Raw genomic sequence first — 71285 nt, 5'->3', positions numbered from 1 at the left:
TCAATCAATCGTATTTATTGAGCGCTTACTGTGTGCAGAGCACTGTACTAAGCGCTTGGGAAGTACAAGTTAGCAACATATAGAGACAGCCCCTACCCAACAGTGGGCTCACAGTCTAAAAGAGATGGTGGGAGGCAGCTGGCAGGAGGCCCGGGATGGATTCGTGGGCCCGCTCTCTCAATCAATCAATCAATCAATCAATCAATTGCATTTATTGAGCGCTTTGCGAATACCGTGGACTGCCCGAAAAATGAACAAATGGATTTTGGAGCAAATTAAACCAAAGTGGTCTTTGGAAGGCCAAATGATTCGACTTAGATTAGCATATTTGAGACACATCATTAGGGGGACTAATTCTCTGGAGAAGACACTAATGCTAAGAAAAGTCCAGGGAGAACGTGGAAGAGGCAGATCGGCAGCTAGATGGATAGAGACCATAGCAACGATAGTGGAAGAACTATTAGAAAGGTTACGGATTATGGTAGAGGACAGGACGTTCTGGAGAAAGTACCTCCATAGTGTCGCTATGAATCGGAAACAACCGGACAGCACTTAATAATTACCGTGTGCAGAGCACTGAACAAATGCTTGGGAGAGTACAATCTCCTCCAGCCCAGACGTGGGGCTGCCATTGTCCAGTACTGCACTGTGGGGACAATCCAGTGCCCAGCTAGTCTGGCCGGATCGGATAATAATAATATCCGATTATTATTAATTATTATATAATTATAATTATTATTATTATTATTATTCTCACTGAGGCACCAGACGCCTCAGTGTCTGCACTTCTCCCCATCAGATCCAGCTTCTCTATGCCAGGGCTCAGAAGTGGCACCCACGAAGCTTGGGCAGAGGGTTAAGAGGAGGGAGCATAGGGACTAAGCCCTCCCTTCCTCTTCTCCCACTCCCTTCTGCGTCGTCCTTACTTGCTCAGCCCCACAGCACTAATGTATATCTCTGTAATTTATTTGTTTCTATTCATGTCTGTCTCCCCCTCTAGACTCTAAGTTCCTTGTGGGCAGGGAATGTGTCTGTTTACTGTTGTATTGTACTCTCCCAAGCGCTTAGTACAGTGCTCTGTACACAGTAAGCGCTCAATAAATGATAATAATTATGGAATTTGTTCAGCGCTTACAATGTGCCAGGCACTGTTTTAAGCGCTGGGGTAGATAGAAGATAATCAGGTTGGACACAGTCCCTGTCCCACCTAGGGCTCACAGTCTTAATCCTCATTTTACGATGAGGGAACCGAGGCATGGAAAAGTTAAGTGACTTGCCCAAGGTCACACAGCAAGACAACTGAACGAACGAGTCAGGGCAGCGGAAGAAGTCAGCTTCTACAGGTTCTGCTCTAGGACAGCTGGGTCCCTCCCAGGTTGAGTCCCTTTTTTTTTAATTTGGTATTTATTAAGCGCTTACTATGTGCAAAGCACTGTTCTAAGCGCTGAGGGGGTTACAAGGTGATCAGGTTGTCCCACAGGGGGCTCACAGTCTTTATCCCCATTTTACAGATGAAGTAACTGAGGCACAGAGAAGTTAAGTGACTTGCCCAAAGTCACACAGCTGACAATTGGCGGAGCCGGGATTTGAACCCATGACCTCTGACTCCAAAGCCCGTGCTCTTTTCCACTGAGCCACGCTGCTTCTCTTCTGGGCTGCAGGAGAAGCACTAGACTGTGAGCCCGTTGTTGGGTAGGGACTGTCTCTATATGTTGCTGACTTGTACTTCCCAAGCGCTTAGTACAGTGCTCTGCACACAGTAAGCGCTCAATAAATACGATTGAACGAATGAATGAATGAAAAGCAGCGTGGCTCAGTGGAAAGAGCCCGGGCTTGGGAGTCAGAGGTCATAAATTCTAGTCCCGGCTCCACCACATGGCTGCTGTGTGACCTTAGGCAAGTCACTTCATTTAGAGTGGCTCAGTGGAAAGAGCACGGGCTTTGGAGTCAGAAGTCATCAGCTCAAATCCCGGCTCTGCCACTTGTCAGCTGTGTGACTTTGGGCAAGTCACTTAACTTCTCTGGGCCTCAGTTACCTCATCTGTAAAATGGGGAGTAAGACTGTGAGCCCCACGTGGGACAACCTGATCACCTTGTAAACTCCCCAGCGCTGAGAACAGTGCTTTGCACATAGTAAGCACTTAATAAATGCCACCATTATTATTATTATTCTCTGAGCCTCAGTTACCTCATCTGTAAAATGGGGATTAATAATAATAGTAATAATAGCATTTATTAAGCGTTTACGATTGAATGAATGAATGAATGAAAGAATCAGGTGGCGGGGCGGACTAGGATTCCCGGCAGGCCCGTGCGCGCTCCGAGGTCTCGCCCTTTCGACTCCCAGAGTTGTTGTCTGTTGTTGTCTTTTGTTGTCTGTCTCCCCCTTCTAGACCGTGAGCCCGCTGTCGGGTCGGGGCCGTCTCTATCTGTTACCAACTTGGACTTCCCAAGCGCTTAGTCCAGTGCTCTACACACAGTAAGCGCTCAATAAATAGAGAAGCAGTGTGGCTCGGTGGAAAGAGCACGGGCTTTGGAGTCAGAGGTCATGGGTTCGAATCCCGGCTCCACCACATGTCTGCTGTGTGACCTTGGGCAAGTCACTTCACTTCTCTGTGCCTCAGTTCCCTCATCTGTAAAATGGGGATTAAGACTGTGAACCCCACATGGGACAACCTGATCACTTTGTGTCCCCCCCCAGCGCTTAGAACAGTGCTTTGCACATAGTAAGCGCTTAACAAATGCCAACATTATTATAAATACATATCTATTCTATTTATTTTATTTTGTTAGCATGTTTGGATTTGTTCTCTGTCTTCCCCTTTTAGACTGTGAGCCCACTGTTGGGTAGGGACTGTCTTTATATGTTGCCAATTTGTACTTCCCAAGCGCTTAGTACAGTGCTCTGCACATAGTAAGCGCTCAATAAATACGATTGATGATGATGATGATGATGATAAATAGGATTGACTGACTCACCTCTGGGCTTCCCCGACCGGCCACGAGGGGGCGCCACAAAGCAGCGGGACGCCTCCTGCCCCCTCCCACAGGCCCGGCTCTGCGCTCTCCTTTTCATTCATTCATTCATTCAATCGTATTTATTGAGCGCTTACTACTACTACTACTACTAATAATGATGGCATTTATTAAGCGCTTACTATGTGCAAAGCACTGTTCTAAGCGCTGGGGGAGGTTACAAGGTGATCAAATTGTCCCACGGGGGGCTCACAGTTTTAATCCCCATTTCACAGATGAGGTAACTGAGGCACGGAGAAGTGAAGTGACTTGCCCAAAGTCACACAGCTGACAGTTGGAAGAGCCGGGATTTGAACCCATGTTCTCTGACTCCTAAGCCCGTGCTCTTTCCACTGAGCCACGCTGCTTCTCCAAGCGCTGTTCTAAGCGCTGGGGAGGTGACAAGGTGATCAGGTTACCTGTAAATATGTATATATGTTTGTACATATTTATTATTCTATTTATTTATTTTACTTGTACATATCTATTCTATTTATTTTATTTTGTTAGTATGTTTGGTTTTGTTCTCTGTCTCCCCCTTTTAGACTGTGAGCCCACTGTTGGGTAGGGACTGTCTCTATATGTTGCCAACTTGGACTTCCCAAGCGCTTAGTCCAGTGCTCTGCACACAGTAAGCGCTCAATAAATACAATTGATTGATTGATTGATTGATCAGGTTGTCCCACGGGGGGGCTCACAGTCTTAATCCCCATTTTACAGATGAGGTAAGTGAGGCACAGAGAAGTTAAGTGATTTGCCCAAAGTCACACAGCTGCCAAGTGGCGGGGTTGGGATTTGAACCCATGAACTCTGACTCCAATGCTCATTCTCTTTCCACTGAGCCACACTGCTTACTGTGTGCAGAGCACTGTACTAAGCGCTTGGGAAGTACAAGTTGGCAACAGATAGAGATGGTCCCTACCCAACAGCGGGCTCACGGTCTAGAAGGGGGAGACAGACAACAAAACAAAACATATTGACAAAATAAAATAAATAGAATAGTAAATATGTACAAGTAAAATAAATAGAGTAATCTGAGCAAAGGGGTGCGGAGAGAGAGGAGAGAGAGAGAGAGAGAGAGAGAGAGAGAGAGAGAGAGAGAGAGTGTAGGTGTGGCTGTTCTCTGGTCCAGATTTCACAGCCAAGCCCTAATAATAATAATAATAATAATAATAATAATAATAATAATAATAATAATAATAACAATAACAACAACAACATTTATTAAGCGCTTACTATGTGCAAAGCACTGTTCTAAGCGCTGGGGAGGTTATAAGGAAATCAGGTTGTCCCAATGGGGGCTCACAGTTGAGGTAACTGAGGCACAGAGAAGTTAAGTGACTTGCCCAAAGTCACACAGCTCGCAATTGGCAAAGCCAGGATTCGAACCCATGACCCCTGACTCCAAAGCCCCTGCTCTTTCCACTGAGCCACACTGCTTCTCAATCTTCCGTCTTTTCAGGGCCTAGTGGATAGAGCAGGGGCCTGCGAGTTAGAAGCACCTTAGTTCTAATTCCGGCTCTGCCACATAATAATAATGATGATAATTATGGTATTTCATTCATTCATTCATTCAATCGTATTTATTGAGTGCTTACTGTGTGCAGAGCACTGTACTAAGCGCTTGGGAAGTACAAGTTGGCAACATATAGAGATGGCCCCTACCCAACAACGGGCTCACAGTCTAGAAGTCTATTTGTTAAACACAGTCTATTTGTTAAACACTCACTATGTGCCAAGCACTGGGGTATAAACAGGGTAATCAGGTTGTTCCACCTGAGGTTCACAGTCTCAATCCCCATTTTACTGATGAGGAAACCGAGGCACAGAGAAGTTAAGTGACTTGCCTGAGGTCACACAGCAGATAAGTGGCGGAGCCGGGATTAGAACCCATCCAGCGTGGCTCAGTGGAAAGAGCACGGGCTTTGGAGTCAGAGGTCATGGGTTCAAGTCCCAGCTCTGCCAATTGTCAGCTGTGTGACTTTGGGCAAGTCACTTCACTTCTCTGGGCCTCAGTCACCTCATCTGTAAAATGGGGATTAAGACTGTGAGCCCCATGTGGGACAACCTGATCACCTTGTATCCCCCCAGTGCTCAGAACAGTGCTTTGCACATAGTAAGCGCTTAACCAATACCATAAAAAAAATGACCTCTGACTCCCAAGCCCGTACGCTTGCCATTAGAGAAACAGCGTGGCTAAGTGGAAAGAGCACAGGCTTTGGAGTCAGAGGTCATGGGTTTGAATTCCGGCTCTGCCAATTGTCAGTTGTGTGACTTTGGGCAAGTCACTTAACTTCTTTGTGCCTCAGTTACCTCATCTGTAAAATGGGGATTAAGACTGTGAGCTCCCCGTGGGACACCCTGATCACCTTGTAACCTCCCCAGCGCTTAGAACAGTGCTTTGCACATAGTAAGTGCTTAATAAATGTCATTATTTATTTTATTTTATTAGGCCACACTATGTCTACGGTGTGACTTTGGGCAAGTCACACTTCCCTGTGGTTCACTTACCTCATCTGTAAAATGGGCTATGAGCCCCATATAATAATTAATACTAATAATAATTAAGGTATTTGTTAAGCACTTGCTATGTGCCAGGCACTGTTCTAAGCATTGGGGTAGATACAAGATAATTGGGTTGGACACAGTCCCTGTCCCACATAAGTCTCATTCATTCAATCGTATTTGAATGAATACAATTGAAAGTTTCAGTCTTAATCCCCAGTTTACTGATAAGGGAACTGAGGCACAGAAAAGTGAAGCGACTTGCCCAAGGTCACACAACAGACAAGTGGCAGAGCCAGGATTAGAACCCATGACCTTCTGCCTCCCAAACTCATGCTCTATCTAGTAGGCCATACCGCTACTCTAACAGGGACTGTGTCCAACCTGATTAACTTGTATCTGCCCCAGTGCTTAGAACAGTGATGATAACGATGATGGTATTTGTTAAACTCTTACTATGTGCCAAGCACTGTTCTAAGCACTGGGGTAGATACAAGGTAATCAGGTTGTCCCACGTGGGGCTCACAGTCTTACTCCTCATTTTACAGATGAAGTAACTGAGGCACAGAGAAGTTAAGTGACTTACCCAAGTCTGCCACAGCAGACAAGTGGCAGAGCAGGGATTAGAACCCAGGGCCTCTGAGTCCCAAGCCCGTGCTCTTTCCCCAAAGCCACATAGCTTCAATGCCTGGCATATAGTAAGTGCTTAACAAATACCATTATTATCACTATGATTATTATTACTATCATTATTATTTTAAATAATAATAATGATGGTTTTTGTTAAGCGCTTACTATGTGCCAAGCACTGTTCTAAGCGCTGGGGTAGATACAAGGTAATCAGGTTGTCCCACGTGGGGCTCAGTCTTCATCTCCATTTGACAGATGAGAGAACTGAGGCCCAGAGAAGTGAATTAACTTGCCCAAAGTCACACAGCTGACAAGTGGCGGAGGCGGGATTAGGACCCATGACCTTTGAGTCCTAAACCCAGGCTCTTTCCTCTAAACCACGCTGCTTCTCAGATTTTATTGTTTTCTCCGGATGCCCACTGCCTCCCATTTCCCTCCACTTCGAGCAGCAATGCCTGACCTTCTGCTTCCCTGATTTATAATTGAAGTCCCCTATTCGTAATTTATTTCAATGTCTATCTCTCATTCATTCATTCATTCATTCATTCAATCGTATTTATTGAGTGCTTCCTGTGTACGCTTTCTGTAACGTAAGATCCTTGTCGGCAGGATCTGGTCTACTACAGCACCACCAGCCACCCTGTTTCACAAGCCCGTTACTTTGGCTTTATTTTCCACCAATCTTTCTCATTTAACCAACATATTCATTCATTCCTTCATTCAATCATATTTATTGAGTGCTTACTGTGTGCAGAGCACTGTACTAAGCGCTTGGGAAGTACAAGTTGGCAACATATAGAGACAGTCCCTACCCAACAGTGGGCTCACATATTCAGTCTGTTACCAAATCTGGTTGGTTCAACCTTCACAACATTGTTAAAATCCACCTTTTTCTCGCCATCCCATTGTGGGCAGGGAACAGGGGACATGTCTACCAATTCTGTTACGTTGTACTCTCCCGAGCGCTTAGTACTGTGCTCTGCACACAGTAAGTGCTCAATAAATATGATTGATCCAAACTGCTACCTTGTTGATCCAACTATTTATCCTATCCCACCTTGATTAAAGAAGCAGTGTGGCTTAGTGGAAAGAGCATGGTCTTGGGAGTCAGAGGACTTGGGTTCTAATCCTGCTCCCCCACTTTGCTGTGTAACCTTGGGCAAGCCACTTAACTTCTCTGGGCCTCAGTTACCTCATCTGTAAAATGGGGATGAAGACTGTGAGTCCTATGAGGGACAACCTGATTACCTGGTACTTACCCCAGAGCTTAGAACAGTGCTTGGCACGCAGTAAGTGCTTAACAAATACCATTATTATTATTATTATTACTGCATCAGCCTCTTTGCTGACCTCCGTCTCTTGCCAACTTGTACTTCCCAAGTGCTTAGTACAGTGCTCTGCACACAGTAAGTGCTCAATAAATACGATTGATTGATTGATTGATTGATTGATTGATCTCCAGTGCATACTACACTCTGCTGCCTGGATCATTTTTCTACAAAACCGTTCCGTCCATATTTCCTCCTCAAGAACCTCCAGTGGTTGCCCATCTACCTGTATGCCAAACAGAACCTCATCATCAGCTTTAAAGCACTCAATCACCTTGCCCGCTCTTACGTTAACTCAGTCAATCGTATTTATTGAGCACTTACTGTGTGCAGAGCACTATACCAAGTTCTTGGGAGAGTACAATGCAACAAAGTTGGTAGACACATTCCCTGCCCACAACAAGCTTACAGTCTAGATGGGGAGACAAATATTAACATAAATAAATTACAGACATGTACATACGTGCTAGATGGGGCTGGAGGGAGGGGTGAATAAAGGAAGCATTGCAGAAAGGAGTTGGAAAAGAGGAAATGAAATGAGGGCTTAGTCAGGGTAGGTCTTCAATAAGGCAATAAGACTTTGAAGGTGGGGAGAGTAGTTGTCCGTTGAATATGAAGAGGGAGGACATTCCAGGCCAGAGGCAGGATGTGGGCGAGAGGTCAGCAACAAGAAGCAGCGTGGCTCAGTGGAAAGAGCACGGGCTTGGGAGTCAGAAGTCATGGGTTCGAGTCCCAGCTCCGCCACATGTCTGCTGTGTGACCTTGGGCAAGCCACTTAACTTCTCTGAGCCTCAGTTCCCTCATCTATAAAATGGGGATTAAGACTTTGAGCCCCACGTGGGACAACCTGATCACCTTGTATCCCCCCCCTCAGCACTTAGAACAGTGCTTTGCACATAGTAAGTGCTTAACAAATGCCATCATTATTATTATTATTATTAGATAGACAAGTTCGAGGTACAGTGAGTAGATTGGCATTAGAGCCAAGTGTGCAGGCTGGGTTGTGGTAGGAGTTTTCTGCACACAGTAAGTGCTCAATAAATACGATTGAATGAAGGAGAGCAGCAAGGTGAGGTAGAAGGGGGCAAGGTGATGCTTTAGAGCCAATGGAAGGCATTTCTGTTTGAGGCAGAGGTGGATGGACAATTACTGGAGAATCTGGAGGAGCAGGGAAACATGGACTGAATGGTTTCATAGAAAAATAATTAGTCAGCAGAGTGAAGTATGGGTTGGAGTGGGGAGAGACAATTCCCAGCCCACACAATTTGCTCCTCTAATGCCAACCTCCATCTCCATCTCACCAGTCTCGCTGCCAACCCCTTGCCCACGTCCTCTCTCTAGCCTGAAACACCCTCCCTCTTTAAATATGACAATCACTCTCCCCACCCGCAAAGCCTTATTAAAAGCACATTTCGTCCAAAAGGCCTTCACTAAGTCATTTCCTCTTCTCCCACTTCCTTCTTCGTCACCCTTGCACTTGGATTTGCACCCTGTATTCACCCCTCCCTCAGTCCCAGAACATTTATGTCCATATCCGTAATTTATTTATATTAATGTCTCCCCCTATAGACTGTAAGCTCACTGTGGGCTACCAACTAGGTTGCACTGTATTCTCCCAAGTCTTCAGTACAGTGTTTTGCATACATACAATGGGATCAACTGATTGATCACCAAGGCTTTTCTGGAAGCCCACCTCCTCTAGGAGGCCTTCCCAGCTGAATTCTCCCGCCCCCGCCGCCTCCACTCAGCCGTCTCATCATTTAGGTGCACATTCAGTGCTTAGTATAGTGCCTGGCATATAGTAAGCCCTTAACAAATACCATTAACCCCACCGCCCCCGCCAATGACATGAGTACTCAACTGTGCCATCAAGCTATTTCACCCAGATATTCATTCAATCATATTTATTGAGCACTTACTGTGTGCAGAGCACTGTACTAAGCTCTTGGGAAGTACAAGTTGGAAACAGAGACGGTCCCTACCCACAGATATGTACTTCCCAAGTGCTTAGCATAGTGCTCTGCACACAGTAAGCACTCAATAAATACGATTGAATGAATGAATATGACTGTGGTATTTCCTGTTCTCCTCTTGCTTCAGCTTCCACTCCCTGGAAATAATCTGTGTCTGCCTGGAAGAAGTTAGAGTCTGCTAACTCTACAGTTCTCTCCTAAATGCTGATAATAGGGCTCTATCCCCACAAGGGCTCAGCAAATACCCCTGACTGACTGATTGATCTCCATGGGGAGCCTGAGGCCAATCTTCTCAAGGAGACAGGAGCCCTCACCCCCCACCCCTCATCACAACTCAAAACCAAAAGTGGTGGACCAAGGCTCCCGGCTGGATTGTAGAATGCTTCAGCAGGCTGTATCTCCCCTCCCTGCCCAAATCCACCATTCTCCGAGACCATTTTCCCAGACCCCAGAAAAGCTGACTGGTGCCAGCCCCAGGGAGAGGCAGGGAAAGTCCCCCATCCCACCCCCGAGCCCCCCAGAACCCTCGGGCTGGGGTGAAGCCCTGGTGTAAGAAACGCCCAGCTGCAGATAATGTAACAGGGTGAGGAACCCAAGTCACAGAGGGCAGCAAAAGGATGGGTGACTGGGGAGGGAGCAGTCAGGGAGAAGAAAGAGGGGAGGGGAGACCATCTTAAATGGCCAGTCTCCAGACAAGCAGAGGGAGGGGAGCTGCAGATGCTGGACTTTAGGAGAAAGTCCAGGGGAACCTGCTGGGGGCCCGTGAGCATTTAGCAGCTGCTGGGGGTACTTCACTATTGATAGCTGCAAGTCACCAGAGTTGCTGGCCTGGCACAGCGCTGGCTGCAGTGCTACAGTGCCTGCTTCAGTGCCCGCTGCGGTGCCGTGAGTCTCCATCTCCAATAAAGCCTGTTGACTGGAGCTCTCCCCTGGACAAGCTGTCGATCTCTGCAGGGCAGGGGAAGGTGGCAAACTATTGTGATGGGTGGGTGGGGAAAGCGAGGCACTCCTATTGCGCAGGGCAGGAGAGGGCATGTCACTATTACATAGAGAAGGAGAGGGGAGAGTAGGGCATTATGAGACAGGGCAGGGGAAGTAGGACCACTCTTGCTCAGGGCAGTGCTGGGAAGGTAAGAGCACTACTCCGCAGAAGTGGGCAAGGTGCCACTGGGCAGGGCTCCACTGGTCAGGGTGGGGCAGAGCTGGGCAGGGCTCCATCGGTCAGGGTGGGGCGGAGCTGGGCAGGGCAGGGAGGAGCAGAGCTGGATAGGGCACTCATGCAGGGCTTCACGGGCCGAGTTTTCTGTGGGACGGTTGTCGGTGATTGAGTGTGGGGTAGGACTTGGGTGCGAGTCTCCTTCCCAAACTAGTCTCTGCTCCAGCACACCCCCGGGAAGATCTCTGAGGAGCCTGCATTAAACCATCAGTGTCCCCCGAGGCCTCAGTCGCAGAGGTCTGAGGGTCCCTGCCTTCAAGGGCAGAGGCCTCCGTCGGCATCGTGTATGCACGTGTGTGCGGGTGGGGGTTGCCAACGCGGAGTTGACCACTGCAGCCTTGTCTGCAGAGGAGCCGGGCCACACCACGATGTGGATGACAGAGCTCACGAGAGCTGAACGAGAAGCAGTGTGGCCTAATGGAGGGGACCCAGGCCTGGGGGGTGAGGGCACCCGCATTCTCATCCCGGCTCCACCACTGGCTCGTTCTCTCATCCCGGACAAGTCACGACTTCTCTATGCCTTGGTGTCCTCATCTGTAAAATGGGGATTCAATAACCCTTCTCCCTCCCACCTAGACTGTGAGCCCCAAGTGGAACAGGGGCTGCGTCCGACCTGATGATTTCCTATCTCCCCGGCGCTCGGTACAGCTCGGCCCATGACACCACAATGATTGATACTGTAATTATTATGTTTTTACTTCAATGGATATGATGCCACCATGCTACAGCAGCAGCAGCAGCAGGAGGGAGTCCAAGGCTGAGGAGCAGCGGCCCCGCCGGGATACCCGGCCGGCGGTGGCCGCCCCCGCTCCGGGTTCCATGTGGTGTAAAAATAATTTCATCTCTTTTCCCTGGAGGCTCCTAGTCGACCCGCTGGCTCTGCCGCCTCCGTACCCTCCCTCCACCCCCCAACAACCCCTCTCCGACTCATTCCAGTTAAGCAAGGGACCGAACTCGGACCAACGGTGGACATAAAGCTCGGACCTCCAGGTTTCACCGAGCGGGGATGTGGGGACCCCGGGGTGTCTCCAAATGGGGATGTGGGGACCCTGAGCAGGGGTGGGGGTCTCGGCTGGAAACGCCTGGGTGTTAGCTGATACCGAGAAGACGCAGCGCAAAGGACTCCCTCATTATGCCGGGGAGGAGGTCAGGGCCAGGGGCGGGGCAAGGGCCCAGAGCCGGCCTTGAGGGTCGGTGTGGGCAGGATGGGGGGTGGGGTGCAGGCCGGGAGGAAGCCGCCAAGATCCCGTGGCCAAGCTGGGGGCCGGCCCGCCCACTGCCACCGGCCCCCGTGGGTGGATGCTCGACCCCATCGGGCCCCGACCCTCCAGGGGAGGTGGGGGGGTTGTGGGTGTGGGGGTTGGCAGAGGGCTGGCCCCCACCACCTTCAAGCCAGCTCCTGAAGAGGCGGGGCCAGGCAAGGTAGGGCAAGGGCAAATGAAGGGAGCGCCGGGGGCCACGAGACAGCCATGACAGGGACGGGGCTAAGAGGGCAGGGTCCGGTGGCCGCTCCTGCCAACCGGCCAGCCACCGGGTCTGGGCCCGGATGGGGAGGGGACACAAGGATCTTGTTTCGCAAAGCAAAACTCAAAAGTCCTTTCAACGCTGACAGTTCTCAAGCCTTGGCACAGCCTTTCGGGCTGGAAACAGCCCCCAGAATACGTGGGCACGCCCACGTGGGTATGCACCTGGGTATGCATACAGGCACACATGGGTGGGGACCCGTGGGCACACAGGCGCACGAGGGCACGCGCTCAGGCATGCGGGCACATGTTGGCAGGCACTGGGTCTGTGGGGGAGGGGGAGCAGGGGCGGGAAGGGCAGTGGGGGAGTTGGGAGGGGTCAGCCGGCCCCGCCTATGCCCGCTTCATGCCCCGCCCCATCAGACAGGCAAACACGGTCATGACCATCTTGGGCTTGACCTCCACCAGGTCCTCGGGCAGTGCGTACACTCGGGCGCCGATCCTCCGGGCCATGGACACGGCATACCTGCATGGGCACGGGATCACTGGTCAGCCTCGGCCAACCCCAACCCCTGCCTTGGGTGGGTCATGGCTGGACCCAGGGGTCACAAGCGCCAAAGGGGCAGATTTGGGAGCCAAACATGCATGCGCGCACACTCATATTCTCTCTCTCTCTCTCCCGCCCCACCCCGCGCCGGGGCCAGACATTTACGGTTCACCCACCCACCATGACCTGCAAGTCCAACTCTTTCCCAGGGCTGCAGGGAGCCTCCACCCCCACCCTCGTCCCACTGCTCACCGAGCATTGCTGTGCTTGTCGTCGTCACTGAGGGTGCCCGTCTTGACAAGGTCATAGTTGATACAGCCAGGCTGGATGGCGTCGATCAGGTCCACCACCGCAAGGCTGGAGCTGATGGCTTTGTCCTGTGGGCAGGGCCGCGGGGGCGGGGTTTGAGTCCCGAGTCCCCTCCCCCCGGCTCCTGGAGGTCCCAGCTGCTTGGCTGGTCTGGCCCCCACATAAACAATGCACAAGCCGGACGGGACCTCACCTTGAAGCTCTGGATGGAGGTGGATTTCCCGGCTTCGCCCAGCGTCCGGTTGACCCAGGTGACGATGATATCATCATTGGCTTTCTGGCCATCGCCGAGGTCTTCGAGCACGTTCAGGGTGTACCTGAGGGTAGTGGGGGTCACCTGGACACTCCCTGACACCGGGCCCTCTGACTACGGCCCATCTCGGAGGTCTGACTGTCCTAAAGCCACACTTGGGGAGGGCAACACTTCTCCCATTGCCCCCATCCTGCTCGGCCGCATCTTGTATCTACTCCAGTGCTTAGAGCAGTTCCTGGCACATGGTAAGTACTTAACAAATACCATAATTATTATTATTATTATTATAATTCCCAGCAGTTCCTGCCCTGCCACAGCACCTGGGATGGTCAGCTCTCAGTACACACACACACACACCATCCCCTCCACCCCTCCCAGCCCCACCCACGGGGTGTCAATGGGGTGAATCCTGGGGCATTTCAAGGATACCGGCAGGGTACCCTACCGTCTCATCAACTGCCAGACCACAGCCAGTGTCAGGGTTGGATTCCCATCATTCAGGTCCTGCCCACCGATGCCAACCAGCGAGAATTTGGCCGGGTTCTTGCCCAGGTCCACGGCATAGTTACAGTTCTCCAGCTGTGGGACCGCGCACACGGACACACAGTCAGGCACACAGAGACACAGACCCGCAGAGGTGCCGAGACACAGACACACAGAGATGCAAAGACAGATGCAGTCATGCAGAGATACGCAGAGACACAGACCCACAGAGTCACAAAGACACAGACACAAAAAAAAGACCAGACAGACACAAGCATTTAGGTTGGTTAAGAACAAAAGAGTTCCCCTTCTCTCTCCCTCCACCCCTTCAGACAATCAACTGGCTGTACCCTGGGCTGGGGAAGGAAAGTAGGGGATAAAAGGGGGGTAGATGAAGGGCGAGGAGATGAGGAAGGGGAGAGAGGACAGAGTTTGTAAATTCCTTTAGAACAGGGATTGTGTCTACAGCCTCTGTTGACCGCCCCAAAGTACTTCATACAGTTCTCTCCACAGAGTAGGGGCTCAGTTAATGACAAAAATAATAACAACAATGATAACAATAAAATTGTATGTGTTAAGTACTTCTGTGTGCCAACCACTGTACTAAGCAATGGGGTAAGTATAGGTTGATCAGGTTGGACAAGGTCCCTGTTGCACATGGGGCTCACAGTCGATTGACTAATTGGCAGGGAGAAGCTGGAGAGGGGAAGTGGGGAGAGCACAGTGGTGGGGGAGGGGGGGCCAGGACAGGATTACGCACCTTTTTCATGTTGGCCCCAAGCTTGGGGTACGGGGGCTTGTTGACTTTGGTCCAGTCGACGGGGACTTTGATCCTCTCATACAGCTGCAGGATGACCAGGGCATCCTGCAAGTCCCTTAAGGGGACGAGGGGGTGGAGGGGGGCTCAGAGCAGGGCCTCGATGGCCCCCACAGGCAATATTGCAGAAGATGCCCCCAGCCCCTCATGCCCACCCTGCGCCCCCGTAGACAGAGAAGAGCTGCTACTGGTCCAGCCGGGCTCCTGTCCACTGCCCAGTAGAGAGTATGAGGACGAGGGCTGGGAAGTGGGAAGTCCCGGGTTCTAGTAGTGGCTCCACCCAGCCTGCTGTGCCCACTGGCACATCCCAGCACCTCTCTGAGCCTCTGCTTCCTCATCTATCCAATGGGAAGGATGGACAGAAACCCTGCACTCTGCGAACTGGTCCTCAGGGTGCCCTTGGATCTTGGGGAGAGCGCTGAGCTCTGCTTTGTCTTTCAGGATTGGGGGACTCAATGTTCTGGGGCTTGGCTGCCTCCTGGCTTAGTGGTGTTTCCACAGCACCGCCAGTATCCCCAGCCCACCAAACCCGGGAAGGGGGGAAGCCGAGACAGTGTGGATTCGGGGAAGGGGAGTGGGGAATGGACAAGAGTCGCTAGTTTCTGTTTCTGGGAATTCCAAGTATTTATGCCTGAGGGTAACAGGGGCCTGGGACGCATGCACGCGGGGGGGGGGGGGGGGGGGGGGGGGGGTGTGTGTGTGTGTGTGTGTGTGTGTGTGTGTGTGTGTGTGTGTGTGTGTGTGTGTGTGTGTGTGTGTGTGTGTGTGTGTGTGTGTGTGTGTGTGTGTGTGTGTGTGTGTGTGTGTGTGTGAGAGAGAGAGAGAGAGAGAGAGACATGAGATGGCAGGCTCTCTCTGCCCACCTCTAGCCCTCCCCTCTGGGGACTACCCTCCTTGGGACCCGCACCCACAACCCCAGGCCCCCACTCACCCGTACAGATGATTGACGTGGGGACTCACTCCCAGAGAGTTCATCCAGTTGCGGAAAGTCCTCTCTTCTCGGGTCTCCCCTGCCAAGCCAACGCAGTGAGTCCCGAGCCCCCAAACCTGGGCCCAAACTGTGTACGGCTCCACCCCTCCACCCGGCCAGGCCCAGGAGGCCCTGGAAGTGTGAGCTCCAAAACCCTCAGCCCCGGGAGGAACGAGCTGGCAATGGGGATGTGCAATTAGGAGGGAGGGGCCGTGGGGTTAAGAGGGGCCAAGGTCCACATGGTGATCACCTTCCAGCAGTGTCCAGTCGATGTCCTGGCTGTCAGGCTTAGTGAGCGCCGGGTACTTATTGAACAGGTTGGCCACAAAGGCCAGGTTCAGCTTGGGGTTGCCGCTGACCACGTCTGTGGGGGTGACGAACTGTCGGCAGCCCAGCCGGTCCGCTTGCTGCAGCATGAGCTCGGCCCGCAGCAAGTCGTCCTTCTCCTGGGGGTGACGGGGGCCGGGTAAGGACATCCCCTGCCCACCTGCCCCCCGCCCACCTGCTGCAGCATGAGCTCAGCCCTCAGCAGGTCATCCTTCTCCAGGGAGGGAGAGCATCCAGCTGAGAACACTCACTGCCCCTTGCCCGCTGGCCTGCCCACCTTCCCCCATGCTACAGCACAAGGTCTGTCTTCTGCCAGAGGTCCTCCTCCTAGGAGGGAGAGCGGCTAGCTGAGGATACCCATTCAGGCGTGCTGCCCACACAGAGAGCAAAATCCTGGGCACCTGCCACGGGGGCAGCCAGCAAACACCATCACCCTCACGGATGCCGGGGTTGGGGCGGCAAACTTACGGCAAACCCGGACATGCTGATGGCGATCGGGGTCTCGCCTTCCTTCTGGCCCTTGGGGGCAATCTGGTTCAGGATGTGGAAGTAGGCCCGGGAATCCTGTGGGGAAGCACAGGGTCAGTCATTCCCTCTGGCCCCGGGCCAGTCCCCCGCGTTTACTATTCTCTTCATTTTATTAATGATGTGTATATAATAATAATAATAATAACAATGATATTTATTAAGCGCTTACTATGTGCAAAGCACTGTTCTAAGCACTGGGGAGGTTACAAGGTGAGCAGATTGTCCCACGGGGGGCTCACAGTTTTAATGCCCATTTTACAGATGAGGTAACTGAGGCACAGAGAAGTTAAGTGACTTGCCCAGAGTCACACAGCTGACAATTGGCGGAGCCGGGGTTTGAACCCATGACCTCTGACTCCAAAGCCCAGGCTCTTTCCACTGAGCCACGCTGCTTCAAATACTGTTCAAAGCGCTGGGGAGGTCACAAGGAGATCAGGTTGTCCCACGGGGGGCTCAAAGTCTTCATCCCCATTTTACAGATGAGGGAACTGAGGCACAGAAAAGTGAAGTGCCTTGCCCAAAGTCACACAGCTGACAATTGGCAGAGGCGGGATTCGAACCCATGACCTCCGACTCCCAAGCCTGTGCTTGTTCCACTTAGCCACGCTGCTTCTCAATGATATAGCCATCATTCTATTTATTCTGATGGCATTGACACCTGTCAACCTGTTTTGTTTTGTTGTTTGTCTCCCCCTTCTAGACTGTGAGCCCGTTGTTGGGTAGGGACCATCTGTTGCCGACTTGTACTTCCCAAGCGCTTAGTACAGTGCTCTGCACACAGTAAATGCTCAATAAATACGATTGAATGAATGAATGAATGAATGAATGAATGAATGGGCCTCAGGCCAGCCCCTGTGTACCTTCACCGAGTTACTGAAGTCACCCAGCTGGGTGGGCGGGGGAGAGAGCAAGCAAGGGAGCAGGGTGGAAGGCAGCAGTCCGGAAGCAAGAGAAAGAGAGAGAGAGAATGCACAATTCATTCAATCATATTTATTGAGCACTCACTGCGTGCAAAGCACTGTACTAAGAGTTTGGTTATCCAGCCTGGGGTGACCATCCAGGGCCTCTGTTGCTCCACTGAGGGGCAACATGTGGACCCAGGCTCCAGCCCCGCAGACGACAGGACTACCCGTCGGAATGGCAAAGTGCCAGGGATGTGGATCATGAAGATGCACACAGAAGCACCCATGAAACACGCACAAACATGAACTCCCCATTCTCTCAGAGGCCCAGAAGCCCCCACACCACAGCTCTGGGTGTGCAGGGCCTGCAGAGTTTTCTCCGCTAATAGGCGGTAATCCGAGAGGGGCAGCAGCTGAACTTGGAGTGAGGGGTTTCCTGCAGCATCACCCCTCACCCTCTGCTCCGCCGTCCCCTGGCCACCTCTCCGCTCTTTCCACGGCAGATCCCATGGACAGGAGCAAGGATTCCCTGCAGTGCGTTGGTGGGCATCAATGTCCACACACGTGTGTGTGCATGCACGTGAATACCGGATGCCCTTGCTGGCACGAGGTGGACAGACTGGGGTGAATGGCAGGGGCATCTACTAAGCAGCTGTGGGACCCCACTGCCACCGTCCAGCAGGGGAGGAGAAGCAGGGAAGGGGATGAGGGCTTCATGGGGTGAGCTGGGAAGCCAGACCAGCCTTCTGCCCATGTGACCATTTCCTTGTGTCTATTCCTGGGTCTGTGCTGGGGAGGGGTCCCTGGGACAGCTGAGGAGACTTGGCTCAGGAAGGTTGGACCCTGAAACCCCCAGCAAAGGGCTGGTGGGGTGTGTGTGTGTGCACGTGTGCGAGCGTGTGTGCGTGCGTGTGGTACTGTTGTTTTGTGTGTGCCCATCCCCCAGGCCGGGCAGCCCACCTTGATGTCTGAGCTAAAGTTGGAGATCTTGGTCCAGCCCGAGTTCTCCAGGTGGAAGTTGGCCCAGCGCAGCAACAGCTCTTCGGGCGACAGCTTCATCAGCTCCTCCAGCGTCTCCCCTTCGCGCAGCAGGGCCGCCAGTGCTGGGGAGACCGTGGCACCGCCGTCAGTGCCGCCTTCCACCCCGGCCCCCAGTCCCCCCGAGATCCCTTCCCTCTTAACCTGCTGAGCACCCCCAGCCCCCCATACAGTGCAGCAACCACCCGCACCAAAGCCACGAGAAGACGGACATCTCCTTCTCTGGCCGGGGGCGGCATGGATAGGGCAGAGGTGGAATTAGACTTGATGGGGGTGGACGGTGGGGGAGGGGGGCACCAGGCGGCAGTGTGGACAGAGTGGATGGATGAGGGGGCGGTGGTCACCGTGGATGGCAACAGGCAGGGCCCAGCCACATCATCCCTTCTGGGCTCTTGGGCCAGAAGGGGCCCATTCTGGCCATCCCACGGGCTGCTCAAAACCCTCCGCCCCCGCCCCCAGCCCACCAGCGGCTAAAGGGTTCTGGCACCTTCGTTGCGGCTGAGCTCGATGTCGGCAAACAGCCCAATCTTAATGATCTGCCAGAGCAGCCCCAGCACCAGGTGCGGCTTCCCGGCCCGCAGGTCCTCCGCGCCGATGTTGACCACGTGGCAGCCAATCGCCGAGGCCGAGTTCAGGGCCAGGTTCAGGTTCTCCTGGGGTGGGATGGCAGAGTGACCACTGGCTTGGGACACCGGACCCCGGGGGAGAGGGGAAGCCCAGCACGCGGCAGTCCGGCTGATCCAAAACAGACCGGGCAGGCAAGTAGGGCAGGCCTCACGCCACCCCACCCTCCACCCCTACGGTCCAGCGGCAGTCGGAACCCACCTGGACGATAAACGGAGTCAGCTTCTTCGTGTGGATGGCCCGCTCGTCGATGGTGTCGGGCACAGAGAGGTTGATCATTTTACTGAGGAAGAGAGTGGGGTAGGAGGGGCCCCGACAGCAAACCCTCAGCCCACCTCGGGGCCGAGCCCGGTCAAACCCCAGTGCCCCGCATCACCACTGCGCCTTCCCCAAGGAAGGAACTGGACCCACCGCTGCTGGGGGATGGGGAGGGGATGCTGTAGGGAGCGGTCCAGGCGTTGCTGGGGCCCAGGGGTCAGCACGGCACTCTGCCCCCAGTCAGAGCCCAGAACGGCATTCAGCACACACAGAAAATACCCTATACTGCACACTGACGGATCGAGTCCTCTCCTCTAGACTGTAAGCTCGTTGTGGGCAGGGAATGTGTCTGTTGATTGTTATTTTGTGCTCTCCCAAGAGCTTAGTACAGTGCTCTGCACACTGTAAGGACTCAATAAATAGGATTGAATGAATGAATGAATCTCGCCCCCCGGCCAGAGCAGCAGCCCCAGTGCCCAGCAGCCGGCCCCACCGCCCCTCACCAGAGGACGATCCCGTCTCCGACGGCCCTGAACAGGTCATCCGTGTTGGGGTTCATGGGGATCACGTGGCGGCAGTCTCCATCGTTTTCCAGCGCATTGTTGACCCAGTTCACGAAGGCGAATTTCTCCTCCTCTACAGCCGGGCACAGACGGAGCGGTCAACACGCCAGGCATGGGTGCGGGGCCAGGAACCGGGTCCAGTGAAATGGACCGGGGCACCAGGTTCAGCGGCCGGGCATGATGGACTGGGTGCACCATATCCGCCAAGGTGCCCAGATTAGACTCCAGCCTGGCCCAGATACCCACCGTGAAGGACCCGTTGGCCACCTCTCACCTTATGGCCCACCCTGCTCAGACCGGCTGCCTGCGCCTCCTCCCCCAGGTGCCCCTTGGCTATCTAGACCACCACACCCTGCCCAGAGTTGTCTCAGACTATGTGCCCCCCGCCCCCTGCCCCACCGCACCCGAATAGGAATGCTGGGTGCCCTCGCTGGAGAGTTCGGACGTGCCCCCCAGTGCACAGATCCCCTCCTTCCTGTTGATGGCTTTGCGGAAGGTCTTGGCGATGTCGCTGCTCTTCACCTCCTGGAAAATCTGTAACGTAATGATGGCCGTCAGCCCGTGGTGCCCCACCCCTTCTTTCTCCTCCTCCTCCTCCCCGCCTCCTGCCTGACCACAGTCGGGGACCAGAGCCAGCTGACAGCTCCGGCCTGCCGGGGAGGAACCTTGGACCACTTGAAGCCAAACGTCAAAGAGGAAGACCAGACACTTCCTGAAGGAGAGTGCATCCACCCTGGGGCTGTGGAGTTCAAAATCAGGGTCCCAGGCATCCTCTGAGAGCAGCACGAGCCAAACCACTGACAGCAAACACTTGTTGGGTTGGTGGGTGGGGGAAGAAGGGAAGGCAAGGGGAGCTCGAGGGCGAAGGAGCCGTGGCACAAGCGCAAGAGTGTGCACCTCCTCCCCCGACCTTCACCATGAAGGAACTGCAGAACCAGGGGAAGGGTCCGACCTAGATTTCCTGATGGGAACGTCACCCCCACCACAATGGGCAACTGAGGAGGAGGAAGGCAGTGCGGCCGCAAGAGAGAGTGGGGGCTGGGAATGGAGATAGGAGTTGGAGCCCCACCTCCACCCCAGTCTTCTGGGTGACCTTGGCCGAGTAATGGAACCTCTCTGGGCCTCATCAAGCGCTTAGTACGGTGCTCTGCACACAGTAAGCGCTCAATAAATACGATTGATTGATTGATCAGTTCAATGGGGAGTCAGCACAGGTTCTCTCTCCTGCCCTCTTAGATCAGGAGACATTGCAGAGCCCAGGACTTGGTCCCCAGTGAGGGCCTACTGGTCCCCCCGAGGCCATGTCATAACCGATCAATCACTGACCGACAGTAAGAGGTCAGTGCACTGACTGTATGAGATGGGGCCCGGAGGGCCACGCTGGGCCAGAGGGCCGACTAGGCGGCCGGATTTGGGCTGACCCAGGCTGATTGGCAGCCCGCCCCCTGGCAGGACATAGTGCTGGGTTGGCAGGCAGGCAGGAAGCCGTGCTCCCGCCCGTGGACGCCCCAGCCCACCTCGCCCACACCACAGCCCAGCTGGGCATGACAAGCAGCGGATCTCCAGACTCTGACAGTCCCTGCCCTGAGGGCTCTGCCCAGCTTCCAGCCCATCCCAGTGAGCTCAGGGACCAGCTTGCTCGAGGGGGCGGGGGTGGGCACGCTCAGGGGTGGGGGCCAGGGCCTGGCTTCTCTTTGTGCACAAAACAGCAGTGTGAGAAGCAGTGTGACTCAGTGGAAAGAGCACGGGCTTTGTAGTCAGAGGTCATGGGTTCAAATCCCAGCTCTGCTGACTGTCAGCTGTGTGACTTTGGGCCAGTCACTTAACTTCTCTGGGCCTCAGTTACCTCATCTGTAAAATGGGGATTAAGACTGTGAGCCCCACGCGGGACAACCTCATCACTTTGTAACCGCCACAGTGCTTAGAACAGTGCTTTGCACATAGTAATCCTAATCCTCCTCGACCTCTCAGCTGCCTTTGACACTGGACCACCCCCTTCTCCTCAACACGCTATCCAACCTTGGCTTCACAGACTCTGTCCTCTCCTGGTTCTCCTCTTATCTCTCCGGCCATTCATTCTCAGTCTCTTTTGCAGGCTCCTCCTTCCCCTCCCATCCTCTTACTGTGGGGGTTCCCCACGATTCAGTTCTTGGTCCCCTTCTGTTCTCGATCTACACTCACTCCCTTGGTGACCTCATTCGCTCCCATGGCTTCAACTATCATCTCTACGCTGATGACACCCAAATCTACATCTCTGCCCCTGCTTTCTCCCCCTCTCTCCAGGCTCGCATCTCCTCCTGCCTTCAGGACATCTCCATCCGGATGTCTGCCCGCCACCTCAAACTCAACATGTCCAAGACTGAACTCCTTGTCTTCCCTCCCAAACCCTGCCCTCTCCCTGACTTTCACATCACTGTTGACGGCACTACCGTCCTTCCCGTCTCACAAGCCCACAACCTTGGTGTCATCCTCGACTCCTCTCTCTCATTCACCCCTCACATACAAGCCGTCAACAAAACCTGCCGGTCTCAGCTCCGCAACATTGCCAAGATCCGCCCTTTCCTCTCCATCCAAACCGCTACCCTGCTCGTTCAAGCTCTCATCCTATCCCGTCTGGACTACTGCGTCAGCCTCCTCTCTGATCTCCCATCCTCATGTCTCTCCCCACTTCAATCCATACTTCATGCCGCTGCCCGGATTGTCTTTGTCCAGAAACGCTCTGGGCAGTGGCTACCAATCAATCTGTGCATCAGGCAGAAACTCCTCACCCTCGGCTTCAAGGCTGTCCATCCCCTCGCCCCCTCCTACCTCACCTCCCTTCTCTCCTTCTACAGCCCACCCCGCACCCTCCGCTCCTCTGTCGATAACCTCCTCACCGTACCTCGTTCTCGCCTGTCCCGCCATCGACCCCCGGGCCTGGAATGCCCTCCCTCTGCCCATCCGCCAAGCTAGCTCTCTTCCTCCCTTCAAGGCCCTACTGAGAGCTCACCTCCTCCAGGAGGCCTTCCCAGACTGAGCCCACTCCTTCCTCTCCCCCTCGTCCCCCTCTCCATCCCCACCGTCTTACCTCCTTCCCTTCCCCACAGCACCTGTATATATGTATACATGTTTGTACATATTTATTACTATATTTACTTATTTATTTTACTTGTACATATCTATTCTATTTATTTTATTTTGTTAATATGTTTGGTTTTGTTCTCTGTCTCCCCCTTCTAGACTGTGAGCCCACTGTTGGGTAGGGACTGTCTCTATGTGTTGCCAACTTGTACTTCCCAAGCGCTTAGTACAGTGCTCTGCACACAGTAAGCGCTCAATACGATTGATTGATTGATAGTAAATGCTTAATAAATGCCATCATATTATTATTATTATTATTAACAAGGTGTGGAAAAGCGGCTCGTGGGGAGGCGAGGAGGGATGAGGTAGGGGGAAGGAGGGACAACTGGGAGGAGCAAGGGGGAAGAGGCATCCCTGAGCTGAATCACTGAATCACTTCCTGTCAGGCCGGGCTGGCAAAGTTGGGACTTCCAAATCACCAGCTGCTTCCGGAGGCAAATGCCTTAGGCAAATTGGGCTCAGATTTTCGGCCCCTGCTTGAGAAACTCTTCCCACCCAGCCCCTTGACACAGGCCCCTATCTCTCTCATCTCCTCACACTCTTCCATTCACCTGGGGGCCCCAACCCTGCAGCTGTCTGCATCTGTGCACAGGAACCATCCGTGTATGCAGGCCGGCTCAAGGGGACAATCACACCTTCTAGATTGGAAGCTTTTCTTTTATGGTATTTGCTAAGCACTTACTATATGCCAGGCACTGCACTAAGCACCGGGGTATATACAAGCTAATCAGGTTAGACACAGTCCATATCCCACATGGGGCTCACAGTCTTAATCCTCATTTTACAGATGAGGAAACTGAGGCACAGAGAAGTGAAGTGACTTGCCCAAGAACCCAGCTCCTTCTGACTCTCAAGCCCAAGTTCTATCCACTAGGCAATGCTGCTTTTCTGGAGGGCAAAGACCCAGTCTACTAATTGTTCTGTGCTTGCCCAAGTGCTTATACAGTGCTCTGCACACAGTAAACACTCAATGAATAATAATAATAATAATGCTATTTGTTAATCGCTTTATTATGTGCAGGCACTATACTAAGCGCTGGGGTTGGAGACAAGCAAATCAGGATGGACATAGTCCCCGACCCACATGGGGCTCACATTCTCGATCCCCATTTTACAGATGAGGTAACTGAGGCACAAAGAAGTGAAATGACTTGCCCAGAGTCACACAGCAGACAAGTGGTGAGCCAGGATTAGAACCCATTACCAGGTGCAGGGCCGAGGCCAGGAGCCTGGTCAGGACAGGGCGGGGGGGGGGGGGGGGGGGGGGGGGGGGGGGGGGGCGGAGGCAGTGGTCCGGGGCACTCACGGAGACGAACTCGTCGAAGCTGATTCTGCCGTCCTGGTTCTTGTCGCCATCCAGCACGAGTTTCTGGATGATCTCCCGCACCTTGTAGCCCGGCAGTGGCAGGTTGGCCTCCTTGAACAGCTCGTGGAGCTCATAGTCACAGATGAACCCGTTGCTGTTGAGATCTGGAGGAAGATTAACCATCTGCATCGCCCAAAACCCCGGGCCCCTCAGGGGTCGTTTTCATCATCCACACCGCTGTACTGGGCACAGCCAGTCTGCAGAGCGCTGTACTGATGCCTGTCTGCAGAGCACTGTATGGGGCACCCGCTCATGGTAGAATGCTTTTACTGGGCATAGAATATCCACTGAGCACCGTACTGGGCACCGAATGTCCGCAGAGGGCTAGGCTGAGTCCCTCCCATAGGCACACTCGAGATGCTTAATGTATTCAGAGGAAGAGCCTGGAGTCAGAGGATTTGGGCTCTGGTGCTTTTGGCTTTCTGTATGATCTTAGACAAGTCACTTAAGCTCTCTGTGCCTCGGTTTCCTCATCTGTAAAATGGGGATAATAATCCCTGCTCCTCCCTGACTCACAGGGATGTTGTGACGATAAACTGAGATAAGGAATTTCAAAGGCTCTGGGAAAATGAACAGAGAGCTTTGCAATTCAAAGTATTAAATCCTGATGAACCAGGACGGGGAGAAAGGGAGGAAAGGCAGGGAGGGGGAGGGAAGGAGGAAGGGGAAGATGAGGGAAAAGGAGAAGAGGAAAAGGGGAAGGAAGGGGGAAGGAGGAGGCGGATGGGGTGGAGGAGGAGGAAGAGGAAGCTACAGTGGAGATGGTGGCGGCCTGGGAATGAGAAGGGAACATAAAACCACACTAAGAACCCCAGGACTGGGCTCCATCTCCTTAGAGCTTCTAATTAGGGGACAGTCCTGCCTTCAACACAACCCAAGTTCGGTGAGGAGGTGTCCCTCCACTGAATCCCATGGGGAGACGAATTGACGGGCACGTTGGGGGTCGGGCACTATCTGGGGGCCAGGGAGCAGCAGAGGAGGAGAGAAGGGGAGAATGCTAGACAGGTAGTGGCTCCATTCATTCATTCAATCATATTTATTGAGCACTTATTGTGTGCAGAGCACTGTACTAAGCGCTTGGGAAGTACAAGTCAGGTGCGATTCATAGGTTGACAGGCAACCACTAGAGATTTTTGAGGAGGGGACTGACACGCTCAGAGCTTTTCTGTACAAAGATAATCCGGGCAGCAGAGTGAAGTATAGACTGAAGCAGGGAAAGACAGGAGGATGGGAGATCAGAGAGGAGGGTGATGCAGTAATCCAGTCGGGATAGGATAAGAGATTGAACCAGCAAGGTAGCAGTTTGGATGGAGAGGAAAGGGCAGATCTTGGTGATGTTGCGGAGGTGAGACCGGCAGGTTTTGCTGATGGATTGGATGTGTGGGGTGAACGAAAGAGCAGAGTCGAGGATGACACCCAGGTTGCGGGCTTGTGATATGGGAAGGATGGTAGTGCCGTCTACAGTGATGGGAAAGTCAGGGAGAGGGCAGGGTTTGGGAGGGAAGATAAGGAGCTCAGTCTTGGACATATTGGGTTTTAAATGGTGGGCAGACATCCAGAAGGAGATGTCCTGAAGGCAGGAGGAGATACAAGCCTGGAGGGAGGGAGAAAGAGCAGGGGCAGAGATGTAGATTTGGGTGTCATCAGCATAGAGATGATAGTTGAAGTCGTGGGAGCAAGTGAGTTCACCAAGTGAGTGTAGATAGAGAACAGAAGGGGACCAAGAACTGACCCTTGAGGAACCCCTACAGTAAGCGGATGGGAGTGGGAGGAGGAGCCCACAAAGGAGACTGAGAATGAATGGCTGGAGGGATAAGAGGAGAACCAGGAGAGGACAGAATCTGTTAAGCTAAGGTTGGATAGAATGTTGAGGAGAAGGGGGTGATCCACAGTGTCGAAGGCAACTGAGAGGTCAAGGTGGCCCTGGCATGGGTCCATGGGATAGGGAATGAATCATTCTTTTATACACACACACGCACGTGCACACACACACCCACACATATTCTCAAACACTCACAAGCCCCCCCCACTCATTAACACTTGGAAGAGTTGGAGAAAGAGAAAAGTTCAGCTGAAGGCCGGACAGACCATGTCCACCTGGGTCCCAACCTCTGGGCTGTGCTCACCAGGCCAGGAGGTGGCCATACTCTGGTATTGGTGGCCTTTCAACCCCAGCCTGCCCAGCAGCCCCCTACTGCTCCCAGCAATCTCTTTCTGGGCCTCAGGGACAGCTGAGAGGACAGAACAGTGGTACCCATTCCCACAATCACTTTCACCAACTGCCCATGGGCCCAGCAGGGGCAGCAATGTGCCCGGGACTTCAGGAGCCTCGGTGATGCCCTGCCCGCAAGTCCCTGGACCCAGGTCAGGCATCAGGATGTCATGGAAATGCTCCACTGCAACACCACCTTTATGCTCACCCTTTCTCCCCCTTCCGACATCTCCAGAAGCTAGGGTGAGCAGGGATCATTATTGTCCTCATTTCTCAGATGCAGAAACCAAGGCCCAGAGAGATGAAGCGACTCTCCCGAGGTCACTGGGGGGTTCATGCCAGAATTCAATTCCGGGCCTCCTGACCCCTGGGCCCATGGTCTCTCCATCAGGCCGTGCTGCCGACAACAAGTCAGACCTATCCAACGTGCCATGAGCAGACGGTGGTGCTGCTGCTTGGGGCTTCTTCATCTGGGACTCCTGGGCCCCACTGCCCAGAAGAATCCCACCCTTGGACTTCCAGGGAAGCTGAGGGCCACCGGAGCCACCACAAATGCCAGAAAATTCACCCCGGGGCATCTAGGGGAAGTTCCTACTCCACTCTAACTCTGCCGGCCTGAGGTTGTGCTGGGTCTCCTGGGACCCCAGGACCAGAGAGTCCAGCTGCCTGGGGCAGTGGTAAGCAAAGAGGGAATGGGCAGGGCCACAGGGAGGGGGCAGGGCTCCCATCTCTTCCTTCCCCACTCCTCTAACCTGTCTTCTGGTCCCCAGGACTCTGGACACTAGCGGGGGCCTGGGACAACCGAGGAGAACACAAATAGCCAATGGGCTACGGCGGAGCAGAAGCAGGTAGCCAGGGGAACGTCTCATTAAGGCAGATACCAACAGGGCATGGAAGTAACCAGGGGACTTCCATCTCCAGTGCAAAGGGTCTGCCCGGCATCAGCCCAGACCCAGGTGGGGGTTGGACCCCTAGGGCTTCTCTTCCCTGGATTCTCTCTTAGAGTGTTTGGAGATCTGCCCTCTGGGACCCATTAAATGTTTTATTCCAAGCAATGAGGAGTGTGCCAGTCTGCCTCCCTCCATACCTCCCCGGGCCCCCAGCCCAGGAACTATAAAGTAAATAAACGGCGGGTGGGTAGGTGATCTGGACCCATGGACGTTTCAGACACACTGAGAGACGGCCTTAAAAGGAAATGGGAAATGCTTTTCTCTCCCTCCCTCCGCCCTCCTTCCTTGCCTCCTCCCATCCCTCCTCCCTCCCTCCCTCCCTGCCGTCCTGTCCCAGGCATCCTGTTATTGAAGCTATTTTAAGGCCCCGCCTGGAGCCAGCCGCCAGCCGCCAGCAGCCAGCCGCCAGCCAGCGCCCCAGTGGTTTGGATCCAGATTCAGACTCGAGGCCGCAGTCAGCCTGGCCTGGCCCGCTCTAGCCTAGGCAGGTGGGGCCAGGGCACTCTAAGTAGAGGGTTGGGGAGGGGCGGGAGGGAAGGAGACTGAAGGGATGGAGGGGGGAGAGAGAAGAGGAGGAAGGAGAAGGAAAGGGAGAGGATGGGAGAGAGATGGGGGAAAGGAGGAGAGAGGAAGAGGGAGAAGAGGGGAAAGGGGAGGAGCCGAAGACAGGCGGGGATGGAAGAGGGAGGAGCGGGTGGGAAGGAGAGCTAGCTAATCGCAACACTCATTGCAGTCGTGTCCATTCCTGTGGTGGGCGGTCAGTCCAGCTAATGGGAGGGCAGAGGGCGGCGGGGTGGACCGTGATGGGAGAGGGGGTGGACTGGATGATGTGGGGTAGGGCCATGAGGGATGGGCGGGGTGGAGCTAGGTGAAGCCCAGCAGCATCACCGGTCGCTGTAGCTCCCAAGCTACCTCAATAGAGACATCAATCAATGGTATTTATTGAGCACTTACTGTGTGTACAGCACTGTACTAAGACTTTGGGGGTGAAGGGCAGAGGTCGGGAGAGCTGTTGGAGCCTGGCATCAGGTGGGCTGGGGGTGGATGGAAGCGGGGCCGGGGGGAACACACAGAGGCCAGATAGTGGGCAGAAAGCACAGTGAGCACCACCTGACCCATCTATTCCAAACCCAAGAGACCCAGCTCCTCGTCAGTCCAGCCCGAACCCTACTCTACCTACGATGCTTGTCCATCCCCTGTCCCGGTCCAGGCTCTGAGAACCCCTTCTAGACTGTAAGCCTGGTATAGGCAGGGATTGACTCCCTCTATTGCTGTATTGTACTTTCCAAGCACTTAGTACAGTGCGTGGCACACAGTAAGACTCAATAAATACGACTGATTGAATGAATGAATGAATGAGTGAATGAACGAACCCAGAAACTAGACCCCAATTGGTCTCTCAGGGAGCCTTGGGCAGGGCTTGGCCCTAGTGGATATTTGGGCCAGCTCCGGCCTCTCGGTCTTCCATGGGGCCTTGGGCCAGTCCCCTGCCTCCCAAGCAGGTGAACTATATTTTTGGGTTTTTTTTACGGTATTTGTTATGCACTTACTTTGTGCCAGGCACTGTTCTAAGTGCTGGGGTAGATACAAGGTAATCAGATCGGGCACAGTCCCTGTCCCACATGGGGCTCACAGTCTTAATCCCTATTATACAGATGAGGGAACTGAAGCACAGAGAACTAAAACGACTTGCCCAAGGTCACAGAGCACAAAAGTGGTGGAGCTAGGATTGGAACCCAGGTCCTTCTGACTTCCAGGCCTATGCTCTAACCACTAGGCCACGCTGCTTCTCTCACGGGCTGGAAACCCCCACTCCTTCCCATTCCAGTGCTCACGTGAGGAAGACCTTCCTTATGTCCAATCACAGTCCCTCCTGCTGTAGTTTCAGCCCATTTCCTCTTATTTGGCTCCTGGGGCCACAGAAAAATCACTCTCCCTTCCCCCCTCAGCTCCTGGTCCAATCTCAGGGCAGGCAGGCCGCAGACTAGGTCAGGTTATTTGTGGGCCAGAACAGAAGCCCCCTAAAACTGAATCAGACTCCCCGTGAGGGCTGGGCCGGGCCAGACTCTCCCGAACCGGACTAGACCCTCCTCCCCTGCAGGCTGGGAAGCAGGACAGCCTCCAGGGCCCCTCCATGCCCATGTGAGGTAGCCCCGTTTCATTTCTACAGGACTCAGGAGCAGCCATTGGTTCAGTTTGGGGGACTCTTCGCAGACAGGACATCAGGCCTCCCCCGCCACCCCAGCCCCCTCCCCTCCCCAGCCCCCTTCCTGAGCTGCGCTACTCACCCACTTTGTCGAAGGCCTCACGGAGCTCCTCCAGCTCATCTTTGGAGATGTGCGCCGTGACGGCCATCACAGCGCTCGAGGAGGGCCTGGGGAACATGAACCCCAGGATGACACCATCCTCCCTGCCCCCTGATTATTCACCGCTCCAGCCACCAGTGGACCCTGAGTCTGACCATGAACAGGGACTGTAATACAGCCCGATGAGGAGGCGGCTGGCAGGAAGGTAGAGGTCAATCAGGGAAGGTCACAGAACCCGTGGCCTGGCGGATTTGGGTGATTCTGGCCCAAGAGAACAGTAGGAGGAAGAGACTGGAGATCATCAATCGTATTTATTGAGCGCTTACTGTGTGCAGAGCACTGTACTAAGCGCTTGGGAAGTACAGAGGAGGGAAAGCTAGGAGGAGTGAAGAGTGTGAACTGGGGTGGAGTGCAATAAGAGATCAGTCAATCATTGGTATTTATTGAGCGCTTACTATGTGCAGAGCACTGTACTAAGCATTTGGGAGTAACAATGACTTGTTAGACATGATCCCTGCCCACAAGGAGCTTACCACCTACTGGGGGAGGCAGACAAAATAAAATCTGGGTAGGAGAAGCAACGGACTATAAGGCGAGGTACATAAATGCTGTGGGCTGCCCCAGGGGTTGGGGGTGGGAGTGGAGTGGGGCCGGGGGGAGAGCAGTGGGCAGAGCTCAGGGGCCGGGGGAGGCTGCTGGTGCCGCTGAGCCTACCAGCCCAGTGTGCTGCCCAGCAGAGCCCAAGATAGCAAGAGTTGACCCGGCTCAAACCCCAAACCGGAGACCCCAAACCTCCTTACCTGGGCGGCGCAAACGGCGATCTTCTAAACCCCAAATCTCAACTGTTTCTCTGCTCTGGGTGGCAGCACGAGGGGACTCGTTCAGGAGCAAGGGTCAGCGTTCTCTGGATCTGTGGGGGACATGGGGCTGGTGAGGGAGGGTCTGAGGTCTCGGGGTCCGGGACAACCAGGGGTGGTCAGGGAAGGTCAGCCAATCATGGAGCTGAAGAATCCAGAGCTGCCATCAGCCTCTCCCTCCCCGGGGCAGCCTCAATTCAGTGTATTGTACCATAAGGTGTGGTGGGGGGCGGGGGCCTGCTTTGTCCCTTACTTTCCTGGCTCCCCCTCTCCCCCCCCATCCCCCTGTCTTACCTCCTTCCCTTCCCCACAGCACCTGTATATATGTATGTACATATTTATTACTCTACTTTATTTTACTTGTACATATCTATTCTATTTATTTTATTTTGTTAATATGTTTGGTTTTGTTCTCTGTCTCCCCCTTCTAGACTGTGAGCCCATTGTTGGATAGGGACTGTCTCTGTATGCTGCCAACTTGTACTTCCCAAGTGCTTAGTACAGTGCTCTGCACACAGTAAGCATTCAATAAATATGATTGATTGATTGGCTCCCCTGCCCTGCTGGGATCAGCAGTTCCACCCCACCTCACCCTTCCCCTGTTTCATGGCTTCCTAAGGAGCCCTCTCCTACTAGAGGAAGCTGGGGCCCAGAGAGGCTGTGACTAGCCCGAGCACCCCCCCCCCCCCCCACCCTCCAGCACTACTTTCTGACACCCTAAGCCTGTGCCCAGGATGGGAGCTCTGGCCTCGTGGGGGTCGGGGACAAGAACCCGGAGCAAGTGCCCCGAGTGCTCAGAGTGAGCAAGTGCCTGCAGTGCCCAGGGCGAGTGAGAGCCCAGAGTGCACAGAGCAAGTGTCCGGGGTGCCCCGAATGAGCACCGGAGCGTTGGAGTACCCAGAGCATTCAGAGCATCCAGAGAACTGGGACACTGCTGATGCCAGCGCAGGGCCCAGAGGTCCCCAACCCCGACTCCAAGGCTGTGTCCTCACGCCTGGCAAACAGGTGAGTGGGAGGATGCTTCACACTGTGCTGGGCAGGGTTTCCAAGCAGCAGGGCTGGGAAGGACCTCGGCAGTGGGGAGGGGCCCTGGCAGGATGGGGGAGGGCAACAAGGCAGGGAGACACCATTTAGAGCCTCAGGGGCGGAGCTGGGTTGGGGCGTGTCTACACTGGACTGTAAGCGCTTAGTACAGTGCTCTGCATACAGTAAGCGCTCAATACAATTGAATGAATGAATGAATGAATGGGGGGAGGGGGCAGGGCAGCACCAGGCCTGACCCGGTTGGCCCAGACCAAGGCATCCCTGTCCCTCACCTCACCCACCTCACAGATGGCACCATGACAGACAACAACACAAGGGTCACCATTCATCCCTCCAGGTGAGACAACCAGGTGACCAAGGCCAGGGTAGCCTCAGTCAGTTTCTTTTTCTTTCTTTTCTTTCTTTTCTCTCTCTCTCTCTCTCTCTCTCTCTCTCTCTCACATACACCCCCCCCCCCCCCCCCCCCACACACACACCCAAACTCACCCTCTTATTTGGAGGGAAAGGAAATCAGTGCTACCGCCTGGAACAGGCCAGTTCCTGGCCCACTCAAGTCCCTGCGGGAGGTACACACCTATGCTAACAGCACTCACCCACCGGCCCAGCACACCTTGTGGGTCAGCTGCCAGGGTCCACTTGGGCCGTGGCACCGCCCAAATCTGACCAGCTTGCAGGAGCCGAGGGCTGGGGAGGGATCACACTCAACAAGTCAGGAAGGAGCAACAAGGTTAACCCTTGATCATCCAGCAGCACAGCTCAGGGTGGAAACTCAGACCCTTCCGGTGTCCAGCAGTCACATCAGTCGAAGGCTTCCCCCCGGCTGCAAGACCCCAGAGACTTGGGGCATCTTCAGCCCGGCCAGACCCGGATGGGCAAACTGCTGGGTGAACCCAGAGCTGCTGACCAGGAAGTCTCCAAGAGGATGAATTGGGCCCTGGCCGCCCTTTTTGGCACCCACCGTCATAACAGGGGAAAAACCACCCCACACCCCTGACTCTCTGCTCTCCATCCCTGCCCTCCCTCGGTGATGCAGCACAGACTATCCCACACCCCGGACTCTTTCTTCTTTGTCCCTGACTCTCTCCAGTGACCTACCAAAGACCATCCCACACCCCTGACCCTGCCCTCTCCATTCCTGACTCTCCCCCAGCAAGGATCATCCAACACCCCCAATTCCTCTCTATTACTGACGGTTCCCCCAGTGACCCAACATGAACCATCCAACCCCCCTGACTCTCCCAGCATGGCATAGTGGAGAGGGCATGGGCCTGGGATTCAGAAGGTCATGGGTTCTAATCCTGCCTCTGCCACTTGTCTACTGTGTGACCTGTGTGGGCAAGTCACTTAACTTCTCTGGGTCTGTTACCTCATCTGTAAAATGGAGATTGAGACCGTGAACCCCACGTGGGGAAAGGAACTGTGTCCAATCCGATTTGTTTGTATACACCCCAATGATTAGTACAGTGCCTGGCACGTAGTAAGGGCTTAATAAACACCATAATCATTATTATTATTATTATTATTATCCCTGATCTTCTCTCAGTGACCCAGCACAAACCACCCCACATCTTTGACCCTCCCCTCTTGGTCCCTCGACCCCCTCAGCCCCTGAGGGCTACTTAAGGGTTGCCCGAGGGTTATCCATTCCCACGTGGAGCTGTGCAATCACAAATACAGTAAGGCCAGGGTGGGAACAGACAGGTCTGCAGATGAGCATCCAGGCTGGGATGCTGAAGGAGGTCAGGGGAGTGGCAGGAACAGAGTAGGAAGGAGGAGGGGTGTGGTGGGCTCTGCTTCCTGTCCAGGTGGCCTCCACCACAGCAGCTCTTATGCCCCCAAGTCCCCATCCCATGTTCAGGGTCTGGCATCCCCAGCTAAGACAAGACAGGATGGACATTGGGCGTTTCTGACGCCCCACTGGCCTGGCCGCCTGGTCAGGTGGCCTTCTAACAAGGGCAGAAACAAGGCCGAAGGAGGCTCAGACTTCAACCCTTAAAGTGGTCTTCAGGGGGAGGGGCAGGGCGGGTCTCCACAGGTGGGGCCGGTGCCTACGCAGGGCGAGGTGTGGCAGCGACCTGGCCATCGGCACCTGGCAGGAAGACAGCCTGGAGACCCCCCTAGAGGAGTGGCCGCTCTTCCCCTCCCTGAGGCTCTGGTTGCCCACGGCCACGAGCTGCCTCTGCCCCCTGCCCCCAGCCTCGGGTGCGTGGGCATGAGCTCCCCAGGCCTTCGCCTGAATGGGTCACCACCCGCCTCAGACACCTGCCCGGCCAACACTGCGAGCTATGTCAAAAATGCTCTCGCCACACGGCCCTGGCTGCTTCACCGGCTTAACTGAAACTCAAACAGAACAAGAGGCCGGCCTGGCCCGGCCAGGCCAGAGCGGAACCCCGCAACAGCTGGGTCTGACACCCCCTCTCCCTCGTACCCTCCCTTCCCATCCCCTCTCTCTGCCCTCACCCCACCCTGCCCTCCCCCATCCCCCCTTCCTGCACGCACCCTCCCCATCTCTGCACACTCCGGGCCACTCCCGGCGGGGCCGTGGAGTGGTCCATCCAGGGCAGGGATGGGCGAGGCCAAAGCGTGGCTCTCGGGGCCCTAGCGGGTCCTCAGGCCGAGGCGGGCCTGGCCCTCTCTTTTTCGGCACACAAGGCAGCAGGCCTGGTGGGGCGGTGGGCAAGGGGCAGTGGGCGCTGATCCCGGGCAAACACCCAGACTTTTCCGAAACCCACGGGGGTGACTCAGCGACCCGCCCCCAGAGGCCCTGGCGGCCCTCCGGGACCAGTGCCAGTGCCAGCGGCTGAGCCAGGCTTCCCCGCCCACCCACAGCTGGCCGCCCCCAAGCCCAGGACGGATTCTGGGGTCTACTGCTTCCAAAAGTTCGCCCCCACCCCAATCCCACCTCTTCCCTTCCCCTCCCAGCCCCCCAGGGGAGAGCGGGGATGGGGGGGGGGGGGAGTCAACCAACCAGGACTATTTACTGGACTCCTACTCCTCCTAGAGCTCCACACTGAGCTGTTGGAGACAAAACAATAACGGTAATAAAATAAGTGGTATTTGTTAAGCACTTACTATGTGAGGGTGATGGTGATTATGTCATTTTTACGCTGTTACTGTGTCAATCACTGTTTTAAACACTAACGTAGAGATGGGTTAATCAGGTTAATGAAGTAGAGAGGCAGTGCAGCCTAGTGGAAAGGAACTGGGAAAGAACCACCGCCCCCCCCCCGCCCCCACCCCGCCACAACTCTGGCAGCCCCCGTCCCTGGCCAAACACACAGTGTGCCCTGACCCACACTGTGGTCTACTGCATAGAGCATGGGCCTGGGAATCAGAGGATCTAGGCTCCACTTACTGCTGTGTGACCATGGGCAAGTCACTCCATTTCTCTGTGTCTCTTTTACCTCAGCTAAAAAACGGGTATTAAGACTGTGAGCCTTATGTGGGACATGGACTGTGTCCAACCTGATTAACTTCTATCTACCTCAGCTACAGTGTTTGGCACATAATGAGTGCTTAACAAACACCATTTAAAAAATCCACATTGACAGCCACACACATGAACACCCAGACGTACACTGATGGCAACACACAAACGTACATGCCCAGACTCACATCGACAGATACCCACACAATGACCCCAGCCCGCATACTGCCTCAGACACACTTTTCTCTGCATTAGGTACAATGTAACCACTTTGCTCCCTCTTCCCTTCCCACCCCACACCCCAAGGCCTTTTGGGGAAGCACTGGTTGGGGCCTGGCCTGGTTGGGCCCGCAAACTTGGTGTCATCCTCGACTCCGCTCTCTCGTTCACCCCTCACATCCAATCTATCACCAAAACCTGCCGGTCTCACCTCTGCAACATCGCCAAGATCCGCCCTTTCCTCTCCATCCAAACCGCTACCCTGCTGGTTCAATCTCTCATCCTATCCCGACTGGATTACTGCATCAGCCACCTCTCTGATCTCCCATCCTCCTGTCTCTCCCCACTTCAGTCTATACTTCACTCTGCTGCCCGGATCATCTTTGTGCAGAAACGCTCTGGGCATGTTACTCCCCTCCTCAAAAATCTCCAGTGGCTACCAATCAACCTATGCATCAGGCAAAAACTCCTCAATCTCGGCTTCAAGGCTGTCCATCACCTCACCCCCTCCTACCTCACCTTCCTTCTTTCCTTCTACAGCCCAGCCCGCACCCTCTGCTCCTCTGCCGCTAACCTCCTCACTGTGCCTCGTTCTCACCTGTCCCGCCGTCGACCCCCGGCCCACGTCCTCCCCCTGGCCTGGAATGCCCTCCCTCCACACATCCGCCAAGCTAGCTCTCTTCCTCCCTTCAAAGCCCTTCTGAGAGCTCACCTCCTCCAGGAGGCCTTCCCAGACTGAGCCCCCTCCTTCCTCTCACCCCCCCCGCCTTACCTCCTTCCCCTCCCCACAGCACCTGTATATGTTTGTACATATTTATTACTCTACTTATTTTACATTTACATATTTACTATTCTATTTATTTTATTTTGTTAATATGTTTTGTTTTGTTGTCTGTCTCCCCCTTCTAGACTGTGAGCCCGCTGTTGGGTAGGGACTGTCTCTATATGTTACCAATTTGTACTTCCCAAGCGCTTAGTACAGTGCTCTGCACACAGTAAGTGCTCAATAAATACGATTGAATGAATGAATGGCCTGACTCAGCCGATCCCTGGAGGTGAGTAATTTGCAGTGCAGGCTACTCGCACTGCAGGCTCTGCCTTGGAGCCCCTAGCCCAGGAAAATGACCCTCAGGCTGGCATACTCACCAGCTGGAACCTACACATGCATTTCTTTCCTCACACATGTGCACAGTATGTGGATAAAGCATGGGCCTGGGTTCTAATCCCGGCTCCGCCACATGTCTGTTGTGTGACCTTGGGCAAATTACTTAACTTTTCTGGACCTCAGTTCCCTCATCTGTAAAATGGGGATTAAGACTATGAGTCCCAGGTGGGACAGGGACTATGTCCAACCTGATTAACTTATATCTACCCTCATGCTTAGAACAGTGCTTGGCACAGAGTAAGTGCTTAACAAATAATAATTATTACACAGCTGCCATATATATGTTGACATGCCCACATGAGCACACATGTGCACTGCTACACATCCAGGTGCACAAGCAGACACACCTTCAAACTGGCTTCCCTTTCCTCGAGTCCACTTCCCTAGTGAGATGGCTCTGATGGGACGACACCCCCAATTCTGACTCGTTGGTGGGGCAGGCCAGGGAGCAGGACCCGGGCCAGTTCTCCCAAAGCCATGGGTCAAACGGGGCAAAACAGGGGAAGCACAATGCAATGGAACCATCCTCTGGCCCCCGGCCCCACCGCCGCCTCCTCCTTGGCCCTAGCGTCATTTGGAGTCCGGCGTTCCTCCGACAACAGTAGGAAACAGAGGAAGGGGCAGGGCCGGGCAGCAAGGGCAGTATCCAGTGCTTTCTGCCAGTTGGCACGGAGATCACGACAAGGACCCCGGCTGCTCCACCCCACCTCACACACAACACACACCCATACACACACAGATGGGGAGAGATGCTCACAGGCAACACATAGACGGAGAAGGAGACACTCATGGACAGATGCGGGGGCAACCCGGACAAACGGGGAAGAATCACAGACAGAGAGGGAAGAGTCACAGACAAATGGGGGGGAGAGTCACAGATGGACAGAGAGAGTAACAGACACATGAGGGAGAGAGAGAGACAGAGGGGGGAGTCACAGACAGAGGGGGAAGAGTCAGAGATGGACAGGGAGAGTTGCAGACAGAGAGAGGAGAGTCACAGACAGATGTGAAAAGTCACAGCAGGGAAGAGTCATAGACGGACAGGAAGAGTCGCAGACAGAGGGGGAGAAAGACAGAGACAGAGAGGGAGAAAGACAAAGATGGGGGAGAAAGACACAGAAGGGGAAAGTGACACAGACCAGAAGAGAGACACACACAGGGAGAGCCACAGACAGACAAGGCAGGGGCGAATCGCAGACACACGAGGGAAATTCACAGAGGGGAGAGTCACAGACAGAGGGGGGAGAGTCAGAGACAGACTGGGAGAGTTGCAGACAGATAGGGGAGAGTCACAGACAGACGTGAAGAGTCACAGCAGGGAAGAGTCACAGACGGACAGGGAGAGTTACAGACAGAGGGGGAGAAAGACAGAGACAGATAGGGAGAAAGACACAGACAGGGAAAGTGACACAGACCAGAAGGGAGACACAGACGGGGAGAGTCACAGACAAGACAAGGGTGAACCACAGACACACGAGGGAAAGTCACAGAGGGGAGAGTCACAGACAGAGCGGGGAGAGTCAGAGAGAAGGGTATGAGTCACAGATGTGGGAGAGAAACAGACAGATGGAGAGAAAGACAGACAGATGAGGAGAGAGACTGGCAGCCAGACATGGGAGAAACAAAAACGGGGAAAGAGACACTCAGAGACATGGAGAGATACTAACAGACAATCCGGAGGGAGACACAAACAAATGGGGGCAAGACACAGAGGGAGAAAGAGGCAGCAAGACAGGGAATCAATCAACAGCATTTAATAAAGCATTTATTGAATGCTTACTGTGTGCAGACCACTCTACTAAGTGCTAACTGCACACACATATGCAAACACACACAGGTGTGCACCTCCACACCCACACATTTTTCCACCTTTAAAAGCACTTTACAAACTCCTCCCCCTGGCCACTGCCCCGCTGCCCCCACCCCTGGGGTGACAGGCCCCAGGTGCCTTGAGCATGAGCAGTGCCATCACCTTCAGGGTGTGTCCCGGGGGGGGGGGGGGCTCACCCTCACCCTCACCTGTGGCCCCTTCTCTCTGGGCACTCATTGTCGGACCGGCACCCCCAATTCTTCACAGCTGAAGCAGAGTGGAAGATTGTGCCTAGGCAGGCTGCAAGCCTGGTCCCCACCCCCCAGACCTGTCTTGGGTGCTTCCTGGCCTCCCCCAGAGGGCATGGAGAGCAGGGCCCCTCCCTGGGCATTCCAGGGGCCAGAGCCTCCAAGCAACAATGCCACTGGGCAGAGCGGCCCATTCCCAGCTTGGGCAGGTGACAGGTGACTCAGGAGCCCTACATGCCACAGACCCGCTCTGACTGCCCCCGGCTCATCCCCTCATATCCGGTGGGACACAGGATCCCAGGACGCAGGATCCCAGGACCACGGAACCTGGAGCTCTAGGCATTTCAGACTCTCCGGATGAAGTCAGCCACAGCCACCTCCCTACCCCCGCGAGGAGCTGAGAACTCAAGAGTTCTCAGGACAGGCAACTTATCCCCAGACACTGGCCACTGACCTCAGACAGAAGCCAACATTGGCTTTCCTGATGGGGTCTCCGCTTCTTGTGCCGCAAAACTACTGAAGCTCCAGGGGAAGGGGAAGCACACCCTCTTGACTGGTGATGACGGGGAACTACTCCATATTCCATATTCCACTAGTCCTTAGGACTGGAATATTTGCCCTTTAGATGGCACTGGCCCCTGGGGCAAGGGAACACCCGCCTTGATGGCAGGAGCTGCATCAGCTCAAAGCAGGTGTCTGTGGGTCTGCCCTCGCGGAAGGGCCCAGTCATTTCCGGCACTCATCTGTCTTCAGCCAGGCCATCCATCCACAGTATTTAGGGAGCACTCGCCGTACACACAGCATTGGACAGACCTTCCGGAAGCACAATAACAGTAGAGATGGTAGACACGACCCCTGCCCATAAGGAGTTTACAGTCTAGTGGGGGAGACAGACTTTAAAATGAGTTACATATAGGAGAAATGGCAGAATATAAAGACGTGGACTCTTCTCTCATATCCTTTTGCATCACCTTTGCACTTGGATTTGCACCCTTTTTTCATCCTTCCCTCAGTCCCACAGCACTTACGTCCATATCTGTACTTTATTTCTATTAATATCTGTATCCTCTTCTAGACTGTATTCTTGTTGTGGGCAGGGGCTGTGTCTATCAATTCTATTATATGGTATTGTAATCTCTCAAGCACTTAGTACCCTGCACACAGTAAGCGCTCAAATACGGTTTATTGACTGATATGGCCAAAAATCCCATGGGGCTTGGGGTGGGGTAAGTAGCAAAGGGTTACAGGGTACAAACTCAAGTGCATAGGTGATGCAGAAGGGAGAGCAAATAGGGTGGGGAAAATGAAAGGTTAAGCAAGAAGGCCTCCGGAAGATATTTTAGGGGGGCTTTCAAAGTGGAGAAAGCAGTGGTCTGTCCGATATGAAGAGGGAGGGAGTTCCAGACCAAAGGAAGGACTGTTATGTACATATCCGTAACTTATTTATATTGACGCTATTGATGCCTGTCTACTTGTTTTGTTGTCTGTCTCCCCCCTTCTAGAATGTGAGCCCATTGTTGGTTAGGGATTGTCTCTGTTGCCGAATTGCACTTTCCAAGCATTTAGTACAGTGTTGTGCACACAGTAATCGCTCAATACGATTGAATGAATTATTTACATTAATGTCTGTCTTCCTCTCTAAGCTGTAAACTCATTGTAGGCAGGGAATTGTCTGTTTTATTGTTATACGGTACTCTCCCAGTTGCTTAGTATAGTGCTCTGCACACAGGAAGCGTTCAGTAAATATGACCAACTGACCGACATGGGCAAGGGGTCTGATCGGTGGCTGGAGAGACGAGATTGAGGTACAATGAGGTGTTAGAGGAGCAAAGTGTGCGGTTGGGTTGTACTCAGAGATGAGTGAGGTTAGGGAGGAGGGGGAGAGCTGACTGAATGCCTTAAAGCCAGTAGTAATATTTGATGCAGAGATGGATGGGCAACCATCGGAGGTTTTTCAGGAGTTGGGACAAGTGGACTTGAACTGTGTTCTGAGAGAAATGATCCAGGCATTAGAGTGAAGTAAGGACTGCAGAGGGCAGAGACAGGAGGCAGGGAGGTCAGCGAGGAGCTTGATGTAGTAGTTGAGGCTGGATAGGAAAAGTGTTTGGATCAGCATAGTAGCAGTATGGATAGAGAGGAATTCAATTGTTTATGGATTACCCCATTTGTAAATCCATTTTATGTCAGTCTTCCTGCTTGGAGGGGAATCTCCTTATAGTCAGGGATGTTGTCACTTGCTCTGCACACAGTAAATGCTCAATAAATACGACAATAAATGAATGGAGAAGCAGCCTGGTGTAGTGCATAGAGCACAGGCCTGGAAATCAGAAGGTCATGGGTTCTAATCCCAGCTGCACCACTTGTGTGCTATGTGACCTGGGCAAATCACTTCATTTCTCTGTGCCTTAGTTACCTCATCTGTAAAATGGGGATTGAGACTTGAGTCCCATGTGGGACAGGGACTGTGTCCAATCTTATTAACTTGTAACCACCCCAGGGCTTAGTACAGTGCCTGGCACATAGTAAGAGCTTAACAAATTCCACAATTATTATCCCCTAGACTGAAAGCTCATTGTGGGCAGGGAATGTGTCTGTTTATTGATACATTGTACCCTCTCAAACACTTAGTATAATGCTCTGCACACAGTAAGCGTTCAATAAATGCAATTGAATGAATAAATGAATGAATGAATGACTACTTGCTTGCTTCGTTCACCCAGGGGACACTCAGAAAATGCTATTCCTCCTCCTGGGTCACCAGACGGCCCCCAAGCCAGAGCCCCCGGTTAGTGCCCTTCCTAGGGAACCCAGAACCCCCCCCGGCCCCGGGAACTAGGGCCCTGGGCCTTTGGGGTTCTGTCTGGGCCTAGCAAGTCCCTCTCCGGGTCCAGTTGGAGGAAGAGGGGGAAAGTGCAGAGGAGCAGCTGGTTATCTGGGTTTCCCAGATAAGAAGCCCAAGATAAAGGCTGAGGAACTGGCCCCAGGCCCTGCAGGGACAGCCAAGGAGAGCCAGTTCAGATCTCGCCTCTGCTGCCAGGGTATGGAGGGTGTAAGCAACTTTTGGCCCAGAACACCCAATCAATCAATCAATCAATCGTATTTATTGAGCGCTTACTGTGTGCACACCCAATGCACACTGGCTCTTGCTCCTCCTGGAGGGTTCCACTTCCCACCAGTTCGGATGGAGAGACCCTTCAACCATTTCCTCGCCAAACTCCTTGCGTGCTGCCTCCACTCCTCTCTTCCAATTTCCTCCTTGACCACTCGCCACCATCTGGCTTTCGCCCCCTCCGCTTCACTGAAACAGCTCTCTCTAAGGTCACCAATGATCTTTTTGCCAAATCCAACTGCCTCTATTCCAGCCTAATCTTACTTGACCTCTCAGCTGCTTAGACACCCCTTTCTCCTGAAAACATTATCCAGCCTTGGCTTTGCTGAAACTGTCCTTTCTCGGTTCTCCTCATCTCTCTGGCTGCTCCTTCTCAGTCTCTTTTTTTTTAATGGTACTTGTTAAGCACCTACTATGTATCTGTTGCCAAATTGAACTTTCCAAGCGCTTAGTACAGTGCTCTGCACACAGTAAGCGCTCAATAAATATGATTGAATGAATGAATGAATGGTGTCAGGCACTGCACTAAGTGCTAGGATAGACACAAGATACTCAGATTAGACACAGTTCCTACCCAACATGGGGTTCACAGTCCAAACTGGAGGGACTAGGATTTAATCCCCACTTTACAGATGAGGTAGCTGAGGCACAAGGAATAATGATAATTACGGTATTTGTTAACGCTTACTATGTGCCAAGCACTGTTCTAGGTGCTGGGGTAGATACAAGTTATGTTGTTCACAGTCCCTGTCCCACATTGGGCTCCCACTTGTAATCCCCATTTCTTACAAATGAAATAACAGGCCCAAAGAAGTTAAGTGATTTGCCCAAGGTCACGTAACAGACAAGTGGCAGACCTGGGATTTGAACCCAAGTCCCCGTGCTCTTTCCACTAGGCCACGCTGCTTCTCAGTTTCTTTTGCGGGCTCCTCCTCTACCTCCAACCCCCTAAATGGGGCAAGTCCCTCAAGGTTCAGTTCTGGGTCCCCATCTATTCTCCATCTACACCCACTCCCTTGGAGAACTCAGTCGCAACCATGGCTTTGCCTATCATCTCTATGTGGATGATTCCCAAATCTCTCTCTCCAGCCCTGATCTCTCTTCCTCTCTGCAGCCCTGCATTTCCTTCTACCATCTCTATTTGGATATCAATCAATCAATCATATTTATTGAGCGCTTACTATGTGCAGAGCACCGTACTAAGCGCTTGGGAAGTACAAGTCAGCAACACATAGAGACAGTCCCTACCCAAAAGCGGGCTCACAGTCTAGAAGGGGGAGACAGAGAACAAAACCAAACATAGTAACAAAATAAAATAGAATAGATATGTACAAGATAAATAGAGTAATAAATATGTACAAACATATATACATATATACAGGTGCTGTGGGGAAGGGAAGGAGGTAAGATGGGGGGATGGAGAGGGGGATGAGGGGGAGAGAAAGGAAGGGGCTCAGTCTGGAAAGGCCTCCTGGAGGAGGTGAGCTCTCAGTAGGGCCTTGAAGGGAGGCAGAGAGCTAGCTTGGCGGCGACACTTCACTATTGACACTTCCTGCCGACACTTCAAACTTAACATGTCCAAAACAGAACTCCTCATCTTCCCATCCAAATCCTGTCCTCTCCGTGACTTTCCCCTTACTATAGACAATCCCACTATCCTTTCTCACAAGCCATCATTACCCTTGTCATTATCCTTGACTCATCTCTCTTACCCAACCCGCATATTCAGTCGGCCTGCAAATCCTGTTGGTTCTACCTTTGCAACATCACTAAAATCCATTTCTCCCTAATCAAACTGCTACTATGCTCATCCAATCACTTATCTTATTCTGCCTTAACTACTGCATGAGCCTCCTCGCTGACCTCCTTGCCTCCTGTCTTTCTCCACTAAAGTCATTCCATCATATTTATTGAGTGCCTTCTCTATGCAGGGCACTAAACTAAGCGTTTGGGAGAGTATATTATAACAGAATTAGCAGTCACATCCCCTGCCCATAACGAGCTTACAGTCTAGAGAGGGAGACAGACATTAATGTGTCAGGGCTCCTGATGGTTTTCTAACTACCCCAGTGCTTAACAAATAGCAGAATTATCATTATTATTACTATTGTTATTATTATTATTAAATGTCCAATGACCACACCTCTTGGAGCCCAGAACTGGGTTCCAAATCTCACAGTGGCAGAGCAACGAGGGCACTGGGGCAGACCCTGCCCATTTTAAAGGTGGAGACACCGGTGGAAAGATGTCAAGAATTCATGAGTGCCAGGCTGGGTGCCAGCCGAGTTGGGGCCAGAATCCAGGCTGCAGGCTTTGGGTCCCCACCCTGTCATCCCCACTATTTACTTGGACACCTACCATGCCAGGGGGACTGCACTGGGCAACTGCTGTGGGTGGGGGACTGTACTGAGCACCCACTGTATGCAGTGCGCTGCACTGAATACCTGCTGTACATGGAACACTGGACTAAGCAGCCATTGTGTGTAGTAGGCTGTACTGGGCAGCTGTTGCAGCCAGAGTTCTGTACTGGGCACTACTTAATAGTAGTAGTTTGTCCTAATAGAAAGAGCCCAGGCCTGGAAGCCAGGAAATCTGGGCTTTAATCCCAGATTTCCCATGTTCCTACTGTGTGATCTCAGGCAAATCACTTAACTTCTCTGTCCCCCAGTTTCCTCATCTGTAAACTGAGATACCTGTTCTCCCTCCACTCATGAGTTCCAAGTCGAACTAGGATGGTGTCCTACATGATTGCATTGAGCTTACCCCAGAGTTTAGCACAGTGCTTGGTTCAAGGTAAGCGTTTAGCATGTTCCTACCCTGCCCGCTGGGTCAGGAAGATTCCAACCAGCTCAGGAGTGGCCATGGCAGGGAGCAGGGAGAGGCCCAGAGACACATGTAAGCAGCTCAGTCATCCCTCCAAGGGGTGGGTTCTCGGAGGGGGATAGGACCATGGGCTGGTTGGGAACAAGACAGGCACAGTGCTGGGTGGGGGACACAGGGTGTGGCCCCAGGCTGGGGGTGTGGCCATTCCTCAGCCAGAGCACACCCATTTGGGTCGGACTTCAAAGCTGCAGCACTGGGCTGGTACGGGCCGAGCCACGGGAGCCAGCCCAGCCGAGCCACCCTGCCCAACTGGCTTGGGGACAGGGGTGGGGTGGCATGTCCCGTTCCCAGGCTCAGCCCACCCGCTTGGTCAGGGAAACGTCCACCAAGCCCATAGGGTGCCCAACCCCTGCCTCTTTGCCTCTCCCCAACCCGCAAGGCTCAATCCTCCTCAGGGAGCGGGCTGAGCAGGGCAGGGGGCCCGGGGCCACCATTCCAACCTTGACCCGGCCCCAGAACACTGCAGTTCCTGACATACACACCTGAAGCCTGTTGAGAGCAGGCCGAGTCAGGGCCAGTGACACCCTCTCTCAATGGCCGGTGGAACTATATCCCCTCCTAATAATAGAAATCATCACTGTGGTCTTTGTTAAGCGCTTACTATGTGCCAAGCAGCATACTAAGTGCTGGGGGTGGATACAAGATAATCAGGTCAGACACGGTCTCTGGTCCCCGGGGGGTTGCAGTCTAAGCACAAAGGAGAACAGGTATTGAATCCCCACTTTACAGAGAAGGAAACGAAGGCACAGAAAAGTTAAGTGATTTGCCTAAGGTCATGCTGTGGGCAAGTGGCAGAGCTGAGATTAGAACCCAGGTCCTCTGACTCTCAGGCCTCTGCTCTTTCCATTAGGGCATGCTGCTTCTCCTGAAAGGTACCAATAGCCTTTCCATTCCTCAGAGCTGCATCCGCCCCTAACACTCCAATCCCTCAGTCCCCAGATCCCTTAGGCCCTTGACACCGCCCCGACCCCCTCACCAGCCTCAGCTCCCCCAGCCGGCCGGCCTCCGCTAGGTTGCCGGCTGGGACATTTTGAAGTTGGGATGCTGGGATGGAAAGGAGCTTAGATGAACACTGGATTGGGCTTCGGTGAAAACAGCAGGGGACCTGGGTGACACGGCCAACGCAGACAGAAATAGAAACTCATGCTGGAAGGAAAGGGAACCATGGGGTAGAGAGTGGGGAGAGAACAGACTCTCAGGGGAAGGAAGAGGAGCAGGTACCCACAGGGACATCCTGGGGAGAGCAGAGGGGGCTGGGAAAAGCCTTCCATTGCCTGCTGCTCCTCCCCAAGGTCCCCCTGAGTCTGTCTCTCTCTCTCTCTCTCCAGCCCCTGCTGGAGCCCCAGGCTGGGCCCCAGTGGTTCAGCTTCAGTATCAGGCTTTGCCAGCTCCTGGGCTCCTGCTGCCACCACACCGCCTCCCAGGATCCCACACAGCTAATGCTCTAGCCCTCTCCCTAGCACCAGGAGCCACTGTGTCACTCAGAGCCTCTGCTCCCTCCTCCTGGCTTCAGAGCCCAGGGCCCTCTCCCTGGCATCAGGAAGTGCTGTACCCACTTGAGCCCCTGCTCCCTCCTCCTGGCTTCAGAGCTCAAGGCCCCAAGGAATGACAAGTGCCAAACCCAGTCTCTCCAAACAGGTGGGAGCCATCCTGGGAACCCACTCACATTTACATGACATGCATATGCACATGAAAGACACAGCCCTGCACACCCACTTACGCACACCTGTGCAAACATGCACAGGCACACCCACGCACACATGCATTCATGCAAATCCAGGCACACAGGTTTGCAAATCCACGCACACGCAGGCACATATACAGCCGGGCTTATCTGTACCCACACACACATGTGCTCAGGCACACTCATGCCCATATATGTACTTCCCAAGCGCTTAGTACAGTGCTCTGCACATAGTAAGCACTCAATAAATACGATTGATGATATGTATGCACATACGAGGACATGCACAGACATGCAGACACATAGAAACTCATGTTTGCCCAACCACCCACTCTCCCTCACAACTCTTGGGCTGGATGGGGCCCACCTGAACCCTGGCCAGCTGATGGTCCAGGGGCATCACATACAGTGGCCCTGCCGACCACGGGGCAAAGCTGGAACCATAGCGTCGACACCCCACTGGGTGCCATTCCACCACGCATCCATGTGGAATCATGGCAGGGGCATCCCCTGGAGCCCCAGAGCCCTCACCCCAAACACCATCCCCACTGGACACTGGCCCAACGCTGGGCTCCTTGCACACAGGAGGCTCGGCCACCCCACGCTCCCCCCCAGGGTTCCGCCCACCCGCTCCTCCCCAGTCTACCTCCTGGGCACCACCCCACCCCACCCGTGCCCCCGGATGGTGTCACCCGGATGCCTGGGCCCTTCCAGGGCATCAACTGTGCACACAACAGTGTCTGTTTCCCCACACAATGGCCATTGTCGGCCCCCGGCCCCACGCCCAAGCCACAGCGCCAGGCCCTGCACACAGCGCAGCCACAGACAGAGGGGTGATCCCTCGTCCTGGCAAGCTTGTGGCTCATTTATCAGCCTCTCCGGGGTGCGGAATGAAGGGAGTGTGGGGTGCGAGTCAGGAGACTCTATTCCCAGTCCTGGCTCTAGCTTGCCCTGCTTTGTGACTTCAGGCCAGGCGCTGAGCCTCTCTGGACTGCCGCTTTCTCCTCTGTAATGAGGTATCCCCCCCAAGCCTTGCCAGGAGATGAGAAAGGTGCGATGGAGACCCGGGCTGGTGACCTGAGGCCGTGGGGGCCAAAGGAGCCTCACCCAATTCCAACATCGCTACTCACCCTCTTCTGGATACCCAGCTACTCACCTCCCCCTCCGCCCGTCTCTAAATCTTGCCAGTTATTCCTCCATAGCATTCCCCAGATCCACCCCTTCCTCTCCACCCAAATGGCCACCACCCTGGTCTGGGCACCACATATCCCGTTTCAATGATGGCATCAGCCTCCTCACTGACCTCCTTGCCTCCAGTTTTTTTTTTTTTTAATGGTATTTGCTAAGTGCCTTACTATGTGATAGGCATTGAATTAAGTGCTGGGACAGATACAAGGTAATCGGGTTAAACACTATCCATGTCCCCCATGGGGCTCACAATCTTAATCCCCATTTTATAGATGAGGTAACTAGGTACAGAGAAATGAAGTGACTTCCCCAAGGTCACACAGCAGACAAGGAGCAGGGCTGGGATTAGAACCCAGGTCCTTCTAACTCCCAGCTCATGCTCTATCTACTAGGCCAAGCTGCTTCTCCAGTTCATACCTTCCTCTGCTGCCCTAAACATCTTTCTATGCCCGTCTTCCCACTCCTCAAAATCCTCCAATGACTCCCCATCCATCTCTGCAGTAAAGTGCATCTCCAGCCTGTCGGCTTAAGGGTTCTCCACAGCTCTCCCCTTCCCTTCCGCTCTCTTCACCCATTGCTCCCCAGTGCATGCTCTTCCCTCCTGGTACTTGTCTTTTAGGGTTCTGAGTGTTTAGTCCACCCAGTGTAGGTCCAGTCCACACCGGTGCCAACCCCTGGTGCTGCTGGCAGCAGGGTGGGTAGGGGAGGGAACTGGTGCTGATGCTTTGCAGTCAAAAACACCCTCAAATTGGGTCTTTTGTGCCCTTGGAGATTTGGGACCAGGTGCCTGTGCCCCAGTGCCAATCAGCCAGTGGGGTCTTCAGAGGGTGGCTTATCCATCCCCTCCTCCCATCCATCTGGCCAAGGCTCTCCCGGCCGGAAACACAGTGGAATTTCCTTCGATTGACTCTCACCCCGTGACCCCTCCCTCTGGCTCCCTTACCTGCTAACCTCATCACCAGCCTCAATAGCACCCTATCCATAGGCAGCACCCAGTATACTACCCTACACTTGAGTGCCCGGTCTACCACTCTGTTCACAGTAGGTACCCAATACAGTGCTCTGCACAGAATGGGTACCCAGTTCATTATCCTGACAAAACACTCTCCCCACAACTTTCCCATCACTGTAGACAACGGCTCCTCCCTTCCCTACTTGTCTCACAAGCCCAGAACCTTGGCATTTTCCTCAACCCATCCTTCTCAACCCACATACTCAATCTGTCACCAAATTCTGTCTGTTCTACCTCAACAACTCCAGAACCCATCCTTTCCTCTCCAAATGGCTACTATGCTGATCCAAGCAATCATCACTTCCCCTCTCTACTACTGCATCAGCCGCTCCAGTCTATACCCCACTCTGAAGCCCGGATCATTTTTCTAAAAAAACCCCGGCTAAGGCCACTTTTCCCTTCTCCTCAAAAACCTCCAACAGTTGCCTGTTCCTCTCCTCATCAAACAGAAACTCCTCACCATCTGCTTTAAGGCACTCCAACAGCTCTTCCTGTCCTACTTTACCTCGCTGATCTACTACGATGACCCAGGATGCACCCTTCATTCCTCTAATGCCAACCTATTTCCTGTGCCCGTTCTTGGCCATCCCACTGCTGATCCCTTGCCCACTTCCTCTCTCCTGCCTGGCACTCCTTCCCCCTTCATATCCAATAGATCACCACTCTCCCCACATTCAAAGCCCTCCTAAAAATCACATCTCCCCCAAGAAGCCTTCCCTGTCTAACCTCTCATTCCCCTGATCACCGAATCTGCCCTCTCCTCCATCACCTATGCTCTTGGGTCTGCACCCCTTAAGGACTTGGCTCCTTCCCCATGGCACTTCTGCTCATCTCATACTCTGCCACTTCCCTATCTCATTTATTTTTAATGTCCATCTTCCCGACGAAACTGTAAACTTGCTTTGGGTAGGGATTGTGTCTACCCACTCTGTTGTACTGTAATAATAATAATAATGATGGTATTTGTTAAGCGCTTACTATGTGCAAAGCACTGTTCTAAGCACTGGAGGGGGATACAAGGTGATCAGGTTGTCCCACTTGGGGCTCACAGTCTTAATCCCCATTTTACAGATGAGGTGACTGAGCCACAGAGAAGTTAAGCAGCTTGCCCAAGGTCAAACAGCAGGTAAGTGGCGGAGTCGGGATTAGAACCCACTACCTCTGATTCCCAAGTCCCTGCTCTTTCCACTAAGCCACGTTGCTTCTCCATGCTGTACTCTCCTAAGTACAGTAAATGCTCTATAACTATCACCGATTTACCAAGGTGGGCTGGTTTATGGACATGGAGGGGCTGCAATCCCTCAGAGAGGCTACAACCCTCCACACTCCCCGCCCCCCCAGCTTCTGATCCCAGGGGCCCCAAAGGAATAGGAGAGCCAACACACCCAGACCTCCCCTCGCCCATCCCACCCACTCCCCCAGGAGGACGGTCGGCCTTGCACCATCCTTATTCCCCGGCCACGGCCTTGGCCCCTCCAGCAGTCTGGGAAGGGCCCAAGGCGCATTTGAGAAGCAGTGTGGCACAGTGGAAAGAGCCCGGGCTTGGAGTTAGAGGTCGTGGGTTCTAATCCCCACTCTGCCACTTGTCAGCTGTGTGACTTTGGGCAAGTTACTTAACCTCTCCGTGCCTTAGTTACCTCATCTGTAAAACGGGGACCAAGACGACGAGCCCCAAGTGGGACAACCTGATAACCTTGTATCTATCCCAGTGCTTGGCACATAGTAACCGCTTAACAAATACCAACATTATTTGTTGGAAAAGCCCCCTCCGGCCAGGTGGAGGAGAGACGAGGAGAGGGAGGGAGGGATGGGAGGTGGGTAGGGGGGCAGCAGACCCCCACCATTGCCCGGGAGCCGGGATCGCCGGCCCTCCCCCGAGGCTGGCAGTTGTTTTCCGGGGTCACTCGGGGGCGAAGACCCCCGACCCCTTAGGCCTCCGTCCCCGGCCCCGGTGGGGCCTCTCCAGGCACAAATTTCCAGCTGCCGGATCCGCTCCCTCCTCCCCGGAAGGGCGGGGCTCGAGGCGGCTGGACAATAGTCGAAGCTGACCCACACCCCGGGAGGGGGGGGGGGGGGGAAGGTCTTGTGGCCTAGGGGGCACCGGGCCTCGCCGCCGCCGCCGCCGCTGCCTCCCGCCCCTGTCCCGCCCGCGAACCCCGACGGAGATGCCAGTGGGATGATGTCAGAGGAATTCAGAGCGTTTTCATGACTCAGGCGCTTCGCCCTGCGACGTCAGGCCCAGCGAGGGCCCTGCCCAGCCGGGCGCCAGGGGACTGAGGTCTCGGCCCTCAGCCCCGGGCCGCCCTGGACAGCTGTGGCCCCGTGAGAGGCCCCTCCTGCTCTCCCATTCCCTTCCCTCCAGCTTCCCCCACCGTCCCCCGGCCGCGGCCACTCCAAAAACCTGCCCTGCCCGTCCACCCTTCTCTGCCCGGTCTCCCTAACAAGTAACCCCGCCTTAGCGGTTCGAGGCTTGATTTGCTCCGAGATTTTCGTCAGCACTCACATCCCCCCGGCAGCTCTAACAAGCCCGAGGGGGCAGGGACACCCAAGCCTCTGCCCCCGCCTCCTAGATGGGTCTGGGTTCCATGCCCGAGGCCAGTGTCCGGCAGAAGGGGTAGGATTCGGGTCCCCTGCCTCCCTGCCCTGTCTCCAGAGAGGAAGGAGCCCCAGTAGTGGGGTTTTACACGCCCATTTTGCAGACTGGGGTGACTGAGGCCTGGGCTGGTGTCACCCAACCCATGGGGTGCTGTCAGCTGGGTCAATCAATCAATCAATCGTATTTATTGAGCACTTACTGTGTGCAGAGCACTGTGCTTAGAACAGTGCTTTGTACATAGTAAGCGCTTAACAAATGCCATCATTATTATTATTACTACGCACTTGGGAAGTACAAGTTGGCAACATATAGAGACAGTCCCTACCCAACAGTGGACTCACAGTCTAGAAGGGTCCACACTAACCAGTTATCGTTGTAACTCAGGGCTTGAAAACCAACCCTGACCTCAGCTCTGGGGTGAGTTCTGCTATTCCCAAATACCCCCAAGATGGAGACCCAACCAAGAAAGCACGGTGGTGGGGGGTAGGGAGGGGAGCCAGCACGGGAGGCTGGTTGGTCAGCTGTCGGGGTCTCCAGGGAAGCCCTGACATGTTCAGGTTTCCAGACATCTGGGAGAGCAGGAAAGCCCAAGAAAGCAGGTGGCTTGGGGCCTCTCCTCCCCAGGACCCGACTGTTCACAACACTGTACCGTTACTCTGTTCACAGCACTGTCCTGAGTGCTTGGGAGAGTACCAGAGGGTTGGTGTCTACTGTCCTCAAAACTGACAATCTAGCCGGGGGGATGGATATTTTAATAATTATTGCAGGAAGGAGAGAGTCATAGCATTAAGATGTGGAGCTAAGTGCCACAGTGAGCTGTGACTACCCAAGCGTTTAGGTGGCATAGACAGCAAAGGTGGCAGTTGGGAGAGATACACTGGAGGGATGAAAGAGTAAACAGGGAAGAAGAGTGGAAGTCTGGCAGGCTGACCGACCCTGACCTCCGGGTTCTCTCGGTCTTTTCGGTGGCTCTTCCAGGCCAGATCTGGGGGCTGCTCTCTTCATCTTCCATATCTCCTCTCCTCACCCACTGCTCACACTCTTCACTTCTCCCACTCACCTTCTAAGCACCTGACGCTCCTGCTTTGGCCCCCAGCCCCGATCTCCTTCATCCTAGCTCCCCAATTGATGGATCACAACTCTCCCCACCTTCAAAGCCTGCCTTCTCCAGGAAGCCTTCCCCAATTAATTTTTCTTCTCCCTAGCCTCCCAGCTACCATCTCGGCATTTTTGCACCCATGACTTTAATGCACTTTTGAACATTCTGATTTACACACTTTACCATTTGACCACTACTTCCCCCATCTGTAAATTACCTTTTTGTCAGGTAGCTCCCTTAGATTGCAAGGTCCTCATAGGCAGGGAACTTGCCTACAAAGTCCATCGTGCTATCCCAGGTGATTAATACAGTGCCTTGCCAAAAACAGTCGATGCTCTGTAAATGCTACTGATTGATTGATTTGGGAAGGCCTCCCGAGTTAGCTCCCAACATCCTGAGCAGCACCAACTCAACAGCCGGCCTTTGCACTTATGTATTTACTCCCCTGCTCAGCACTTTTGTCCACGTGTATACCCAAGCGTACATTCAATTATTTATTCTGCTCTTTCATCCTGATGTATTCATGCTGCTGCCTAGTGAATCCCTTTTCTTCCTCAGGCTCCACTATTTGTAAATAATTTCTATCATCTGCCTAATTCCCTTATTAAATTTGCAAGCTCCTGGAGGGCAGGGAACCTGTGTCTTGCTTTTGCTCTGCTTTCCCAAGAACTCAATACAGCGCTCTGGACTGAGCAGGGGCTCACGCTTGGCATATGCCCCTCGTTGACTAAACCAGCACCTGACCCCGCCGTCTCGCCAGTACATGGGGCCCCTAGATCCCTGGGCTGTTTTAGGAGAGATCTCTGCTTGGGCTCTCAGGAACAGCTCCTTGCATGGCCCTCACCCCTGCAGGACTGGGGCTCCCCAAAGCCCCCGCAGCCCTCACCCCAGAAGCAGAGAGCCCATGAACAAGGGTACAGGGCCAAATCTGTGACTAAGGGGTTTTGCTTCTATCCCTGATTCTGGAGCTAGGAGGGATCTTAAGACGTCAGTTAGGCCAGCCCCCTGCCCACCACCACCACCCAGGACAAGGAATTAGCTATCTACTCCTTGCTAATGGCCTCCTGGAACAGTGACTTTCCTCAGGATGCCTGGGTTGCTCACTCCCGTGTTTCAACCATAGTCGAGAAGTCCTTCCTTCTGTCTGACCACAAGCTCTCCTGCTGTAATGTGAGCCCTTTTCTTCTGTGGACCAGGAAAACAACAGATCAGACAGAGGCACATAATAATAATGATAATACTAATGATATTTGTTAAGTGCTTACTATCTTCCCAGCACTGTGGTAGATAAAAGGTAATCAGGTTGTCCCACACGGGGCTCACAGTCTTAGTTCCCATTTCACAGATGAGGGACCTGAGGCACAGAGAAGTTAAAAAGTCATACAGCTGACAAGTGGCGGAGTCGGGATTGGAACCCACAACCTCTGACTCCCAATCCCGTGCTCTTTCTACTAAGCCACACATCTAACCTGAGGAGGGCCAAGCGGGAGTCCATTTCAGGGAGGAGGGGGACTCCCCCTGCCTTTCGGAGGGGCATCACTAGTGAGTTTAGATTTCTGGGGGCTCTCTGGAGAGCGAGTTTATCTCGTTGGTTTCACACGAAAGCTAGCCCAGTCCCCCAGCGCTTGACCCCCATCCCCAACAAAGCCCTCCACGTGTCCCACACCGGCTGGGTGGGCAGCAGCCTTCCCCTGTCCAGCCCTCACCCCCTCGGGGGTCCTCGCCAGTTATCACTAACCACTGAGGGCTGGGTGGGGGGAGCACCACCGAGTGCCATTAGCCAGAGGAGATGGACACCGGAGGGGGTGGAGATGGGGGAAGGGGTCTCTGCGGGCTGTTTGGTTTTGTTCTCCAAAAGGGGTCTCCCCCTTTTAGACTGTGAGCCCACTGTCGGGTAGGGACTGTCTCTGTATGTTGCCAACTTGTATTTCCCAAGCGCTTAGTACACTGCTCTGCACACAGTAAGCGCTCAATAAATACGATTGATTGACTGATTGAGGGGAGGGGCTTCTGTAACTCCTCGCCCCCCGGTCCCGCCTCGGTCTCAATCAATCAATCAATCGTATTTATTGAGCGCTTACTGTGTGCAGAGCACTGTACTATGCGCTTGGGAAGTCCAAGTTGGCAACATAGAGAGACAGTCCCTACCCAGCAGTGGGTTCACAGTCTAAAAGGGGGAGACAGAGAACAAAACCAGACATACTAACAAAATAAAATAAATAGTCTCCGGCTGGACCTTCCAGCCACGGAGGAAGGAACGGTTTGGCTTCCCGGAGGAGGTGTGGGGAGGAGAGGGAGGGAAGGCGGATTGTGCCGCTCTCAAACCCCAACCCCCAGGGTTGGGGGTTCCGACCACAGACGAGACAGACCCCCCCCACACACACACACACAACTCCTTCTCGGCCCTGGGGACCCTCCCAACTCCCGAGGACCTCGAGACACATGGGGCGGGGGAGGGAACCCCGGCGCCCCTGAGAGGGGAGAAGAGCGTCGGTCCCGGCAGAGGAGGGTCGGGGGTCTGGGCCGGGAGCCCCCCCGCCCCCCAATCCCCGGAAGCCGGAGTCGGGGAGGGGCTCGGGGGGCTGCGTGGGACAGCAGGGTGGGGCTGGGGGCTGCTGACGCCTGGCCTCCCCGGACCCCCGCGCCCCCAGACCCACTGCCCGCCGCCCCGCCTCCCGGGACCCCGAGCCCCCCGGCCCCTGGAGCCCCCCACCCCCGGCCCTTGGAGCCCCCCGGCCCGCGGAGGCCCTTACCGTGGCCTGGCCCGTGCGCCCCCAGCCCCGCTCCGCCCGCCTCCAGGCCTCCGACTCCGACGGGACCCCGCCCCGCACCGCCTCCGGGACGCCCTCCGCCCCGAAGCCCACTCGGGATTGGACCACGGACCTTTAAAAACAAGGGGCGGGGCGGGGCGGGAGAACCGGAGAGGAGGAGGAGGAGGAGGACGGGCCGGGAGGGGCCGGGACGGGCCGAGCCGGGCTGAGGAGGGGGTGCGGGGAGAGAAGGGGGGATCCCCACCCCCCACCCCCCGGCTAGGGGCGCCGCGCTCGGCGGCCACGTGGAAGACTGAAAGGACCGGACTAAAGGGATGGGGCGGGGGGCGAGGGATGGGGCGGGGACAGCCCCGGGCTCGGGCCGCCACCTCGGCGGCCACGTGGAGGGTTTAAAGGGATCGGGGCTGGGGATGTGACGGGGGAGTGGGCCTGGGGGCCGGGGGCCGGAGTTGGCCTCCTGCCAGCGAAAGGGCCACCGGAAAACCTGGGACGGGTTGGTGTGCTGGCCGAAGCCCCAGGACCTCACCCTGGCCGTCAGTCCTCGCCCGCTGGGAATGTAGTCCATTCCTCTCTACATCCAAGTGAAACTCTTGACCATCAGCTTTAGGGACTCCGTCAGCTCTTTCCACCCACCTATCCTCTCTCCTCTGCTACACCCCCGCTCACATACTTCACTCCTCTAATGCCAACCTACAGTCTTTTAGACGGTGAGCCCACTGTTGGGTAGGGACTGTCTCTGTATGTTGCCAATTTGTACTTCCCAAGCGCTTAGTACGGTGCCCTGCACATAGTAAGCGCTCAATAAATACGATTGATGATGATGAACCTATCAGTCAATCAATCAATTGTATTTATTAAGTGCTTACTGTGTGCAGAGCACTGTATTAAGCACTTGGGAGAGTACGCTATAACAGAGCTGGTAGACCCGTTCCCTGCCACAACGAGCTTACAGTCTAGAGGGGGAGACAGTCATTAATAGAAATAAATTCAGAATACATGTATATATGCTATGGGGCTGAGGGAGGGGTGAATACAGGGTGCAGATCCTAATGCACGGGAATGACTGACCGTGGTTGCAGTACTGCCCAATCAATCAATCACTCGATCAATCGTATCTATTGAACACCTACTGGGTACAGTGAACTGCACTAAGCGTTTGGGAGAGGACAATATAACAGACACATTCCCTGCCCACAACAAGCTCACAGTCTAGAGCATGGAACTGGAAGGCAAGAAGCCTGGGTTCTAGTGCCAGCTGTGCCCCGGGCCCACTCAGTGACCTCGGGCAAGATATTTCACCTCCCTGGATCCCCGTTATTATTATTACTATTATTATTATTACTTGTATCCACCCCAGTGCCTAGTACAGTGCTTGGCACATAGCGCTTAACGAATACCACAATTATTATCATCATCATCATCAGTATTATAATCATTGTTGTTGCTCAGTTTCCCCATCTGTATAATGGAGATAAGATTCCTCCCCTCCTCTCAACGCTTAGAACAGTGCTTGGCACATAGTAATGGCTTAACAAATGCCATTATTATTACTATTAGTCATTCATTCAATCATATTTATTGAGCGCTTACTGGGTGCAAAGCACTGTACTAAGTGTTCCCCTCATAGACTGTGAGCTCCAAGGAGGAAAGGGACTGTGTACTAAGAATTGCGGTGTTTGTTAAGCATTACTAAATGTCAAGCACTCTGTTCAGTTCCGTGGTACATACCAGATATTCTGATCTAGTGATCTTGCATCAACCCTGGGGCAGAGCACAGTGGTTGGCACAAAGTAAATGCTTAATAATAATAATAATAATATTATAGCTCGAGCACAGGAGTGGAGGAAGGCATATTCTGGAGGTGATCCAAGGTTGCGGGTTAGTGTTCCGAGATTGACAGAGGGACAAAGGAGCGAGGGAGTTGAGCTCAGCGGAGAGGGAGGTGTTGAGGACATCAATTTGCGCATCCAGAGAAGGTAGTTTCAGTTAGTCAATAAATCCTATCAGTTCTACCTTCACAACATTTCCAGTGCCACTACACTGATCTAAGCACTTGTCACATCTGGCCTCCACTGCAATTTGCTGACCTCCTTGCCTCTAGCCTCTCCCCTCTCCAGTTCACACTCCACGGGGCTGCCTGGATCACTTTCAGAAAAGAAAAAAGTTCTGTGCACATCTCCCCACTCCCCCAAACCTCCAATGATGGTCCATTCCTCTTTACATCAAAGTGAAACTCTTAACCATCAGCTTTAGGGACTCCATCAGCTCTTTCCACTCACCTATCCTCTCTCCTCTGCTATACCCCAGCTCACATACTTCACTCCTCTAATGCCAACCTATCAGTCAATCAATCAATTGTATTTAGTAAGTGCTTACTGTGTGCAGAGCACTGTATTAAGCACTTGGGAGAGTACACTATAACAGAGCTGGTAGACACGTTCCCTGTCACACCGAGCTTACAGTTTAGAGGGGGAGACAGTCATTAATATAAATAAATTAAGAATACGTATATATGTGCTATGGGGCTGAGGGAGGGGTGAATACAGGGTGCAGATCCTAATGCACGGGTGACACAGAAAGGAGTAGAAGAAGAGGAAATGAGGGCTTAGTTGGGGCAGGCCCTTTGGAGAAGATGTGCTTTTAAATAAGACTTTGAAGATGCAGTGAGTGATAGCCTTTTGGATATGAAGAGGGAGGGCGTTCCAGGCCAGAGGCAGGAAGTGGGCGAGAGGATGGTGGTGAGATAGATATGATGGAGGTACATTGAGTAGGTTGGCGTTAGAAGAGTGAAATCTGAGGGCTGGGTTGTAGTAGAGAGTCACGAGGTGAGTTAGGAGTGGGCAAGATGATTTAGTGCTTTAAAGTCGAGGGAAAGGAGTTTCTGTTTGATGTGGAGGTGGAAGGATAACCACTAGAGATTCTTGAGGAGTGGGGAAACATGGACTGAACGTTTTTGTAGAAGAATGATCTGGGCAGCAGAGTGAAGTATGGACTGGAGAGGGGGGAGACAGGAAGTGGGGAGATCAGTGAGGAGGCTGATGCAGTATTATTTATTTATTTATTTATTTTACTTGTACATATCTATTCTATTTATTTTATTTTGTTAGTATGTTTGGTTTTGTCTCCCTCTTTTAGACTGTGAGCCCACTGTTGGGTAGGGACTGTCTTATATGTTGCCAATTTGTACTTCCCAAGCGCTTAGTACAGTGCTCTGCACACAGTAAGCGCTCAATAAATACGATTGATGATGATCAAGGCAGCGTGGCTCAGTGGAAAGAGACTGGGCTTGGGAGTCAGATGTCATGGGTTCAAATTCTGTTTCCGCCAATTGTCAGCTGTGAGACTTGGGCAAGTCATTTAACTTCTCTGTGCCTCAGTTACCTCATCTGTAAAATGGGGATTAAGACTGTGAGCCCCACGTGGGACAACCTGATCACCTTGTATCCTCCCCAATGCTTAGAACAGTGCTTTGCACATAGTAAGTGCTTAACAAATGCCATCATTATTATTATTATTATTATAAATGCTTGCATTAACACAGTAGCAGTTTGGATGGAGAGAGAAAGGGTGGATTTTAGCGATGGTGTAAATCATCACAGGATTTAGTGACCAATTGAGTATGTGGGTTGAATGAGAGAGATGACTTGAGGATAACCCCTAGGTTTTGGGCTTGTGAGTAGGGAAGGATGGTGGTGCTGTCTATAGTAACAGGAAAGTCAAAGGGAGGACAGGTTTTGCGTAGGAAGATAAGGAGTTCTGTTTCGGACAGAACCTACTTACTGTCCCTCGGGGTCTTCAACTGCAATCGACCCCTTTCTCATGCCCTCCCTCGGGCCTGAAACTCCCTTCTTTTTCACATCAGACAGACCACTATCCTCCCCACCCTCAAGGCCTTTCTGTAACCATATTGCCTTCAGGAAACCTTTCTTGACTAATCTCTCACCTCCCCACCCTATTTTCTCTCCATTCTGGGCCACGTATGCACTTACTTGAGGAGGCACTGTGGCCTAGCGGAAAGAGCACAGGCCTGGGAGTCCGAAGGGCTAGGTTCTAATCCCAGCTCTGCCACCTCTCTGCTGCGTGACCTTGGGCAAGTCACTTAAGTTCTCTGGGCTTCAGTTATCTCATCTGTAAAATAGGGATTAAATCCTCCTCCCTCCGATTTAACCTGTGAGCCCTATGGAAGATAGAGACTGTATCCAAATTCATTACCTTGCATCTACCCCAATGCTTAGAACAGCACTTGAAAAGTAGTAAGCACTTAGCAAATACTATAAAAAACTAGGGCGTTATCCCCTAAGCATTATGGTACTCACCCTACCCAAGGAGAATTTATGCATGAATTCCTTATACTCAGGCATTTTCCCTACCTGCAGTTTATCTTAGTATCTGTTTCCTTGCTAAATTTTAAGCTCCTTGAGGGCAGAGATCTTGTCTACTAACTCTATTGGACTCTCCAAAGTGTTTAGGACAGTGCCCAGCACAAAGTGTGTGCTCAATAAATACCACTGAGTGATTGCACTGGATTCCCACCTATCAGGGGTCTCTCCTCCTTGGGTGGGGAGCAGGGCTGGGAGCCTGGATCAGTTAACCAACTGAGAAGCAGCGTGGGCCTAACTGAAATAACACAGATCTGGGAGATGGAGGGCCTGGGTTCTACTCCCTGCTCCACCTCTTGCCTGCTGTTTGACCTTGGGCAGGTCACTTGGCTTCCCTGAGCCTCAGTTTCCTCATCTGTAAAATGGGGATTCAATGCTTATTCTTCCTCCTACTTAGACTGTGAGCCCCATGTAGGATCCAATTATCTTGTATCTGTATCTTGTATCTATTCCCCAGCCCACATCCTCCCCCTGGCCTAGAATGCACATCCGCCAAGCTAGCTCTCTTCCTCCCTTCAAAGCCCTACTGAGAGCTCACCTCCTCCAGGAGGCCTTCCCAGACTGAGCCCTCTCCTTCCTCTCCCCCTCCTCCCCCTCTCCATCCCCCTCATCTTACCTCCTTCCCTTCCCCACAGCACCTGTGTATATGTATATATGTTTGTACATATTTTTTACTCTATTTATTTATTTATTTATTTATTTTACTTGTACATATCTATTCTATTTATTTTATTTTGTTGGCATGTTTGGTTTTGTTCTCTGTCTCCCCCTTTTAGACTGTGAGCCCACTGTTGGGTAGGGACTGTCTCTGTGTGTTGCCAACTTGTACTTCCCAAGCACTTAGTACAGTGCTCTGCACACAGTAAGTGCTCAATAAATACAATTCATTGATTGATTGATTGATTGAACTTCCCAAGTGCTTAGTACAGTGCTCTGCACACAGTAAGCGCTCAATAAATACGATTGAATGAATGAATGAGTGCTCCCGTGCTTAGATGGTGCTTGGCAAGTTGTGGGTTACTGTTATATTTAAACTGAATGGAGCATTGTCTACCCCAGCAACTGAGTTTGACTGACTTTGCTTCAGCGTTTAGAACAGCGCTCGATTCATAGTAAGCGCCCATAAATACCACACCATTAAAAAACCAACAAAAAACCGAGTTACTTGTCCATCAGACAGTCATGCTGAGTGCCCGCTCTTTGTACGTGGAGCCTGGTACTACACCCGGGGCTGGGAGAGCCAGGAGAGTATGTCTGTCTGTCTGTCTGTCTGTCTGTCTCTCCCCCCCCTTCCTCCCCATCCCTCCCTCCCCGGGTCCCTGTATCCTGCCTGGAACTCTGCCGTCCATCCTCCCGCCCCACAACCTCCTCTTCCCCACCCTCACACCCCACTTCCTCCTACCCTGCCTCCATCCCTCCCTCCACAGGTCCCAGGCCTGCCCTCCAATCAATCAATCAATCAATCATATTTATTGAGCGCTTACTGTGTGCACAGCATTGTACTAAGTGCTTGGGAAGTACAAGTTGGCAGCATATAGAGACAGTCCCTACCCTACAGTGGGCTCACAGTCTAAAAGGAGGAACAAGTTGGGGCAGCAAGGTCAGGGGCCAGGGCAGCCCAGCCTAGGCAACCCAGGGCCCCCGCCGGGTATGCCAGGGAGTGGGTGAGACGGCAGCATGGTCTTTGCCCTTTGCCCCTTCAGAGGAAGGGAGAGCAGGGATCACTCTCCATTTTACAGAAGAGGACACTTAACCCAGAGAGGCTAAGTGACTTGCCCAAGGTCACACAGCAATCAATCGTATTTATTGAGCGCTTACTGCATGCAGAGCACCGTAGTAAGCACTTGGGAAGTCCAAGTTGGCAACATATAGAGACAGTCCCTACCCAACAGTGGGCTCACAGTCTAAAAGGGGGAGACAGAGAACAAAACCAAACATACTAACAAAATAAAATAAATAGAATAGATATGTACAAGTAAAATAAATAAATTGAGTAATAAATATGTACAAACATATATACATATATACAGGTGCTGTGGGGAAGGGAAGGAGGTAAGATGAGGGGGATGGTAGCAATGCCAGAACTTGGATCCAGGTCTCATTTTTTTTTTAAAGTGGTATTTTTTTTAAGTGCTTACTACATGTCAGGTATTTTTATTTAGTGCTGGGGTAGATAAAGGGTAATCAGGGCAAGTCACAACTTCTCTGTGCCTCTGTTGCCACATCTGAAAAATGGGGATTAAAACTGTGAGCCCCATGTGGGACAGGGGCTGTGTCCAACCTGATAAGCTTGTATCTACCCAGCGCTTAGTACAGTGCCTGGCACATAGTAAGCGCTTAACAAATACCATAAAAAAAGGGTTGGACACAATCTGTGCCCCACATGGGGCTCACAGTCTTAATCCCCATTTTACAGATATGAGACCAAAGAAATTAAGAGACTTGCCCAAGGTCCCAAAGGAGACAAGTGGTGGAAAGAGATTAGAACCTAGGTCCCTCTGACTCCCAGGCACATGCTCTATCCACAAAACCACACAGCTTTTCACGCTGCTTCCACTAGTTCTCCTGCCTCTTCACCCCACTACCCACCCTTTCTACCAGCCCCACATTCCCAGGGGTAGTCACCGGAAATATTTCCTGGTGGGTTGGGCCTAGGGATGTAACAAAGGAATATGGCATGTGCAGGCAATTATCCAGATTATTTTGGCCTCAGGACACTTTGGGCCCAAATTATCTGGATATTTCTTGCACAGTATTGGGGTTTGGATCATTTCCCTAGATGATCCAGAAGACTGCCTCAATTCCCCACTTTTTTTAATGGTATTTTTTAGCGCTAATTGCCAAGCATTGTGCTAAATGCTGGAGTAGATATAAACTAATCAGATTGAATACAATCCCTGTCCCACATGGAGCTCACAGTCTAAGTAGAAAGGAGTAGGATTTAATCCCCATTTACAGAGGTGGTAACTGTGGTACAGATAAGTGAGTAGCTTGCCAAAGGTCCTCTGACTCCCACGCCTGTGCTCTTTCCTCTAGGCCAAACTAAGCGCTTAGTACAGTGCTCTGCACACAGTAAGCACTCAATAAATACGATTGAATGAATGAATGCTTCCCCTTCCCCTTGCTTGTGTAACATGGCTGTTACCCTCCTCATTTGCTGCCAAGATTTTGGCAACTGGTTTCTCCGGATTGGGTCTGCAGCAACAACCCATTACCTGGGTCTGCACTGATCCATTTCCTAGGTCTATACCGACCCATTATGTGGGTCTACAGCAATCCATTGTCTGGATCTACACCAGCCCATTAAACGGGGTCTAAACTGGCCCATAACGTGGGTATTCAACAACCCAGTGTGTGGGTCTACGCCAGTCTAATGTCTGGTCTACACCAAGCCAGTATGTGGGTCTACACCAGTACATTGTCTGGGCCTACATCCACCCATTATGTGGATCTACTCCAGTCCATTTTCTGGCTCTACACCAGCCCATAACATGGGTATTCACCAACCCAGCATGTGGGTCTACACCTATCGTCCGGGTCTACATCAAGTCACTAAGTGGGTCTACACCAGTATACTGTCTGGGTCTATGGCAGCCCATAATGTGGGTATATGCCAACCCATTATGTGGGTCTACCCTCTCCCATTATGTTCCTCAGTAGTCAATTATCTAGGTGTATACCAACCCATTATGAGGGATCTGCACTCAGTCCCTTGGTGAACTCATTCGCTCCTACGGCTACAACTATCATCTCTATACTGATGACACCCAAATCTACACCTCTTCCCCTGCTCTCTCGCCCTCCCTTCAGGCTCGTGTCTCCTCCTGCTTTCAAGACATCTCCATCTGGATGTCTGCCCGCCATCTAAAACTCAATATGTCCAAGATTGAACTCCTTGTCTTCCCTCCCAAATCCTGCCCTCTCCCTGACTTTCCCATCACTGTTGATGGCACTACCATCCTTCCCGTCTCACAAGTCCGCAGCCTTGGTGTCATCCTTGACTCTGCTCTCTCATTCACCCCTCACATCCAATCCATCACCAAAAACTGCAGCTCTCACCTCTGCAACATCACCAAGATCCACCCTTTTCTCTCCATCCAAACCGCTACCCTACTGGTTCAATCTCCCATCCTATCCCAACTGGATTACTGCATCAGCCTCCTCTCTGATCTCCCATCCTCCTGTCTCTCCCCACTTAAATCTCTACTTCACGCCGCTGCCCGGATCATCTTTGTGCAGAAATGCTCTGGGCATGTTACTCCCCTCCTCAAAAATCTCCAGTGGCTACCAATCAAACTACGCATCAGGCAAAAATTCCTCACTCTCGGCTTCAAGGCTGTCCATCACCTCATCCCCTCCTACCTCTCCTCCCTTCTTTCCTTCTCCAGCCCAGCCCGCACCCTCTGCTCCTCTGCCGCTAACCTCCTCACTGTGCCTCGTTCTCACCTGCCCTGCCGTCGACCCCCAGCCCACGTCCTCCCCCTGGCTTGGAATGCCCTCCCTCTGCACATCCGCCAAGCTAGCTCTCTTCCTCCCTTCAAAGCCCTACTGAGAGCTCACCTCCTCCAGAAGGCCTTCCCAGACTGAGCCCCCCATTCCTCTCCCCCTCCCCATCTCCCCCGCCCATACCTCTCCCCTCCCCATCCCCCTGCCCTACCGCCATCCCCTCTCCACAGCACCTGTATATATGTTTGTATAAATTTATTACTCTATTTTCCGTGTACATATTTACTATTCTATATATTTTATTTTGTTAATATGTTTTGTTTTCTTGTCTGTCTCCCCCTTCTAGACTGTGATCCCATAGTGACCGTCTCTATATGTTGCCAACTTGTACTTCCCAAGCGCTTAGTACAGTGCTCTGCACACAGTAAGTGCTCAACAAATACGATTGAATGAATGAATGAATACAGCAATCCATTATGTGGGTCTACCCCTGCCCATTGTCTGCATCTACACAGGCCCGTTATGTGAGTCTAAACCAGCCCATTATGTGGTTCATTCATTCAATCATATTTATTGAGCGCTTACTATGTGCAGAGCACTGTACTAAGCACTTGGGAAGTACAAGTTGGCAGCCTATAGGGATGGTCCCTACCCAACAACAACGGGCTCACAGTCTAGAAATGGGCTCACTGGTTCTACACCGGCCCATTATTTAGACCTACACCAACCAATTATATAGGTGTACACTGGCCCATTACAGAGGTCTATACCAACCCATTACGTGCATTTACACCGGCCTATTATCTAGATCTACCCCAACCCATTACGTGGGTCTATGTCAGCCCACTGATTGGGTCTGTGGCTTCAGTGGCCAGGTGGATCCTGGGGGTGTGTCCCGTCGGGATCCATCAGATGGGCCAGTCTGCATCTCGCTGCCCCTGCCACTGGTGCAGCTTGAGTCAATCAATCAATCAATCATATTTATTGAGTGCTTACTGTGTACAGAGCACTGTACTAAGCACTTGGGAAGTACAAGTTGGCAACATATAGAGACGGTCCCTACCCAACAGTGGGCTCACTGTCTAGAAGAGTCCCTCCACGGGGCAGCTTGGAAACATCCTCAGGGCATCAGGGAGCCCTTCAGCCCCTCGCTCCTTTCCCTGTTCTCCTGGGCACAGGGTGGGCCCAGCAAGCTAACAAGAGCCTCCCACCAGCGTGGCTGGGCAGGCGTGGCTGGGCACAGGCAGGAGTGGGCAGGAGCACGGCTTCCCACCTACTCCCAGGAACCCAGCAGCAAAGGAGGGCTGTGCTCTCTCTCCTGCCAGCGCACCCCCCAGCCCACGGTGCCACTGACTCGGAGGAGCCTTGCTTACCCACCCCAACACCCACCCTGCCAGTAACTTATACTGAGACTTGCTGCGTCCCTCGGGCAAGGGGCCCCTTCTCCCTGGGCCTCCGGCCCTCTGGGTGTCTCTGGATATGTCCCTCTGAATCGCTGGGCCTTCATGCCCCAGCCTGCCCCTCCCTGCCAACCTCTCTCCAGTGGGCAGTGTGTAGTGGGATGGTTTGGGCCCTCCGCCACCCTGACAGTTTGGAGGCCCCAGGAGCTTTGGCTACAATTCGGGAGCATGCCAAGCACTGGGATGCGGCACGCTGGTTCCGCTGGGCAGCACTTTCATTCAGAGGCGTCTCATATGGGAAACTCAGAAACTCGTGCCTAAGGAAGCTGGTCTCCATCAGGGTCCAGATCCTAGAGGACCCACCAACATGAAACCACCCAGCAGTTCTTCTGATTACTCACCTGGGAAGATGATTCAACCTAGCTCTACTTACATGCCCTCTCCTTCCTTGTCCTAACATGTAGGGATGCGGTCGTATTCCTTTCCTAGAACTCACCTGTCCTCAATCCACTCCTCTGACTGATTATCTCGGGTTGCAAAACGAGTTCCCACAAGTTTCAGTGAGATCCCTCCACACCCAGGCTGGCGGCACAGATCTGGGACTTTTTTTTTTTTTAAATGGTATTTGTTAAGCGCTTACTATGTGCCAGGTACTGTACTAAATGCTGGGGTAGATACAAGATAATCAGATTGAATGCAGTCCCTGCCCCACATGGGGATCCCAGTCTTAATCCCCATTCTACAAGTGAGGTAACTGAGGCACAGAGAAGTGAAACGACTTGTCTGAAGTTACAGAGCAGCCAAGTTAGTGGAGGAGCCGGAACTAGAACCCAGATCCTTCTGACTCTCAGACTTGTGCTCTATCCACTAGACCATGTTGCTTTCCTCCTCCTTGTTCATCTCACTCCCAGGCCAAAATTTTGTTCCAGCATTTTCCTCTTAATGGTGGGTGGAGAGTCGGATGTGATATCAGGATTACAGTGGAAGTCATCAGAGCCAGTTGTGTTATTATAATTGTGCACACCGTAGGCACCTAGTTCAGTGCTCTGCATGAAGTAGGTGTTTAGTAAAGCACTCTGCACACAAAAGGCAGCCAGTACAGTGCTCTGCATACAATAGGCACCCAGTATACTAAATGGCGCAGTGGACAGAGCATGGGCCTGGGGGCCAGAAGGTCATGAGTTCTAATTCTGGCTCCACCACTTATCTGCTGTGTGACCTTGGGCAAGTCACTTCACTTCTCTATGCCTCGGTTACCTCATCTGTAAAATGGGGATTGAGACTGTGAACCCCATGTGGGAACTGTGAACCCCATGTGGGACAGGGACTCTGTCCAAACCGATAGGTTTGTAGTACAGTGCCTGGCACATAGTAAGCACTTAACAAATACCATCATCATTATCATGCACAGTAGGCACCCGGTAAGGCACTGTGCCCACTGTAGGCACATAGCACAGTACTCTGCCCACAGTAGGCACCCAGCCCAGCACTCTGTACCAAGCAGGCACCTGGTACTCTGCCCACAGTAGGCACACAACAGAGCATTCTGCAGACCCCCAGTAAAGAGGCTGTGCCCAGGGTCTGTCCCACCTCTATCTCCAAGCTTAGGAGTGAAGGCCAGTCGGCAGGTGGGGGGCCATCGGGTCCTCTCCTCCTGACAGATCCTTGTGCCCGGTCCAAGACTGGCGCTCTGATTCAGGGAATGGGTGGGGGTGGTGGTGTTTAATCAATCAATCAATCAATCAATTGTACTTATTGAGCTCTTACTGTGTGCAGAGCACTGTACTAGGCGCTTGGGAAGTACAAGTTGGCAACATATAGAGACGGTCCCTACCCAACAGTGGGCTCACAGTCTAGAAGTTTAATTCTAGACTCTGCAGAATTAATCATTAATTTGAATTAATTTTAATGAATCATTAGTTTAATGATACTAATGGTATTAGTTAACCACTTACTACGTGACAGGCACTGCACTAAGCCCCGGGGTGGATACAAGCAAATGGAGTTGGACACAGTCCCTGTCCCATGTGGGGCTCACCGTCTCAACCCCCATTTTACAGATGAGGTAACTGAGGCACAGAGAAGTGAAGCGATTTGCCTAAGGGCGTATAGCAGACAAGTGGCGGAGCCCTTTTGATGCCCTTTTGATTCCCAGGCCTGGGCTCTATCCACTACACCACGATGCTTCTCAGCAGTTGGCATCAAGGCATGGAAACTCAACCCCAGCCAGGACTGAACTCTGCCCACAAAGCAGGCACCCTTCAGGGAGAGGGCAGAGGAGATGAGGACTGTGGAGAATGCCACAGAAATTGCCTTCTCAGAGGTCACCAATGATTTCCTTCTTGCCAAATTCAATAGCTTCTACTCCATCCATCCTAATCCTCCTTGATCTCTCAGCTGCCTTCTACACTGTGGACCACCCCCTTCTCCTAAAAACATTATCCAACCTCGGTTTCGCGGACACTGTCCTCTCCTGCTTCTCCTCCTCTCCTTCTGGATGATCATTCTAAGTGTCTGTCTCAGACTCCTCCTTCCACCTCCCACCCCTAACTGGGCAATCAAGACTCAGTTCTGATCCTCATTCTCTTCTCCATCTACACCCACAACCTTGGAGAAATCATTCACTCCCATGACTTCAACTACCATCTCTCTGTGGATGATTCTCATTTCTATACCTCTAAACCTTGACTATTTCTTCTCTGCAGCCTCACATTCCTTTATGCCTTCAGGACACCTATACTTTGATGTCCCACCAATCCCTCGAATGTAACATGTCCAGAACAGAACTCTTCATCTTTCCACTTAAACCTTGTCCTCCACGTGACTTACCCATCGCTGTAGACAGCACCACCATCCTCCCTGTCTCACAAGTCTGTACCTTGGCATTATTCTCAACTCATTTCTCCCATTCTACCCACATATTCAATCTGTTCTCAGATCTGGTTGGTTCTACCTTCACAACATTGCTGAAATCTGTCTTTTTATCTCCAAATCCAAATTGTTATCAGGCTGATCCAAGCACTTCTCCTATCTGGCCTTGAACTGCATCAACCTCCCTGTCTCCCTTCCTCCTGGCTCTTCCCACTTGAGTCCATACTTTATTCTGCTGCCCAGATCTTTTTCTGCAAATGCTCAATCCATTTCTCTCCTCAGTAACCTCCAGTGGTTCATTCATTCGTTCAATCGTATTTATTGAGCACTTACTGTGTGCAGAGCACTGTACTAAGCACTTGGAAAGTACAATTTGGCAACAGATACAGTCCCTACCCAACAATGGGCAGTGGTTGCCCTTCCATCTCCACATTGAACAGAAACTCTTGACCATTGGCTTTAAAGAACTCAATCACCTTGTCCCTTCCTGTCCTTCCTTGTTGATTTCGTATTACAACCGAGCCTGCACAATTTGCTCCTCTAATGCCAATGTAGTCACTGTACCTCGATCTCAGAGGAGCAGCATGCACCTAGGAGTCAGAAGGTCATGGGTTCTAATCCCTGCTTCAAAACTTGTCTGCTGTGTGGTCTTGGGCAAGTCCCTTCATTTCTCTGGGCCTCAGTTACCTCACCTGTAAGATGGAGATCAAGACTGTGAGCCCTGTGTGGGACAGGGACTGCATCCAACTCAATTTGCTTGTATCCATCCCAGTGCTTAGTACAGTGCCTGACACATAGTAAGCTCTTAACAAATACCATTGTTATTATTATTATTATTATTATCTATCTCACCACCAATCCCTTGCCCATGTCCTGCCTCTGGCCTGGAACACCCTCCCTCTTCACATCCAACAGATGATCGCTCTCTGCACCTTCAAAGCCTTATTGAAATCCATCCTCTTTCCCCCCACTCCCTCTCCCTTCCACATTGCCCTTGCACTTTCATTCATTCATTCAATCGTATTTATTCAATCAATCACATTTATTGAGCGCTTACTGTGTGCAGAGCACTGTACTAAGTGCTTGGGAAGTACAAGTTGGCAACATATAGAGATGGTCCCTACCCAACAGCGGGCTCACAGTCTAGAAGGGGGAGACAGACAACAAAACAAAACATATTAACAAAATTAAATAAATAGAATATGTACAAATAAAATAGAGTAATAAATACGTACAAACATATATACATATACACAGGCACTGTGGGGAAGGGAAGGAGGTAAGGCAGGGGGGATGGGGAGGGGGAGGAAGGGGAGAGGAAGGAGGGGGCTCAGTCTGGGAAGGCCTCCTGGAGGAGGCGAGCTCTCAGTAGGGTTTTGAAGGGAGAAAGAGAGCTAGCTTGGTGGATGTGTGGAGGGAAGGCATTCCAGGCCAGGGGGACGACGTGGACCGGGGGTCGATGGCGGGACAGGTGAGAACGAGGCACGGTGAGGAGATTAGCGGCAGAGGAGTGGAGGGTGTGCGCTGGGCTGGAGAAGGAGAGAAGGGAGGTGAGGTAGGAGGGGGTGAGGTGATGGACAGCCTTGAAGCTGAGGGTCAGGAGTTTTTGCCTGATGCGTAGGTTGATTGGTAGCCACTGGAGATTTTTGAGGAGGGGAGTAACATGCCCAGAACGTTTCTGCACAAAGACAATCCGGGCAGCAGCGTGAAGTATGGACTGAAGTGGGGAGAGACAGGAGGATGGGAGATCAGAGAGGAGGCTGATGCAGTAATCCAGTCGGGATAGGATGAGAGATTGGATGAGCAGAGTAGCTGTTTGAATGGAGAGGAAAGGGCGGATAGACAAGTTGCACTTAGATTTGTACCCTTCATTCACCCCTCCCTCAGAACTTCAGCACTTATAATAATAATATGATGGCATTTATTAAGCGCTTACTATGTGCAAAGCACTGTTCTAAGCACTGGGGGCATACAAGGTGATCAGGTTGTCCCACGGGGGGCTCACAATCAATCCCCATTTTACAGATGAGGGAACTGAGGCACAGAGAAGTGAAGTGACTTGCCCAAAGTCACACAGCTGACAGTTGGCAGAGCCGGGATCTGAACCCATGACCACTGACTCCAAAGCCCGGGCTCTTTTCCACTGAGCCACGCTGCACTTATGTACATATCTGTAATGCAATGTATTTAGTTTTATTAATGTCTCTCCCCTTCTAGACTCGTAAGCTTATTGTGGGCCTGGAACTTTTGTCTATCAACTCTTTTCTATTTTATTCCCCCGAATGCTTGGTACACAGAATAAGCAGCTGTTAAATGGTCTGCACACAGTGAGCACTCAATAAATATGATTGATTGATTGGGAGCAGGCAGGGAACACATTTTGGCGGTGGGATGGGGACATTTGTGTCCGCGCAGTCCAAGGCAGCTGCTCCCGTCTGTCCTGCTGTTGGTCTGTGTCGGCAGCTGCCTCCCCGTCCCCGGGGGGACTCACGACCCCCGGAATGTCCCAGCCCAGAGAGGCCTGAGCACAGGATAAGAAGCGGGGTGTCTCTCACACAGCTGCTGTGGCCACACAAGAGGCAGTAAACTGAAACGTCTCCCCAAGGACCCATGGTGCAAGGGGCGGAGGGGGCGTGCGGGCGAGGGGGGCACGGAGGATACGGGACCCATGCTGAGGCTATTTTCCTATCTGCACGGATGCAACATGGCACTGACAATCAAGCCCCTCCCCTCATCCCTCTCCCAAGGGTCCTCCCCCAACAGTGCCCACACTAGGTGAGGAGCCCAGGGTCCGGGTGGCCCCCAAGTCCACTTTCTCCTCTTTCTGCCAAGGGGAGGACCCATGGGGCATGAGCTCTGGGCAGCCTAAATGTCAGGCTCCAGTTAACAGTCCAAGGCTCTTTTCACAGAGGGAATTTTACACGCTTATCACCCCTGCCCCCTCCCACAGCCATATCTCCCTCCATTATCCTATACACATCCAGACACACCCCACGGACAACCCACCACTCCGACATAAACATCCAGAAACACACACACACAGAGAAACACACTTCCACCCCACAACTCCCCACCCAGAAACACATAGACACATGCCCAGACACACCTAGCAATGGGAGATGCAACCATGGTCATTTAGCCACCACATCTTTGGGAGAGTCAGGCCTGCATCTACCACGTTCCGATTAGTCGTGCTTTCACGGCTCTTGACCTGAAGGAGAAAAAGTCCAGAAACCCCACCCCTCGCCCGCCTCTGAGCCCAGAATCAGGATCGCTTTGCCGAGACAGACCAGGGAACAGAGACAACAACAGACACAGGCCCAGAGATTGAGCTGGGGGAGGGAGAGAGGCAGAGAAACAGAAATAGGGGAGGG

At 52.9% G+C, this 71285-nt stretch overlaps 1 protein-coding gene across 2 annotated transcripts; it reads right to left on the bottom strand.

The window, feature by feature from the left end:
* Positions 1–11338: 11338 nt before the first annotated feature.
* On the bottom strand, positions 11339–54857 carry PLS3 (plastin 3). 2 transcript variants are annotated; one of them, XM_038748315.1, is made up of 18 exons: positions 54798–54857; positions 30504–30613; positions 29686–29771; positions 24176–24339; positions 20154–20283; positions 19690–19822; positions 19130–19211; positions 18792–18957; positions 18227–18369; positions 17225–17251; positions 16305–16400; positions 15760–15955; positions 15471–15549; positions 14483–14597; positions 13685–13818; positions 13180–13303; positions 12930–13054; positions 11339–12656 (listed from the first exon to the last, which is right to left on the bottom strand). In XM_038748315.1, the coding sequence occupies exons 3-18, from the start codon at positions 29750–29752 to the stop codon at positions 12524–12526; spliced, it is 1914 nt and encodes a 637-aa protein (XP_038604243.1). In that variant the 5' UTR covers positions 29753–29771; positions 30504–30613; positions 54798–54857; the 3' UTR covers positions 11339–12523. The 2 variants fall into 2 exon arrangements, with proteins under 2 accessions (XP_038604243.1, XP_038604242.1); XM_038748314.1 differs by lacking the exon at positions 17225–17251.
* Positions 54858–71285: the final 16428 nt, after the last annotated feature.

The sequence above is a fragment of the Tachyglossus aculeatus genome, chromosome 6 (genome assembly GCF_015852505.1).
Source record: "Tachyglossus aculeatus isolate mTacAcu1 chromosome 6, mTacAcu1.pri, whole genome shotgun sequence".
NCBI lineage: Eukaryota > Metazoa > Chordata > Mammalia > Monotremata > Tachyglossidae > Tachyglossus > Tachyglossus aculeatus.
The sequence above is the reverse complement of the archived record's forward strand: the minus strand, read 5'-3'. Positions and strand labels throughout refer to the sequence as shown.

What these genes read in the sequence shown, in the direction of transcription:
- PLS3 (XM_038748315.1), bottom strand. Translation starts at nt 29,752, where the DNA reads ATGGCCGTCACGGCGCACATCTCCAAAGATGAGCTGGAGGAGCTCCGT. An exon ending in CGACTGGACACTGCTGGAAG is followed by an intron (nt 15,550 to 15,759) that starts GTGATCACCATG and finishes TTGGCTTGGCAG; the next exon opens with GGGAGACCCGAGAAGAGAGG. An exon ending in CACGTCAATCATCTGTACGG is followed by an intron (nt 14,598 to 15,470) that starts GTGAGTGGGGGC and finishes CGTCCCCTTAAG; the next exon opens with GGACTTGCAGGATGCCCTGG.